At 41.5% G+C, this 71,916-nt stretch overlaps 1 protein-coding gene, 1 long non-coding RNA gene and 1 pseudogene across 5 annotated transcripts; 2 read left to right on the plus strand and 1 right to left on the minus strand.

Annotated features, from left to right (window-relative positions):
- Nucleotides 1–4,742: 4,742 nt before the first annotated feature.
- Nucleotides 4,743–15,859, plus strand: LOC309810261 (solute carrier family 40 member 1-like; annotated as a pseudogene). Its single transcript has 7 exons — nucleotides 4,743–5,029; nucleotides 8,536–8,717; nucleotides 9,681–9,839; nucleotides 10,225–10,335; nucleotides 12,042–12,276; nucleotides 14,611–14,701; nucleotides 15,449–15,859. The product of its transcript is annotated as a solute carrier family 40 member 1-like (transcript).
- A 5,201-nt stretch (nucleotides 15,860–21,060) lies between these two features.
- LOC309810787 lies at nucleotides 21,061–24,205 on the minus strand. Of its 2 annotated transcripts, none has more exons than XR_014295054.1 (3): nucleotides 23,172–24,205; nucleotides 22,273–22,303; nucleotides 21,061–21,682 (listed from the first exon to the last, which is right to left on the minus strand). It is a non-coding gene; the product is annotated as an uncharacterized lncRNA (long non-coding RNA). The 2 variants fall into 2 exon arrangements; XR_014295055.1 differs by having other exon boundaries at nucleotides 22,406–24,205.
- A 27,934-nt stretch (nucleotides 24,206–52,139) lies between these two features.
- Nucleotides 52,140–59,908, plus strand: TOMM7 (translocase of outer mitochondrial membrane 7). 2 transcript variants are annotated; one of them, XM_082631806.1, is made up of 3 exons: nucleotides 52,140–52,312; nucleotides 55,885–55,933; nucleotides 57,536–59,665. In XM_082631806.1, the coding sequence occupies exons 1-3, from the start codon at nucleotides 52,210–52,212 to the stop codon at nucleotides 57,549–57,551; spliced, it is 168 nt and encodes a 55-aa protein (XP_082487932.1). In that variant the 5' UTR covers nucleotides 52,140–52,209; the 3' UTR covers nucleotides 57,552–59,665. The 2 variants fall into 2 exon arrangements, with proteins under 2 accessions (XP_082487932.1, XP_082487931.1); XM_082631805.1 differs by lacking the exon at nucleotides 57,536–59,665 and adding an exon at nucleotides 59,675–59,908 and having other exon boundaries at nucleotides 52,144–52,312.
- Nucleotides 59,909–71,916: the final 12,008 nt, after the last annotated feature.

Raw genomic sequence — 71,916 nt, forward strand, 5'->3', positions numbered from 1 at the left:
TTTCGACTATAATCTCTTCAAATATTTTCTCGGGTCCTTTCTCTCTCTCTTCTCCTTCTGGGACCCCTATAATGCAAATGTTGTTGCGTTTAATGTTGTTCCAGAGGTCTCTTAGGCTGTCTTCATTTCTTTTCATTCTTTTTTCTTTATTCTGTTCCATGGCAGTGAATTCCCTCATTCTGTCTTCCAGGTCATTATTCGTTCTTCTGCCTCAGTTATTCTGCTATTGATTCCTTCTAGTGTATTTTTCATTACAGTTATTGTATTGTTCATTTCTGTTTGTTTGTTCTTTAATTCTTCTAGGTCTTTGTTAACCATTTCTTGCATCTGCTCGATCTTTGCCTCCATTCTTTTTCTGACGTCCTGGATCATCATCACTATCATTATTCTGAATTCTTTTTCTGGAAGGTTGCTTCTCTCCGCTTCATTTAGTTGTTTTTCTGGGGTTTTATCTTGTTCCTTTATCTGGTACTTAGCCCTCTGCCTTTTCATCTTGTCTATCTTTCTGTGAATGTGGGTTTTGTTCCACACGTTGAAGGATTGTAGTTCTTCTTGCTTCTGCTGTCTGCCCTTTGGTGGATGAGGCTATATAAGAGGCTTGTTCAAGTTTCCTGATGGGAGGGACTGGTGGTGGGTAGAGCTGGGTGTTGCTCTGGTGGGCAGAGCTCAGTGAAACTTTAATCCGCTTGACTGCTCATGGGTGGGGCTGGGTTCCCTCCCTGTTGTTTGTTTGGCCTGAGGCAACCCAACACTGGAGCCCACCTGGGCTCTTTGGTGGGGCTAATGGTGGACTCTGGGAGAGCTCACAGCAAGGAGTACTTCCCAGAACTTCTGCTGCCAGTGTCCTTTTCCTCACAGTGAGCCACAGCCAACTCCCACCTCTGCAGGGGACCCTCCAACACTAGCAGGTAGGTCTAGTTCAGTGTCCTATGGGGTCACTGCTCCTTCCCCTGGGTCCCGATGCACACACTACTTTGTGTGTGCCCTCCAAGAGTGGAGTCTCTGTTTCCCCCAGTCCTGTCGAAGTTCTGCAATCAAATCCCACTAGCCTTCAAAGTCTGATTCTCTAGGAATTCCTCCTCCCATTGCCGGACCCCCAGGTTGGGAAGCCTGACGTGGGGCTCAGAACCTTCACTCCAGTGGGTGGACTTCTGTGGTATAAGTGTTCTCCAGTTTGTGAGTCATCCACTCAACAGTTATGGAATTTGATTTTATTGTGATTGCGCCCCTCTTACAGTCTCATTGTGGCTTCTCCTTTGTCTTTGGATGTGGGGTATCTTATTTGGTGAGTTCCAGTGTCTTCCTGTTGATGATTGTTCAGCAGTTAGTTGTGATTCCGGTGCTCTCGCAAGAGGGAGTGAGTTCACGTCCTTCTACTCTGCCATCTTGAACCAATCTCCCATAATGGTTTTAATTAAGTAAAATGGGAGGTTAAAAAAAAATAAAGATAATCAAGCAACATTTTTCCTTTATGCAACAATGTTCTGCAAAAACCACTGTTGATTTCATTAATTTACATGTCAGAAAACAATTAGCTTTGTTTACCCATCTCTCTCAGAGTGTGGGTGCATCTAAATTTTTTCCTAATTATGTTTATAAGGGCTGTCGACTGTAAAGGGTGTTGAGTAGTTCAAATACACAATTAGTATTGTAATTACTACAACTGGGGGTAAAAAATGCTATCCCCTGTTCATTTTCTCCCACTGTTACATGTAAATTGTGGAGTGGGATGTAGAGGGTCACTTGGGGAGGGGGAATAAAGTTAGGTCCCCAAATCAGAGCAGCCTGCCTCACAGAGAGCTTGACTCCACATTCGTGTCATAGTCCTTTGCCTCAAAGTCTGATTGAGAAGAATATTAGGAACGAGGAACCCAAGCCCAAATAAGTTTCCAAATGGGAATTCTTACAACGCTTTTGAAGGATGCATGGCTGAGGTGATTTTTTACAGTCTTAATTCCAAAGCTTTATTCAAGTCTTACTAGGCTCTCCTGAGCTCAGAAGCCATCATGGACTGAAGAATGAAATTCTGCCGTGGCAGGAGGAGAGGGTGACAAATCTTTCTTTTTTTTAAATTTCATTTATTTTTTATATATATATTTTAAATTAATCTTTTTAAATTTTTTATTTATTTATTTTTGGCTGCGTTGGGTCTTCGTTGCTGCATGCGGGCTTTCTCTAGTTGAGACGAGCAGGGGCTATGCTTCGTTGCAGTGCACGGGCTTCTCATTGTTTCTTGTTGCGGAGCACAGACTCTAGGTGCACAGGCTTCAGTAGTTGTGGCACACGGGCTTAGTTGCTCTGTGGCATGTGGTATCTTCCTGGACCAGGGCTTGAATGTGTGTCCCCTTCATTGGCAGGCAGATTCTTAACCACTGCACCACCAGGGGAGTCCTGAATCTTTCTTTTTGATTCAAAGAAGAAGGAAAAGTAAAACAAAACCCCAATTCCCATTTGTACCATTTAAATGGAAGTTTTCACCAACTAGAAAAAGATATTTGGGGGATAATAAAGGAAACTGAATATGGACTAACTTTCAGATACTATCAGAGAATTAGTAATATTTTTAGGAGAGAGAATGGCCTTGTCATGAAGGGAAATGTGCTTACTTTTAGGAGATAGGTGCTGAAGGGGTAAGTTACAATATCGACAACTTAATTTCAACATATATTGAAAATACACATACACACAGAGATAAAGCAAATATGGTAAATATTAGCAATAGTGAAATTTCGATACTGGGTATATGGGCAGTCATTGACCCGTCATTAAAGGTCTGTGTATCAGTTGGAAATGTTTCTGGTTGCAAGCAAAAGAAAACTCAACTGGCAAGGTCTGAATCTCAAAGAACATTCATTACTTACTAAACAAGAAGTGCACAAGTTATCCAGTCAGGGTTGTTTCAGCAATTCAGTGATGCCTTCAAGGCCCTGGCTGTTCTTCCCATCTGCCTTGTCGCCCTCAGCCCACTGGCTTCTGACAGTGTCAGTTTATGACTGCGAGGCCGCTGCTACAGCTCTAGGCATCACAGCCACAGTCAAAGGCAAAGCGGTGGGTGGGGAAGAGCAAAAGCAAGCTCTCCTCTTGCATTTGCTTCTTTTATCAGAAAGCAAAATCTTGGGGTTGGGGGGAGGGATAAATTTGGAATTTGAGATAAACAGATACACACTACCAAATAGAAGGTAGATAAACAGCAAGGACCTACTGAACAGCACAGGGAACTATATTCAGTATTTTATAATAAGCTATAATGGAAAAGAATCTGAAAAAGAATACATATATATATACATATACATACATATATATATATGTAGCTGAAGTAGCTGAATCACTTTGCTATATACCTGAAATATTGTAAATCAACTATACAATGAGATATCATCTCACACCTGTTAGTATGTGTATAATTTTAAAAAATAATAATAGATGTTGGCAAAAAAAGAAAAAGAAAGCAAAATCTTTCCCAGAAGCCCCTAGGAGACTTCTCCTTCCACCTCAGTGGCTAGAACAGTCAGAGGCCAATCCTAGCTACAGGAGGTCTGGGAAATGCCATCACAATAAGTGACTTACATCAGTTGTAATTCATCACCTGGGGCTAGGGATGCACTGTCTCCCAGAGCAAGATTGACGTTCTGTTAACAAGAAAAAGGGAAAATGGCAGCTATTTCCCAGTTGTTAAACATATGCTCTTTTTCTCTAGAGAGGATATGGTTCTGCTTTACTAGGTAACAGAAATGATTTTAAATGAAAGTAGAACTAAAATTCATTCTTCACTGTATCCTGTTGCTGTTTAACAGGAAAGTAAATGGTGTCCAAAAGAGACTTTAGCTTTCTTGTCTTCCTGGACAGGGTCTCTTTAGTCCAGTGAAATAGAAACTCTAACCATCCTTGAAATCTATCTTTTGTTTCACTTTCAAGTTTTATAATACATTTCAATATACAGTTTACTTTTTTTTTTTTTTTTTTTTTTGCTGTACGCGGGCCTCTCACTGCTGTGGCCTCTCCCGTTGCGGAGCACAGGCTCCGGACACACAGGCTCCGCGGCCATGGCTCGCGGGCCCAGCCGCTCCGCGGCATGTGGGATCTTCCGGGATCGGGGCACGAACCCGTGTCCCCTGCATCGGCAGGCGGACTCTCAACCACTGCGCCACCAGGGAAGCCCCTACAGTTTACTTTTAAAGATTGTTCTCATTGTGATGGACATTAGGCAGCAGGATAGAATATATACTACCGCTCATCCTATTTTTAGCCACAGTTGATCTAGTGTCCTCTCTTTGCAAGGCTTTGTGATAGGTGAGTTACATGTTCTCTCATTTGTGTAAGAAGGATGTGCTTGCCTATTACAAAAAGCCCCAATTCAGTCTGAGTCATCAGACTTAATAAAGAGAAAACCAGAAGCTTTCAGCAATTGTTCTAACTTCTACTTTCTCCCCAACCTGTGTGAGGCCAATATAAGATAATCTCGACATCTGGGCTGTTTAAATGGAAGTCCTGATCATAGCAAGTAGTAGTCCTAACTAGAGTTCCCTCCTGTCCCCTTCCCTAGCCCTTGGCCCAAAAGTAGACTTTCTTTTAGAAAGAATGCTGCACACTCATTGTAGATGGATTAAAATGAATTCCCAGACCAATAATAGCCACCTAACCATCACTGGGAGCCATAGTCATGTGTCCTTGGGAGGCAGACATAGCCTTGCCTGGCCTGGGCCAGAAGGTCTTTGTGTGTCCAGATGTCCCTCAAGACCACAATGGCACATTTGTCTGATGATTTAGCATTTGGTGTTAATGGCTGGCATTGTGCTCAGGTACATCACGGCTGGCTGTCCCCTGTTTCTGGGTACCTTCTGGATGTGGCTGACTGTGACACTGACTGCTACACCAGGGCTCTGCGGCAGGGCTGGCTTGGAGCAGGCCCAAGAGCCCCCTTTTCTCTACTATGTCAACCAGCACCAACCCCATCCCCGCACCCAGGGTCCCTGACTCAAGTATCTTATTGGGGCTGCACTGTAGCCTATGGCTTGCCTGTCTCCCTGTGGTGACCCCTGGGAGACGTTTCATTGCTGATAGAAGCCACGTGACTATTCTACCTCTAAACTTAGATTTAACGCTTAGGATAAATATTTTGAGTGATTCTCCCCAGTGTTTTATATGAAACATTTCTCTCTTTTTTTGCATTCTTATTTATTTTTGGCTGCACTGGGTCTTCGTTGCTGTGCGCAGGCTTTCTCTAGTTGTGGCGAGCGGGGGCTACTCTTGGTTGTGGTGCGCAGGCTTCTCGCTGCGGTGGCTTCTCTTGTTGTGGAGCTCTAAGTGCACAGGCTTCAGTAGTTGCAGCATGCAGGCTCAGTAATTGTGGCTCGCGGGCTGCAGAGTGCAGGCTTAGTGGTTGTGGCTCATGGGCTTAGCTGCTCCGCGGCATGTGGGATCTTCCTGGACCAGGGATTGAACCCGGGTCCCCTAAATTGGCAGGCGGATTCTTAACCACCATGCCACCAGGGAAGTCTGAAACATTTCTTTCTGATTTAACTTAAATATAGTAAGGACACATCACTTTAAAAAACAAAAAAAGGATCAATGTCCTGGAGGATGGGAGAGAGATGTGTGGTGAAGAGTGGCTTTGCTGGGCGCCCATAGAAACAGGAGGTAAAGGTGGAGCCACAGGTGTGGGCAGGTGGGAAGGTGTAATGGTGGGAAGATGTAATGGTGGGAAGCGAAGGAAGTCCTCTTCCACTGCTTTTATATCCTTAGTGGCTTAGCAAACAGGCTCTCAGCTCAGAGTGAGGGTGGGAAATGCTCCAAGAGAGAAGAGAAATCAGGAAAGTAGGAAAGTAAATGGATGAGAAAAACACAGTGTGAGGGTGGGCAGCCTAAGGCCCCGCTTATGGTTAGTGATACGCCTTTGAAGTGAGATTAGCCAATGGCGAGTAATGTACCCCTGGCCAGAACCTCTCCTCTCGCTGGGCCAGATGGAAGATCGAATAACAATACAGAGGGCCTCCCTGGTGGCGCAGTGGTTGGGAGTCCGCCTGCCGATGCAGGGGATACGGGTTCGTGCCCCGGTCCGGGAGGATCCCATATGCCGCGGAGCGGCTGGGCCCGTGGGCCATGGCCGCTGAGCCTGCGCATCCGGAGCCTGTGCTCCACAACGGGAGAGGCCACAACAGTGAGAGGCCCGCGTACCGCAAAAAAAAAAAAAAAAAAACAAAAAAAAAAACAATACAGAGAATTCCTGATGTGAGGGGCCAGCTCCCAGCAAGTTCTTGCTAGTAGCTGGGGGCCAGTAGGGCCGGCCTAGAGCAGACTGGGCTACCAGCCAAAGACCCTGCTCTTCAGTGCAGTAACCGTCACTGGAAGATTTGTCCATTGCTGGGCTGTGATGTGGATAGCAAAGTGCTGATGCCTCAGGCATTGCTGAGGTGGTGAATAGTGGAGGTACACCTGGGGAAAGGCCACAGGGTTGGTGATAACTACACATGTGAAGGACCCAAGGCACTAGTCTTCCAGCACTGAGCTGCGTGGCTGGGTGGTGCTCCTGTGTCAGGAGATGGTATGTCCAACTTTGACAGCCTTCCTCAGTGACTTCTGTTGCCCTTTGGGTTCCAGAAAGCCTCCTAAATGACCTGCCATAGTTCCTCCATGACTGGCTTGTGGAGTGACTGGGTGATACCCACACCCGTCTAACAGGAAACTCATCACACTAGTTATAGGTCATTGTCTGTTGTTTGTTATCCCTGGATAATAGAAGAGTGAGAACCCTAACTTTTTTTTACCACTTTATCTCTAGTGCCTGGCAGAATAGCTGAAAGATAGTAGATGCTTATTAAGTTTTGAATATGCGTGAATACATAAAAGAGGGCTGGCAGGAAGGAAGGGTGTAACAGAGGGAGGGAGGAAGGGAGGAAGGAAGGAAGGAAGGAAGGAATTCTTGTTACTATATCAGGGCTATTCTGGAGGAGGGTTGTTTAAATTGGTGGTAGCCTGTATAGAAGATATAGCAATGCAGGTAGGTGGAGGGTGGTGGGAGCTGATGAAAAGGGCTTTAGCAGGGCTCTCTAAAATGAGGAAGACACACTGGAGGTTGCAGCGAGAGACCAGGAAGACTGGGACGTCAGTGGCTGGCACAGATGGGGATCAGGTGCTATTTTGGTGAAGGTGTTAGAAAGGTGAGAGTAAAGAATGATGGTCAAGATGGGCAGGAGGGAAGCAGGAGAGGGTTCCTGGGTGAAGAGCTGAGACAGACCCACAGCTCGCAGGTGTAGTGGGTGTGTTTGAAAGGCCCCTGCAGAGATGAGGCCCCTGCAGCTGGGCATCCACAGAGGAGCCCAGTGGCTTTAATGATCCCCCTCTCTTTCCTATTCTTTCTGGAAAGAAGGGATCTCCCCTGGACTTGCTTCATCCTCCCTCTAACTTGGTACTTTACACCCCAGCCTCTGGATTTTCTTGTTTGCAGTTTGCTTTCTCTTTTCTCCAGACCTTCGAACCCATGGTTCTCCTGACCTAGAAAGCTAGCTCCACCCTCAAACCTCCTTCCTAGTGACTCCTTCTTGGCCCTCAGATTTTGCTGAGGGGTAACGTCCCCTTGAAGTCCCTGTTCTGCCTTCCCAGGTTGAGTGGCTGCCATTTCTGTGTTCTTCATCACACTCTGGGCTACTTCCTTTAAAACACATATCGCAGTGCAATGGCTTGCTTACTTCTCTGACTCCATCTCTAGACGTGAAAAAAGGGGTATGGTTAAATATTTCCCTAGTGGTCACTCAATGGCAAATAAATGGCAAAGGAAAACAAAGCAGAAGCCCTGATAATCCTCTCACTTGTTGAACAAAACCATGTGCTTTTCTGTTGCCTGTGTTTTTATTTCACACCAGGCTAGTGTCCGAAAGCAAACTCATGCCAAACAGAATTTCACTTTCTCTGAGTTAACAGGTAAAATTTGCTTTAAAGAAATATATATATATATATATATATATATATATAATTTTTGTTTTACTATTTCATAATGTTTATCATTTGGAAATATGTGTTTTAGGAGCAACGTTGACCTACCTCATCAGTCCAAGATTTTTGATTTATATAAGCTGTGCTTTATCGATATGGGTAAGATGAATCAAAATGAAATTAATATATTTTGAATGGTTAAGAGAACTGTAATAGGCAATTAGAATGTCTTGAAATAACTGATGCAAAATGTGTGTACATTTTTGTTAAAAAATGTTTTGAATTTCAAACTCTAGCACAAATAGAGGAAAGTGCATCATGAATATATATCCATATATATGTGGAATAATTATAACAAATACTTATAAAGTGAATACATGAAACCACCACTCAAGTCAAAAGCTAAGATGTAGCCAGCACCCAAGAAGTCCCTCGTAGGATCCTTCTCAATTATACCCCTTCCTCACAAATGGAAGTAGCCAGGAGCCCCACTTTTCTGGCATTCACTTCCTTGCTTTTCTTTATAGTTTCACCACTGGTGTAGGCATCCCTAAATGATATAGTTGAGTTGATTTCAAGTTTAGTTTGGACTTTCCATAAATGAAGTTCTACTATATATATTCTATTTTATCTTGCTTCCTTTGCTCAACATTATGTATGTAATCCCATAAAATTATATGGATACAATCTTCTACTAGCAGCAGTGTTTGGCTTAGTGGTAGCTGGATCTGTATTAATGTTCAGGGTATTAATTGGTGATTGGATCAACAGGAAACCAAGAAAAAAAGGTAATACATATATAATGATATGGTAAATTATGACCTCACTAGCTTTTTTGGTTTACTTAGTGAAATAAAATACAGATATGAACTTAATAATGACAGGACATAAGTTTTAAAAACTAGAAAAAGTGGTATCCAGCTTTCTGTCATTCTCTGGTACTATATTTAAAATATTGTAGTTTTTAGATATTTATCCATCACAGATTTTTAATATTAAATTCCTAAAAACATGTTTCATTTTAATACTCTGGTATTACCTATGTATAATATACTCATGTAATTTCTATTAAAGACAATTTCTATGTGTAAAAGATAACTTTTATACCAAGTAATCTGTCTAAACTGGGAATTACTATCTGGAGACTTATTTGTTCAAATGTCAATCTATTTTTAGCTTTTCCCTCTAATATCTCTTTAACCTTCCTTTACCCAAGAAGAATATAGGATTTCCTAAGTTTTTCCAAGTCTTTTGATTACCAGTCAGCCTGATTGTTTTCATTTCACCTAGGAGGTTTGGCAAGGCATTCTCTGAAAGCACAGCACTGAAAAGGCTAACTTATTTAAAATCTGGACTGTTGGTCCTTAGGCCATATTGATAACTTCAGTCACAGATTAAAGAAGAGTGTGATATATCAGTAGAAAAATGTAAGTGCTTTGATTTATCTAATATCCTGCTTTTCATATCATCTTACTCTCAAAGCATGTTTTCATTTTCTTGCAAAACCCAGCTTTTTTTTCTTCTTCTGCTGCTGGTTGTAAAGGCTTTGCCTTTAGTGAGCACACAAGCCTGCTCTTTGCTTCCTACTCAGCCTGTGATTGCTGATGGGAATGATACCCCTGGTTGGCACAGGGGTTTGGTCAACTGCAGTTACTCTGCATTAAACAGTTATGTAATTGTAACCTGTCTCTTAAAACCAAGAGTAAATATTGTTTCCCTTTGCAGTTGGTCATGTCTTGCTCTTCACTCAGAATGCCTCTATCACCACCTGCTCTGCGGTCCTGATGCTTGTGTTCTCATACAGAAGGGAGCTGGGGCAAGTATGACAAGGCTGGTTCACTGTGAGTGTCTGCCATCTCCCCCCAGTGCTGTGAGAGTGAATGTCACAGGCAAGACCAGAATGCCCTTCAGTGAGTCATCTCTGGATGGCCCTGCTCACTAATTTGGGATCTGGCTAATCTTTAACCAGTGTTCTCCTTACCCCTAATTTGTTAATCAGAGTCTAAATCTCACAGTCATGAAGGCAATAGAACAGCAGAGTCTCTGTCTGCAAGGTACAAATTAGCACCGGATCTGGTGCTACTGGGGTGGGAAGAAGAAAACGCTGAGAATAAATACAACAACATTTGGCTTCAAACCTGCATTGAACCTCTTTCTCTCAAAAGTCTTTGGGTTCATTTAGATGCTCTTCAAACTGTCAGATAAGTAACTGTATGCATTACAATGGGCTGAGAAAGTCTATCCCTGGGTTCCAAACTCCGTTTACCCTCCTTACTTCGGTGGTCTGCTTCACAGCTGTGATCACCCTGGCAGCCTTGGCGAACCTGGCCAGCACAGCACTGACCAACACCATTCAGAAGGACTGGATTATAAGCCTCACAGGTGACAACAGAGGCCAGCTGGCTGGTGAGCTGTGGATATAACAGGGCATCACAGGTTCTCTAATCTGCTGAGAAGTAGGCCTGGTTTAGTGAACAGAGTTGATGAGACAATTGGCGCTCTGAGAAAGGCAGGAAAGTAGCCTTTAATAGAAGGTATTTGGAGTCAAAGAGACCTGCATTTGAATGCAGCTAAAACCAGCTATGGTTCTTACCAGCTGCAAGTTACTTAACTTCTCTAGACTTTACTTTCCTCATCTGTAGAATGAGAGAAATTATGACAGCCCCCCCACCTTGCCGCCCGCTCACTTTTGGGAAGGATTCTGTGAGATACAGGATTTGTAAAGCACTTACCACTATATCTGCCCATGGGAAGCACGTAAGAAATGGATGAGACCGTTATTATCAAAAGGATATATAGACCATACTTTCAGGAGAGAAATCCCTCTGAATATATTACAGAGGTTCTTTGGTCATTTTAGATTTGAAAAATAAGTGACTTAAAAGATTTCTTAATTTTTGTCTGTGATAAGCTTCTACTTTCCCCAGAAAATTCATCCCCAAGTGTGACTTGATTATCACCTAATCACTAGTAGTGAGAGGTAGAATCTTTTTTTTCAATAATGGAGCTAAATGGAAGAATCTGGCATCTTTTTATTTTTTCTTCCATTTATAAAACTTGGATCATTTTCATTGTGAGATATTCAAATTGCCAACCTAAAGCAGGAGATCTTGTCTTACCCTATATTTGTGCAGTTGGTACTCTTGGCTAGAAAACGTTCATGAGAGTTGATAGCCAAGATAAAGGAAGCTATTACAGAGGATTCTATTAGAATATACTCCTTACAAAGTGTAGAAGCCCCTTATAATCATGTTTTCTTCTAAACTACACTTATTTGGATGTACTGTGGCTTAAATAACAACACCCAAAATAAAACAGCTATGTGGGTACAAGCCGGGTGACATGGTGTTGAAAGTGTCCTGTCTCTGGGTAAAAGAAAATCTTCCTGCTTGCTGTTAATTAATTTTAAAGAAATCTAAAATAAAGCACAGATTCAGATTTGAGGTTTATTCTAATTTTAAAAATCATCTTGTAAATATGTTCTTTGATGATGGTGGAATAGTTAAGAGAATAAGCTTTAGGGTCAGACTGCCTAGGTTTGAATCTCAGCTCCACCATTTACCTTCCCTGTGACCTTAATTAATTTCACTTCTTTATGTCTCCGTTTCTTAATTTGTAAAAAGGAGATACTACAGACCCCTTAGAGTTGTTGCGAGGATTGAGTGAGATGAATATGTGTAGAAGGCTTAGAACTATGCGTGTGGCAAAGAGTATTCAACTGTTTCTATCCTTCGTCCTCTGTTTTTTCCCTCTCTTCCCTGTCAACGTGTTAGTCATAATAATGGCTATTAATACTGTTGTTGTTTGGACAGTGGGATGTGATAGAAAGAGTGCTGAGACAGGAGTTGGAATAACTCCAAGTTACCTAATCTCTCTAGCCCTCAGTTTACTCATTGGTTAATTGTTCAAGTTCCAGCAGAACTGATCTCAAAGGTCTTTTCCAGGTTGAAAATCCTATGATTAATCTATAGTCACACTAAAAGGGATCTTTCCTGTTTTCACTGCCATTCACCCAGTGCGGGCTCGCAAATCTAGCAAATACACGACATTAAATTCACCAGGAGGAGAGACTCATGCACTGAGTTGCAGTGTTTCCGTCCTCTCACTTACAGGGATGAATGCAGCTGTCTGGCGGCTGGACCAGATCATCAATATATCTGCCCCCCGGTTCATGGACCAGGTGATGACATGGGCATCTCATGTGATCGGTTGTTGTTTCATTCTTGGATGGAGCTTGGTTTCACTTCTTGTTGAGTTTCTATTTCTATCCAGGGTTTTTCAACTAGTTCCCAATTGGCTGTAAAACCCCAGCGACAAACGGGGGCACTTCCTAGAAAGGCGACAGGAGTCTGTGAACATTCAAGGCAATGCAAACTCAGAGGCAGCTCTTGCTTCTTTTTTTTTCCCCCTCCTTTATGTCAATGCTTCATTTCTTCTTTTCAGAGCCTGTGTCTAACTATAATCTTAATATTCTGTCTGCAAATGTGCCTCAAACAGTGAGAAGTGAGAAGGCTCCAATAGTGCCATTTGTTATTCAGTTCGTATGGTTGGTGTCATTGGGGGAAGCAGGGGGGTCCGCCATGTACAGTTACACAGGTTGTACACTACACAACTCCAGGGGTTCCATTAAGACAGTTTCCACTGTGAGTAGCACTCCCTGGGGACCGTGCAGTTTACAGCCTGCAAAACCTATTCCATGGTCCTTAGGGCAAACTCCTTCCTATTTTATCATAAGCCTCTTTCCTAAAGACACTAAGCTAGAGAGACAACTATGTCAGGGAATATGGGCTGTTTTTTGGTCAAGACAATAGATAAATTGGCCATCCATGCTATCAGCAGTGTTTTTTAAATCAGAAATTGCTTATCATCAGGATGAGGATGACAGGAAAGTAAACCTGCCAGTAAATATGACCCCATTCTCTCAAGGTAAGTGCTATACCTGCCTATTGACAATGTTGCCCATCTGCCTGGGCAACACAGCCCAGGCATTGCTTCTGACCTCAGTTTCTTTCTGGAGTTCTTTTTTTTTTTTTTTGGATTGGTATATCTCTGAAAATGGATGATCACTTTATTTATGGTTATTTTGACCTATTACTTTATTTTAAGCATGAGAATTTTGACATGAGAATTTTAAAGAGAAATGTAATACAGTACCAAATGGGAGACAATCGTGGAAAAAATACAGCCAGTCGACTAATAATTTTTCAAAAATTGTATCTTAATCTAAGCAATTTTGCTTTATTGTTGATTACGTGAAACTAAGTTGCAAATCACAGACATTTCAGGTAAGCACAGAAGTTGAGTTGGTAAAGTCAGTTTCAAACAAAAGCTAAGTTTAAGACAAATGAAAATGAAATCATATTTTTATCTCAATCAATAAACTCAAGGATTTTAAAAACAGATAGAGATGAGGGTCTTGCAGTTGTGATGTCTAATACTGAACTGAAAGCTAGGGTTGATTTTCCCAATTTGGCCAGTTTAGATAGCTTCCCATTATTCCCACATTCTTGATCCATGGTCCTCAAATTGTGCTCTTAAGTGACAAGAAAAATCCTCCTTCTTGATGGTCTCCTGTCAGGCGTGATTGAGTTAGCCTGGTATTGACACCTGACTTAAACTGGACAAGTGAGATTATCACTTTGGATAGTTGGAATTCAGATGAGGAAATTCTAATTCAGTTTGGTATAGTTTCTTGAGGAAAGATGGGTAGGCTTCTTTTACTGACTGTCCACACTCCAGAACTCCACACTCTGAGGCCCCCCTCAGGCTGTGCTGCCTTACCCCCTGCTGTGCAGGTCCTGGACTTCTTATAATTATATTTTCTCTCAAGTTGTTTTGCAATTAAAGCTCACCAGATCTCATTGTATGGATAAAATGTAAGTATCTATAGAGATAGGTAAATAGATAGATATACATATTTAAATGATGGATGGATGGATAGACAGGTAAATAGATAGATAGATAGATAGATACATAGATAGATTGATAGATAGGGCGAGCTATATCTTCCCATCTATCACTTTTAGTTTTGTGACCCTGTGTGGCTAATTTATTCAAACTCACTGTGTCTCACTATCTGTAAAGTAAGGATAAAAATAACAGAACTGATGGCAGGGAAGCGATTAGATAATATAGTCTACATAAAGCCCTAGGGAAGCGATTAGATAAGATAGTCTACATAAAGCCCTATTTCCTTCTGTATAGAGTAGAATTTAAGTCAATGTTGGCTGTTTTTTTCATTGTTATTGCTATCTTTACAAAAAAACCCCTGCTATGGCAATAAATTCTTTTCTATAACCAAATTCACCCTTCCCACAGTTCTTGGGCTAGAGTGGATTTAGCCCACCTGACCCTCTCTCCTTCCTTCATAGCCTTATTTGGCTCTTCTAGTCCTTTTTGGAGTTTGTCTTAATTTGTGCTAAATACTTCTTACAAATTGTTATGTACTTTAAAAATCTGTTTGCAATCATTGCCTGTTCTGTCCTGGAAGATGGAAAGGTATTTGTCATTTCCTTTTCATGAATATCTGCTTCTTCAGAAAAATAACCAGAGGAAATATCCACCACCCTTTCCAAGAGTTCATTACCACATCTCAAGCATGTGCAGTTTTGTCTTTTACTCTCTCATGTGTCTTCCCTCTCCTGTCAACGTCCACCTTCATGAATTTACTGTTTGTCTTAGTCTGGGTTCTTTCAAGAGCAATTCTGGAACTTCCCTTACATCTCCATCACCTTGCTCTTCTCGGGTGTGATCCTGGCAGGAATTGTGAGCGGTGGGTCATGTGTGGCATAGGATTCTGCAGCCTGTGATGTTGCTAAGTTATCGTAGAAGCATTTCATGGTCTCACCACTGTGTCGTTGTCAGTCTTCATCATTCATTCACTAAGAACCCATTATGTGACAAGAACTGTCCTAGACACTGGGGATACATGAGTGGTTTAATCAGACAAGGTCTTAGCCCCACTGAGTGTACAGTTTGGATGGGAGACCAAAGAGTGAGTAAATAGCAATGGCCAACAACACAAAGTGACAGGAGCTATATTAGAGGACAGAGGATTGGAGACACATAGGAGGGACACCAAATCTGGTCTTGAGAGCTGGGGAAGCCTTTCCAGTGGGAGGCACAATTAAGAAATCCCTGAAGGGCAAGCTCAGCAGGTGACATGAAGAGAGGGTGGGAAGTTGTGCAAAAGCTGAAATGTGGAGATGTGGAGATTTGGGGAAGTGAAAATAGTTATTTCCAGGAGTCAAGCATGTAAATGCTACAAATGGCATCCACATTGAAGGAATATTTTGACCTGGGTCCTTTCCCTGTGGAAGTGGGATGGGGCGAGGGGAAAGAAGACAGCTTGGTGGGGCCAGAGCTTTCCCTAGCTGCCTGGGGAAGGGGAGAGAAACTGAGCCACCGGAAGCCTCATTTACCCAGTGTGAGCGTGCCAGTCAGTGCCAGAGCCAGAATTCTCACCGAGGTCTCTGACATCTCTTTTCATTTCTTCTCCCCCCACACTGCTGCCCTGTAGGTCTTTGGTCCTTTGACCTCACTGTGACCCAGCTTCTTCAGGAGAACATTCTGGAAACAGAGCGAGGGGCTGTGAACGGTGTGCAGTGTTCCCTGAACTACCTCATGGACCTCATACACTTCATCCTGGTCATGCTGGCCCCGTAGCGTGTTCAGCATGCTGGTCTTCACCTCCATCCTGTTTGTAACCACGGGCCAAGTGCTGTATTTTCTTAATGCAAGGACGTGTAAGAGTACAAATGCCCATGCTCAGAAGACAGCAAAGAAGAGCACTTCAACCTGAGAGGTAGGCAGCACCTCTGACCACTCAGGGCCCTACTAACACTGGCCCCATCTCACTGTTTCCGGTGATTTCCCGAGTTGCTCCTGGGTGCTTACCTTGTTCCACTGCTACATTTGAGAGCAGTTATGTCACCATCACCTTTGGCAATAGCATCAACTGCTTTAAATGCACCTTTGGGGCGATGGCTACTAGCCAGAGTTTGAAAGGGGTCTGACTCGTGGCATGCCCATTAGCAACTCAGATTCCACTCCAGACAACTTGAAGGGGCTTGTTTTAATTCTGCCAACACAATTCAACGTTTTCAGGTTTTTATTGTAAAGAACAATAAAATTAGGCAGGATCTTCTGGTATTAAAATTAGAGTTAGATCACGGTCAGTGATGTTTGGTCTCAGTTCCTTGGGTTTTTGTTCTACAGCTGGTTTGTGAACGTCCTTTTGATGGGCTATGTGCCCCTCACAAGGACTGAAGCTATCTGTTGAATTCGATCATGGTAACAACCTTTGGGTGGTTTCTGGGGTCTAGGGTCAGGCCAGGGATCTGAGGATCCCTCAGCTGACTTGGGCAGGCTTCGTCTCAGCAATCAAGCTAAGACATCCAGTTTGACCATCTCTGATTAAGAAAACCACTAGTTTGTGATGAGCAAAATTTGAGTTTCTGTCTGCTTAGAAGCAATCAATCAACACTAAAACTATCTTCTGGGGAGCCTAGAAAACCCATATAGCTCTTTGCTTTAAATAATGAACTGCTTCTTTGTAAATGCTGTGGAATAGAAATTCACTTAGCAGTGAGAAAAATGAGGCTAGCAATGAAGGCTCCTCAGGCCTCAAAGTACAGGGAACCTTTCTGGGGGTCGTGGGGGAGTCACATTTGGGGAATAGCCTGTAGCACACTCAGTACCACCTTAGCAGGTTGGTGCTGTTGGGAATGACATTTTCTAAGACAGGGTTTCTCAACCTCTGCGCTGTTGACATTTTGGGTTAGATACTCCTTTGGTGTGGAGGCTGTCCTGTGCATTGTAGGACACTCTGCAGCATCTCCGGTCTCTACCCACTAGATGGAGGGAGCAGCCCCCAACCACACACTTGTGAGAATCAAAGGTGTCTTCAGACATTACCCAATGTCCCCAGGGAGGGTCAAATACTCCTCCCCCCATACCCCCTCTTAAGAACAACTGCTTAAAGGAAATGTGAAACCTAAAGGAAAAATCCACCTATTGTTAAAAGACAAAAATGACCAAAAGTCATTCATAGTAAGGAAGTTATAAAAGGGAATTTTACACAGACCTGCTTCTTAGAGCTGAGTTGAGTGAAAACAAGGGAAGGAGAGAATTTTGTGAACATTTTGCTTAACATAAGGTACTTTGAAAAAAATTGTGCTGTATATGAGTTCTGGTACTACTTATGGTGCCACCTCCCCCAATCTTTCCTTTTCCAAGAAAAAATCTGAAAGACTACGTTACTACACACACACACACACACACACACACACACACACACACAACTAGGTCAGGAAACCAGAACTGTTCCTCACATGGATTCTTCACTAAGGAGGCTGTATTTTGAGGAGGTAGCCCATCACGTCTCCTGGCCCTTGATTATCCCAGTGAACACACAAGTACTTGCACAGGCGAGTCTCGGAACAAGTGTTTAATAAATCCATCCTGAAGTCTTTTATTGAAAGCCTCCAGAAGTGCTAGCAGCGTGAGTGTAGAATTTGTGTCGTCTTCTAAGTACCACTGGCTCCCTACACCTGCACCTCCTGCCCTTGAAAAATTAGCTGCTTACCTGTAAATTCTGCATTTTAAGTGCTAATGTTACTCTTGCTTTTCCTCCAGGCCTTGTATAGTAGGACAGCAACATCTTTCTATTGGATCGTGGAACGACTATCTCCATGTTTCCATGAATATTTCATGTTTTAGACCAGTACTGCCCAACAGAAATATAATGCAAATCACATTTATATAATTTTAATAATATATTTCTAAAATATTATCATTTAACTTGTAATCAATATAAAACTTGAGACATTACATTCTTTTTTATTGAAGTATAGTTGATTTATAGTATTGTGTTAGGTCCAGGTATATAGCATAGTGACTCAGTATTTTTGCAGATTTTATTCCACTCTAGGTTACTATAAGATAATGGGTATGAGTTCCTGTGCTATACAGTATATCTTTGTTGCTTATCTATTTTACATATAGCAACTTGTATCTGTTAATCCCATACCCCTAATTTGTCCCTTCCCACTTCCTTCTCCCCTTTGGTAACCACAAGTTTTGTTTTCTGTATCTGTGGAATCTAAAAAATAATACAAATGATTGTAGATGCATTTTAAAAAAATATTAATTCTTCCAAAGCTGATGTTTCTTACACCTCAGCATGTTAATTTGCACTAGACACATTTCAAGTGCTCAATAGCCACATGTGGCTAGTGGCTACTGTACTGGAGTACAGTTTGGACTCTGATGATTCCCAAAGTTCCACATATTTCTCCACTATAGGAAGCCTATAAATGATACAATGGGCTCTATTCTGCTGGATAGTGGGGGTAACATGCCAGAGCATTTGTCCAACTGGAAAATCATTCCATCAACTACAACATTCTGATCTGTTTTCCAGAAACAAATCATGGTGACATACATCAACCTGAACTGACTGGATTTTGTCTGTTTACCTCTGGAACAGATTGATGTGCAGCTGTTCTGGAAATGCAGATGGCAACTGGGGAGGGTATCTCAAGATAATTGGCCCTTGCCATACAGACAAACCCAAGCAGGGGGCTTTCTGGCCGTGGTTGCATAGTCCCAGATAAGTCACAATTTTATAACAAAATATCAGAATCTGAAATCACAATTTTATAACAAAATATGAGAATCAGAACTTTTCAGTTTATGAACACAAAGTAAATTTTAGAAAGGCAATCCTTATGAGTACAAAATTAAAATAAGCCTTTCATACACATCTCTGGCTGTTTATTTGTTCTCAACATGGCTTTCCTCTTGAGGTGTTATCCCTGACCTTGGCTCACTGGGGTCACTGGTTGACTGACCTTACTACCCTGGTCAAATGCCTCAGTCTTTACTATCTCTAGATCCCCCTGTTTCGTTATCTGGACACCTCTGTTCTACTTCTTCCTTCAAGGTACTTCAGGTCATAAGGGAGAAAAAGCATCTTCTCACTTGGGTTCCAGGGAGCCTAGAATGTAAATGACCCTGCCCCCTCCACCTTGTCCATTTAAAATTTATATTCAAGCGCCAAATGACAAATTTGCCAACCGGATTTCCTCTAGCTCCTAGGAAGCTCAGAGCCAAATTGGCGGGACCCTAAAGCATGAGGTCTAATGGTTTGGTTTTATACCCTGCTCTCTTCTTGCTGAGCTTTTATTCCCTCCTTTAATTATTGTATTGTTTGCCATTTGTTTATAAGCCACCCCAAATCATTCTGGGAATGTGGTGGGGGTATAAATAGATATAATAGTCTCTTTATAGTTTGTCCTAACAATTGAATTGTTAGGACAGATATTGACTCAGATACTGAGTGAAGTTATTCCTTAAAAGAGAGGTTGAGGGAGGCACATTCTATCCAGCTTCATCTTACAAAGTGTCACAGATAAACCACACCGTGTAAGTTCCATAAAGGCAGGAATCATCCATCACAGGACTTATCACACAAGGGAAGCACAGTAAATATTTACCAAATTATATATAAATATTTGTTTGTGGAACCTCAAAAAAAATACATACCTTAGTTTGGAATATTCACTTGAACTACAAAGACCTGCCTTTTAAAAAACATTTATTTATTTAATTGCACAGGGTCTTAGTTGTGGCATGTGAACTCTTAGTTGCAGCATGCATGTGGGATCTAATTCCCTGACCAGGGATCGAACCCAGGTCCCCTGCATTGGGAGTGTAGTCTTATCCACTGCACCAGCAGGGAAGTCCCAAGACCTGCTTGCTTTTAAGAAACAAATACTACTTGTCTTTAAAAATGGAATATGCACATTCTTGAATCTAATTATGTGACTCAATCTACCTGAACTGACATAGTGATGGCACTACTGCCAATACCAGGCAAGTCACATCTGGGGAGGTTAGTGACTGGAGTTCTTACATAAGATTTGACATTTTCACTGAAACCATAACCATTGGATAGAATTGTATTCCAATCACATTTTCTTTTATAAAGATTCTCTTCATGACCATAACTTCTCCCTTGGAACTAATAAATCCTCTGAAAACATTTCATTCAGCTCCAGATTTGTTTCACTTCTCCTCAGGGCACTTGAGCACAAAAGAATGGCCTGGTAATTTTAATAGTCATACTGGCCATCTTCTCACTCTTGATTTAGCTCTTCTCAACATGCAGGCATGTGCTATGCCAAGGAGGTCAAGTTGACTGCAGCCCTGGGACTGGCTGCAACTCACTTTGGTGATCCTAGGCTGTACTTAATCAAGGTGCTAGATAACTCTGTATTGCCACGGTACAGGGAAGGGAGTTGGGGGGAGATGGAGCAGGTTATGTACCACATCTGGAAGCACAAGGAGGCATCTGAAGGCACTGCTTCATCCTACAGGCAAGATGGCCCAAGGGTGGCCCATCCTTCTTCTTCTTCTTCTTTTTTTTTTTTGAAGGAAATAACATCTTATTTAACTGTTTATTGCTTGAATTTTTTTTTTGGCCACACCGCGCGGTATGTGGAACTTCCCCAACCAGGGATTGAACCAGTGCCCCCTGCAGTGGAAGCTCAGAGCCTCAACCAATAGACCACCAGGGAAGTCCCCATCCCTCTTTTCAAAAACACCCTTGAAAATCCCGAGAAAAAGTAATCCATGTGACTTCTGTATCAAGCTTTGAGATTAACCCAAACCCAATTACTCAGCACCCAGAACCTCACTTACTCCCTAATTCTCTCATTTAATTCCCTGTTTTAGCCAGTATCGGCCAAAGCCATTCTAAATTTTGTTGGGTAACAATTTTCACACTTCATTTTCTGCTACCATGTCGCCACTAGTATACATTGTCAACAGATGCAGAGAAAAGTGCCAGGCCGCTCACACCCTGCCAAATGGGATTGAAAATGCAGCTGTTAAGACAATGAGTATGTGCTGTTGCCTGAACCATCCATAGAGAACCTGAACACCCTTGATAGGTGAGGATATACACTGATTGTTTCTTGAGTATTTATTTGTGCACGAGTCACTTACATGACCCCAAGGTAATTTTGATGTTTTTGCCACTCTAATCTCAGTAAATCATTCAATTACTGACCTAAGACTGTCTTCCCACAGATTTCATTGGAAATGTCATTAAGATGCCAGAAAGGGTAAGTTTTTAAAGCCATGTTTATTGAAGTTGAATTTACATTCAGTAAAACTCACTCCAAAATTTGACAAAGGCAATCAGCACCATAATCAAAGTGTAGAGCAGTTCTTCAACACCCCCCCCCCAACCCTATGCAACAAACTCCTCCCTGATCCTTAGGAATCCACTGATCTGTCAAAGGGGTCAAACTTAATCATCAAAATAATCTATTATAGGAAAAACTGTAAGCACAAAAAAACACAAATTTTTATAAGGATACTTTGAAACATACAATATTTAGAATAGTCAAAAGTATGGGATTTAGAACTAACCTTTGTAAATTCAAGCAGCTGACAGTTTTCTTATAATAGCTGTATTGATAGAATAGCTAGTCTAGTTACTAATACTACCAGGCTGGGGCTGGTTGGCAGAAAAATGATTTTAAATAGTTTAAATGGAATTGAATTCTACAGAAATTCTCTGTGGGGCAGATATATGTTCTTGCAGATATTTGGCACCTTTTCAAAAGTCCTCCCCTGCCACCACCATGAAAGGGACAGTAAGCAAAAACCTGTACTCTGTATATATCAATCGTCACATGTTCAAATACACCTTATCTCCTCGAAAAGCTTTCAAGCACCAGCCCTGTAAGAGAAGTATCACAGTAGGTAATTAGAGCAGCAATTACTAAATAAGATGCAATTAAGAAAATACAGTGTCTAGATCATGTTCACAAAAGCAGTGCAGGTAAGAAAAATGAATTCCCCAATGTACTACACATTGTCAACACAGGCACAGTAATGTTCTGACATAAAAATGAAAAAAAATTTTTTTCAACTCAAAATACTATTTTACTAATGCTAGCAATTCACCCTCAGCCTCTGGAAGATTCTAACTCAAAATGGCCACCATTGCCAAAGATAAACATCTTGAAAGATTAGATGCCAATCACCTAAAAATCCTCCCCCCCCCCACAACCACCTTTTTCTGGGCACAATAAAGTATTACCTATTTACTAGAGCCTCCCACCACCACCATTTTATTTAAAACATACTTTTTAAAGGTGGGGAGGGATGTGATTGCACTTAATAAATTCCTACCAATCAAGTTGGCCTCAGGTAAATCCTTTAACCCATCAGAGCAGGATATCCAATCAGATTAGAGTTCTCATCCTTGGCCAAGAATTCTATTCGTATTTATTAACTCAAGCTAAATTCTTTCCATTTGGTCCTTACCTGTTTGCCAGCATCTTGAACTGGACTGAGCCTGGTAGGAAATTGAGAAAAACAATGTTAAGAATATCATATGCTAACTTTTTATGGTTGTGTGTGTGTGTATGGTAAAGAGTCTTTTTATTGGGCTACCTACCAGCTACCTTTGATGAATAAAAAGCCACCTTTAAGTAGAGTTCCTGTAAAACAGCTACATTCTCCAAACTTCCTGACACTGGCAATCTCCTGTAATTTCCAGCCAGGAGTAAAATAAGTAGTGAACTAAGTGCCAATACTCTGGGAATCCATTTTACAGAAAGTCAGCAGTCACCAACTTTCCAATCTCCCCGTTACAGTTGCATGGAACATTATCAATTTGGAAGAAATAAACATTACTGGCAACAGTATTTACCTAGGAAAGAGGGAAATAAACTTTACCATTTAAAAAAACCAAAGGAAGCCTGAGACTTGCTTACCCAGAGGCGCAGGCAGAGCCCAGGGAGTCTCTCTCAGCCCATGTCCCTCTCTCAGAGGGAACCATCTGGCTCAACAGGAATCCCCAACATCTAAACCAATTGTAAAATAAAGCCTGACCGCTGCATTTCTCTCTGTGGTAGTGCCATTCAGAGATCCAGGTAGTCGGGGCAGGGAAAACTGTGTGCTCCCACCCCATATATATGGCTGAAAAGGGGGTGCCTAGGACAGTTTGCAATGCTGCTCCTTGTTTCCTCTTTAAAAGCATGATAAAATTGATGTCCCATTCGGTTTCCTAATTAGTAAAATTAGTTATTTTCTGATCAGTAAAAGGGTCTTTCACCACTGAGGCAAATATGTAAAACACCCCACAAGCCTCACATTTCAAGAGAAGATTACTAAGCGGTACCAAGGATAGCTATAACGATTCCTTCATTCCATTCACTCACCTCTAAATTTAGATCTTTACAAATTTTATGGAATTTGGAGAGTAACCCTTTCTCTAGGAATGTATAGCAGTAAAACACAGTAAAAATGCCCACTGATGCCGAAGAGAGCCACACCGAAACTTAGAAACTCTTCCTTCAGACAAACTTTCTCTAGGGCAACCTTTCCTCTTTATCTTGGCGGACACAAGTCAGAACCCCAACGGTGCCGACTTCTTCCCAGGACAGACAACCATGACGAGTCTCACAGCCTGAAAATGTTGGAAGAGGGTCCCATGCTGCATAACGCACTGTCGGTCCTGAAAAGTTGGGGGAGAAAATTGCTCCCTCATTAAGGCTCACAGTAGTTAACCGCTCCAAGACCCAACGCCAGACCTTTTAAAGAGCCCAACCGCCGGGCGAAGTGGCAACTGGAAGGCACTTGTGGCGGGGGAGTGTCTGTGTGGGCGAAATTCCCTCAGTTTCTTGCCAACACCGGAATTAACACTGCTCCGCTCTGAAGCTTAAAAGTGTTTGAGGCGCGTGATCTTAACCCGCTTCCTAAACTGGCCGTTCCGGGGTCGTCACGGCCACCGGGCGGGCGGGGGCCCCGCGTGCGCCTAGAACACGGACACCGTCCCGGGCTCTGCGCCTCCGTCCTGGGTCAGTTTCATTCTCGAAGTTTTGTTTGTTTGTTGTTTTCTTTTTTCATGGCAAAAGGAGCTTGAAGCTCCCTGTGGCCCGGATCCCTTGGGCGTCGGGGTCACAGGTACACAAAGTGCCGGGCGCCTCGGCCCCTGGGAGGAAAAGGGGGTCCTTAGGCGCCAGGAGAGTCATTCCCGGGGAGGAAGGGTCCACGGCACACTGAGGACGTCCCCGCCCCAGAGGGGCCCTCACAGCAGCTCCCCTGGGGGCTGGGAGGCCTCTCCCGAGGGGGTGCCGAGCTCCGCCCAGACGGAGCGGGCCCGGGGACAGGAGGGGCGCGTGCGCCCGGTAAGTGCCACTGGAGAGACCCCCAGGCCACGTGGCGGGCTCTGACGTCCAGCTGGTTGGAAACCACTTACCGAGTCGTGCGCCGAGGCCGAAAAGGGAGGGGAAGGGAGAGACCCAGTTTAAGAGGGGCCTGGGCGGTCAGCACCCAGCGGCAGCCAACCAAAAACTTGCCCCAGCGCCCCGCCCGGCTCGGGACCCGGCCCAGCACCAGGCCCAGCGCCCGCCCCGCCAGCGGCTCCCGGAGGCCCTCGCGCGCCCCCTGCCGGCAGCCTGGGGCAAGCGGGGCAGGCGGCGGCCGCCCGGGTCTCCACCAGCTCGGGCCTCGGGCCGACCGACCGAACTTCCGCCTCAGAGCCCTTCTGAAGCGTGGTGTCCATTTACCTCGCGGCAGGTTCGACGGAGCTCCTGGCACCCTAATAATGTTAGATTTATGCCCATCTCCCCTTTCCCCACCTCAAGTATCCCATGCTCTACCCCATGGGGGTCTGCAAGCCACCAGAAGTCCCCAGCCTTGCTTTTTTTAAAAAAAAACTTTATTTTTAATGAATTTATTTATTTTTGGCTGCGTTGGGTCTTCGTTGTTACACGGGGGGGTGGGCTTTCTCTAGTTGCGGGGCGCGGGGGCTACTCTTTGTTGCTTTGCGCGGGCTTCTCATTGCGGTGGCTTCTCTTGTTGCAGAGCTCAGGCTCTAGGCGCGCAGGCTTCAGTAATTGTGATTCGCGGGCTCTAGAGGGCAGGGTCAGTAGTTGTGGCGCACGGGCTTAGTTGCTCCACAGCATGTGGGATCTTTCCAGAGCAGGGCTCGAACCTGTGACCCCTGCATTAGCAGGCGGATTCCTAACCACTGTGCTACCAGGGAAACCCTAAGCCTTGCTTTTATATTTGGTTTTATCCTTAATCTGTCCCTGGAATTTTGAGATTTGAGGCTTCCTAGGTCCTGGAGCACTTGAGATCATTTTGGTTGGAGGGACTGTATAGGGCAACACATATTTACTGAGTGCCCACTCAGCGATAGGCCCCGTGATCCGTGCTGTGAAGTTGAATGAGATAGGCCCCTGCCCTCAAGAAACATAAAGTGATACAAGCCTATGCAGTGTGCCAAGGGCCCTAGCGCAAAGCCACCAAGCCCAGCCTGCTAAGGGGATCAGGGAAGGCTTCCTGGAGGAGGGGTATACCTAGGCTGAGTCTAGCATTACTAGCAGGAAGTTGGCTTCACAATATAGGAGAAGCCAAGAGAGTTAAAGAAGAATCATAGAGTAGAGGGACTTTTAGATCCTACAGAGCTTCTGGTGGAGTGGAGCCCACCTTAGGGTGCTCTCCAAAAGCAGACTTGTCTTGATCATGGAATGTGAGCTCCATGCGGACTTGCTTTCCCACTCTCCTGGATCCTCTGAATGCAGCACAGTGCCTGGAACATATTCAGGTAAGTGGGAAATGACTCCAGGGAAAGAGATTCTCCATTGAGCCCCTGCAGTAGTTGAATATTCATACTATAAAACTCTTCAAGGCTCATAGTGATGATAGTGGTGGGGTCTTAGCCCAGAATGTAGCTTTTTTGGGTCACCTTGAGTATGAATTTATCCCTGCATTCCATGTACATGGCCTAGAGCTTGGTGCACTGTCAGTAATTGATAAAACCTGCTGTATTTCCTTTCTTGGTGTGTATTTGGCCTGCCTTTCACACACGCGATGAACTACTTGTAGAACAGGCATTCCGAGCCCCCGGGAGGTGTTGGGCACTTCTCTGGCTAGTTTTGCTGCTGCTAGGGGGGAGCCCTCACCCCCGACCCCGGCTCCCCATGCCATGTCTCTTTGTGGAGGAACTTCTGTGGGATAATGCCCTGAGCTTCTGTCCACCCTTTCCTCATTCCCTTCCAGAAGAGGAAGGCATTTCAATAAAAGCCTGTTCTAACATGAATTTTGAGAGCATGCAAACCGGGGTAGGCTTGTTGGCAGCCGTCCTCCACCTGTTTCCTGTTTTCAAGATTCTAATGTTCTCTGATGGGAGGGGGAGACGGGGGTAAGAAGTGACCGTTTGGAATCCATTGAGGGTTTTCTTGGTTCAGTGTATAGTCACTTGGGAACATTTAAGTGTCACTCCCTTAAACTTTGTGCTTTTTCAATAGTCCAAACTGAATAAAAGATAGTATTTCTTACTAACCCTGCAATAACATGGTCATGCATTTTACTCATTTTAAATTTTTGGCCCGCACGTATGTTACAGCAGGTGATGTCCAACGGCTCATCTTTCTCAAAGAAGAGCAAGTCCATCAGAAGGCTGTGAGCTGTGAAGATTCATGTTCTTTTTCTTCCCTCGCTGCCCAGGATCAGTATAAGGTAATGGTGACCCAAGGTTCAGACAGGGAAAGGGAGTAGAACAGACTCATCTCTGAAGTCACTATCTTGTCAGTAGTAAAGCTAACACCTTCATTTTCCTTCTGTATCTTATCTTGAGTTGGTTCTGAAGGTGGAAAGGGAAGAAAGCACATTACTTGTCACCCTCCCCCAACCCTTATTCCCAGGAGATCCTAAGACTCATTTGTTCTCAATGGACTAACATCACACACAGAGCTGGGACATTTGCTCTCACAGATTAATTGGCCCATCCATTTTCTTTTGTCTCTGTGTTTAGTGTGCATTTTATTGTGTCGTTGTAGAGGCAGGAGATAAAGCAACTGCAGACATCATTTATGATTTAAACGGCAATTCCAGTTGGGTAACATTTTAATTGGCATCGTTGGGCCATTTGCCACATGCAGGTCTCTGCCCAGCATCCTGCCTTTTCCAAGCAGCTGTAGGCTTGTTTTCAAGCCAAGAGAGAATGTCTGCTCTCACGGAGGCCTATTGGTTTCATTTGCCTATATAGAAGTGGATGATGGCTGAAATGTGGCTGATTTTAGCAATCAGAGGGTGTACAGGTAAGCATCCTGGAAGCACTGGGATTCAGGTGTGCTTGTTTCTGACCCCTTACATCGGTACAAATCAGACTATTAAAACAATGCCCTCTCGATTGCCATGTACTCACTGCCATATTTAAAATGAATAACCAACAAGGATCTACTGTACAGCACAGGGAACTCTGTTCAATGTTACATAACAACCTAAATGGGAAAAGAATTTGAAAAAGAATAGATACATGTATATGTATAACTGAGTCACTTTGCTGTACACCTGAAACCAACACAACATTGTTAATCAATTGTACTCCAATATAGAATAAAAAGTTAAAAAAAAAATGCCCTCTCAGGTTTGTTGCCTACAAACCTGAGCCTTGTTGTTCACAAGACTTCTAGGAAATATAGGAATAGAGGTATAAAATACATTTCTATTTCGTATTTATATTCAATATATCAAATATATCACCTTTATTGATAATCATGATCTAGTTGTAAAACAAATAAATAAAAACATCCTTTAACTCCATATTCTTCTGCAACTAACCCTTCATTTCTTTTTCTCTTGATATCAAGACTCCTCAAAAGCACTGTCTTTATTTGTCTCAAATTCCTCTCCTCCATTCTTTTCCTTTTTTTTTCTTTCTTACTTTTATTTTTTTAATTTTCTTTTTAAATTAGTTTCTGCTTTATAACAAAGTGAATCAGTCATACATATACATCTGTTCCCCCATCCCTTCCCTCTTGCGTCTCCCTCCCTCCCACCCTCCCTATCCCACCCCTCCAGGCGGTCACAAAGCACCGAGCTGATCTCCCTGTGCTCTGCGGCTGCTTCCCACTATCTATCTACCTTACGTTTGGTACTGTATATATGTCCATGCCTCTCTTTCGCTTTGTCACAGCTTACCCTTCCCCCTCCCCATATCCTCAAGTCCATTCTCAAGTAGGTCTGTGTCTTTATTCCTGTCTTACCCCTAGGTTCTTCATGACATTTTTTTTCTTAAATTCCATATATATGTGTTAGCATACGGTATTTGTCTTTCTCTTTCTGAGTTACTTCACTCTGTATGACAGACTCTAGGTCTATCCACCTCATTACAAATAGCTCAATTTCGTTTCTTTTTATGGCTGAGTAATATTCCATTGTATATATGTGCCACATCTTCTTTATCCATTCATCCGATGATGGACACTTAGGTTGTTTCCATCTCTGGGCTATTGTGAATAGAGCTGCAATGAACATTTTGGTACATGTCTCTTTTTGAATTATGGTTTTCTCAGGGTATATGCCTAGTAGTGGGATTGCTGGGTCTATTTTTAGTTTTTTAAGGAACCTCCATACTGTTCTCCATAGTGGCTGTACCAATTCACATTCCCACCAGCAGTGCAAGAGTGTTCCCTTTTCTCCACACCCTCTCCAGCATTTATTGTTTCTAGATTTCTTGATGATGACCATTCTGACTGGTGTGAGATGATATCTCATTGTAGTTTTGATTTGCATTTCTCTAATGATTAATGATGTTGAGCATTCTTTCATGTGTTTGTTGGCAGTCTGTATATCTTCTTTGGAGAAATGCCTATTTAGGTCTTCTGCCCATTTTTGGATTGGGTTGTTTGTTTTTTTGCTATTGAGCTGCATGAGCTGCTTATAAATTTTGGAGATTAATCCTTTGTCAGTTGCTTCATTTGCAAATATTTTCTCCCATTCTGAGGGTTGTCTTTTGGTCTTGTTTATGGTTTCCTTTGCTGTGCAAAAGCTTTGAAGTTTCATTAGGTCCCATTTGTTTCTTTTTGTTTTTATTTCCATTTCTTTAGGAGGTGGGTCCAAAAGGATCTTGCTGTGATTTATGTCATAGAGTGTTCTGCCTATGTTTTCCTCTAAGAGTTTGATAGTTTCTGGCCTTACGTTTAGGTCTTTAATCCATTTTGAGCTTATTTTTGTGTATGGTGTTAGGGAATGATCTAATCTCATACTTTTACATGTCCCTGTCCAGTTTTCCCAGCACCACTTATTGAAGAGGCTGTCCTTTCTCCACTGTACATTTCTGCCTCCTTTATCAAAGATAAGTTGACCATATGTGCGTGGGTTTATCTCTGGGCTTTCTATCCTGTTCCATTGATCTATATTTCTGTTTTTGTGCCAGTACCACACTGTCTTGATTACTGTAGCTTTGTAGTATAGTCTGAAGTCAGGGAGCCTGATTCCTCCAGCTCCGTTTTTCATTCTCAAGATTGCTTTGGCTATTTGGGGTCTTTTGTTTTTCCAAACAAATTTTGAAATTTTTTGTTCTAGTTCTGTGAAAAATGCCATTGGTAGTTTGATAGGGATTGCATTGAATCTGTAGATTGCTTTCGGTAGTAGAGTCATTTTCACAATATTGATTCTTCCAATCCAGGAGCATGGTATATCTCTCCATCTATTTGTATCATCTTTAATTTCTTTCATCAGTGTCTTATAATTTTCTGCATACAGGTCTTTTGTCTCCTTAGGTAGGTTTATTCCTAGATATTTTATTCTTTTTGTTGCAGTGGTAAATGGGAGTGTTTTCTTGATTTCACTTTCAGATTTTTCATCATTAATGTACAGGAATGCCAGAGATTTCTGTGCATTAATTTTGTATCCTGCTACTTTACCAAATTCATTGATTAGCTCTGGTATTTTTCTGGTAGCATCTTTAGGATTCTCTATGTATAGTATCATGTCATCTGCAAACAGTGACAGCTTTACTTCTTCTTTTCCAATTTGGATTCCTTTTATTTCCTTTTCTTCTCTGATTGCTGTGGCTAGAACTTCCAAAACTAAGTTGAATAAGAGTGGTGAGAGTGGGCAGCCTTGTCTTGTTCGTGATCTTAGTGGAAATGGTTTCAGTTTTTCACCATTGAGGACGATGTTGGCTGTGGGTTTGTCATATATGGCCTTTATTATGTTGAGGAAAGTTCCCTCTATGTCTACTTTCTGCAGAGTTTTTATCATAAATGGGTGTTGAATTTTGTCGAAAGCTTTCTCTGCATCTATTGAGATGATCATATGGTTTTTCTTCTTCAATTTGTTAATATGGTGTATCACATTGATTGATTTGCGTATATTGAAGAATCCTTGCATTCCTGGAATAAACCCCACTTGATCGTGGTGTATGATCCTTTTAATGTGCTGTTGGATTCTGTTTGCTAGTATTTTGTTGAGGATTTTTGCATCTATGTTCATCAGTGATATTGGCCTGTAGTTTTCTTTCTTTGTGACATCCTTGCCTGGTTTTGGTATCAAGGTGATGGTGGCCTCATAGAATGAGTTTGGGAGTGTTCCTTCCTCTGAAATTGTTTGGAAGAGTTTGAGAAGGATGGGTGTTAGCTCTTCTCTAAATGTTTGATAGAATTCGCCTGTGAAGCCATCTGGTCCTGGGCTTTTGTTTGTTGGAAGATTTTTAATCACAGTTTCAATTTCAGTGCTTGTGATTGGTCTATTCATATTTTCTATTTCTTCCTGATTCAGTCTTGGCAGGTTGTGCATTTCTAAGAATTTGTCCATTTCTTCCAGGTTGTCCATTTTATTGGCATAGAGTTGCTTGTAGTAATCTCTCATGATCTTTTGTATTTCTGCAGTGTCAGTTGTTACTTCTCCTTTTTCATTTCTAATTCTATTGATTTGAGTCTTCTCCCTTTTTTTCTTGATGAGTCTGGCTAATGGTTTATCAATTTTGTTTATCTTCTCAAAGAACCAGCTTTTAGTTTTATTGATCTTTGCTATCGTTTCCTTCATTTCTTTTTCATGTATTTCTGATCTGATCTTTATGATTTCTTTTTCTGCTAACTTTGGGGTTTTTTTGTTCTTCTTTCTCTAATTGCTTTAGGTGCAGGGTCAGGTTGTTTACTCGAGATGTTTCCTGTTTCTTAAGATGGGATTGTATTGCTATAAACTTCCCCCTTAGAACTGCTTTTGCTGCGTCCCATAGGTTTTGGGTCGTCGTGTCTCCATTGTCATTTGTTTCTAGGTATTTCTTTATTTCTTCTTTGATTTCTTCAGTGATCACTTCGTTATTGAGTAGTGTATTGTTTAGCCTCCATGTGTTTGTATTTTTTGTGTGTGTGTGTGTGTGGTATGCAGGCCTCTCCCTGTTGTGGCCTCTCTCGTTGCGGAGCACAGGCTCTGGACGCGCAGGCTCAGCGGCCATGGCTCACGGGCCCAGCCGCTCCGCGGCATGTGGGATCTTCCCGGACCGGGGCACGAACCTGTGTCCCCTGCATCGGCAGGCGGACTCTCAACCACTGCACCACCAGGGAAGCCCCATGTGTTTGTATTTTTTACAGATGTTTTCCTGTAATTGATGTCTAGTCTCATAGCATTGTGGTCGGAAGAGATACTTGATACAATTTCAATTTTCTTAAATTTACCAAGGCTTGATTTGTGACCCAAGATATGTTCTATCCTGGAGAATGTTCCATGAGCACTTGAGAAAAATGTGTATTCTGTTGGTTTTGGATGGAATGTCCTATAAATATCAACTAAGTCCATCTTGTTTAATGTATCATTTAAAGCTTGTGTTTCCTTATTTATTTTCATTTTGGATGATCTGTCCATTGGTGAAAGTGGGGTGTTAAAGTCCCCTACTATGAGTGTGTTACTGTCGATTTCCCCTTTTATGGCTGTTAGTATTTGCCTTATGTATTGAGGTGCTCCTATGTTGGGGGCATAAATATTTACAATTGTTATATCTTCTTCTTGGATCGATCCCTTGATCATTATGTAGTGTCCTTCTTTGTCTCTTCTAATAGTCTTTATTTTAAAGTTATTTTGTCTGATATAAGAATTGCTACTCCAGGTTTCTTTTGATTTCCATTTGCATGGAATATCTTTTTCCATCCCCTTACTTTCAATCTGTATGTGTCTCTAGGTCTGAAGTGGGTCTCTTGTAGACAGCATATATATGGGTCTTGTTTTTGTATCCATTCAGCCAATCTGTGCCTTTTGGTGGGAGCATTTAGTCCATTTACATTTAAGGTAATTATTGATATGTATGTTCCTATTCCCATTTCCTTAATTGTTTTGGGTTCATTATTGTAGGTCTTTTCCTTCTGTTGTGTTTCTTGCCTAGAGAAGTTCCTTTAGCATTTGTTGTAAAGCTGGTTTGGTGGTGCTGAACTCTCTCAGCTTTTGCTTGTCTGTAAACGTTTTAATTTCTCCATCAAATCTGAATGAGATCCTTGCTGGGTAGAGTAGTCTTGGTTGCAGGTTTTTCTCCTTCATCACTTTAATTATGTCCTGCCACTCCCTTCTGGCTTGTAGAGTTTCTGCTGAGAGATCAGCTGTTAACCTGATGGGGATTCCCTTGTGTGTTATTTGTTGTTTTTCCCTTGCTGCTTTTAATATGATTTCTTTGTGTTTAATTTTTGACAGTTTGATTAATATGTGTCTTGGCGTATTTCTCCTTGGATTTATTCTGTATGGGACTCTCTGTGCCTCCTGGACTTGATTAACTATTTCCTTTCCTATATTAGGGAAGTTTTCAACTATAATCTCTTCAAATATTTTCTCAGTCCCTTTCTTTTTCTCTTTTTCTGGAACCCCTATAATTCGAATGTTGTTGCGTTTAATGTTGTCTCAGAGGTCTCTGAGACTGTCCTCTGTTCTTTTCATTCTTTTTTCTTTATTTTGCTCTGCATCAGTTATTTCCAGTATTTTATCTTCCACCTCACTTATCCGTTCTTCTGCCTCAGTTATTCTGCTATTGATCCCATCTAGAGTATTTTTCATTTCATCTATTGTGTTTTTAATTGATGCTTGATTCATCTTTAGTTCTTCTAGGTCCTTGTTAACTGTTTCTTGCATTTTGTCTCTTCTATTTCCAAGATTTTGGATCCTGGAAATAGAATCTTGGATCATCTTTACTATCATTATTCTGAATTCTTTTTCAGGTAGACTGCCTATTTCCCCTTCATTTGTTAGGTCTGGTGGGTTTTTATCTTGCTCCTTCTCCTGCTGTGTGTTTTTCTGTCTTCTCATTTTGCTTATCTTACTGTGTTTGGGGTCTCCTTTTTGCAGGCTGCAGATTCGTAGTTCCCGTTGTTTTTGGTGTCTGTCCCCAGTGGCTAAGGTTGGTTCAGTGGGTTGTGTAGGCTTCCTGGTGGAGGGGACTAGTGCCTGTGTTCTGGTGGATGAGGTTGGATCTTGTCTTTCTGGTGGACAGGTCCACGTCTGGTGGTGTATTTTGGGGTGTCTGTGGACTTTTTTTTATTTTAGGCAGCCTCTCTGCTAAGGGGTGGCGTTGTGTTCCTGTCTTGCTAGTTGTTTGGCATAGGGTGTCCAGCACTGTAGCTTGCTGGTCGTTGAGTGAAGCTGGGTGCTGGTGTTGAGATGGAGATCTCTGGAAGATTTTTGCCATTTGATATTATGTGGAGCTGGGAGGTCTCTTGTGGACCAGTGTCCTGAAGTTGGCTCTCCCACCTCAGAGGCACAGCACTGACTCCTGGCTCCTCAATTTGGGATGATTCGTTGTGTATTCATGTATTCCACAGATGCAGGGTACATCAAGTTGATTGTGGAGCTTTAATCGCTGCTTCTGAGGCTGCTGGGAGAGATTTCCCTTTCTCTTCTTTGTTCTCACAGCTCCGGGGTTCAGCTTTGGATTTGGCCCCACCTCTCCGTGTAGGTCGCCAGAGGGCGTCTGTTCTTCGCTCAGACAGGACAGGGTTAAAGGAGCAGCCGCTTCGGGGACTCTGGCTCACTCAGGCCGGGGGGGGGGCAGGGAGGGGCACAGAGTGTGGGTGGAGCCTGCAGAGGCAGAGGCCGGCGTGACGTTGCACCAGCCCGAGGCGCGCCATCCTCCATTCTTTTCTGAATCTAATTGTGTTGGGCAGCCTCTGAGATCATCCCCAATGGCCCCATCTCCTGCTCTTCATGCCCTTGTATAATTCCCTCCCCTTGAGTGTGGACTGGACCTGTTGAATTTCTTCTAATGAATAGAATACAGCAAAAATGATGGAACGGCATATGAAAAGATGCTCCCTGATTTATATCACTAGGGAATTGCAAATTAAAACAGCAATGAGGTACCATTATATATCTATTAGAATAGCTAAATTCCAAAATACTGACAACACCAAATGGTAGTGAGGATGTAGAACAATAGGAACTCTCAGTCGTTGCTGGTGGGAATGCAACATGGTACAGCCACTTTGGGACAGAGAATAATTGCAGATGAGCTTTGTTTAGTTGTATATTTATGGGATTGTTCAAATCAACATTGCCAAGTTTAAGGTTCAAGAGGTAGGAATTATGACTGCTTAATTTCTGCATATAAATTCCAGGCTGCCTGAACCTCATGTAGGAGGTTGCTAATAAATGCCTTTCATAGGAATGATGATAAATATGTGAAGCCACTTGATTGCAATGTCCTTTCTGATTGACACATATTTATGACCCACATTTGGAAGCCTGGAAATTGCTGCCAGGCCCATCCAAATCTGTGCTGGGTAACTGAATGCAGCAGTGCCACAAACAGCTTCTCCTAAACCATGCTTTAAGCTTTAGAAAAATTGTAATGGAACAGTGCATAATCCTTTTGGTCTCTCCAGCTATGTACTTAAACATGTGTTTCCTTCCTACCCTTTGCCGTGACTAAACATCTGTGCAACCATGACCATACCACCTTAAAGGAAAGCAACAGATCCTTTTACCTTCTCTTGCTGTTCATCCTGTGTCCTCTCTCCTCTCCTTCCAAAAGTAGCCTTCAAGTGGGGGACAGCAGCATCACAAATGCTCAGTCGAGAGCAGAGTTAGTCTAGATTTTTTCCATTGCTGATCTGCATTCCCTTACGAGCCCGTGTTCTGCTAGGTAGGGCTCGAGGTGCCAAGCCTTTGGAAAGGCTTTACATTTTAGTAGAATCAAGTAAATTTACTCAGATTGAATCATTTAAACAGGCTTTTAGAGGGAATGTTGAGTCTATTTTTGTAGAAAGGCCCCGTCTTTCTGGTTTCTGCTCCCCTTCCCTTCTCTCCATGACACCCAGCGAATGCATGTGGGGAGGTGCTTATGGCCCAGGAAGGCAGATGACACAGATGACACAGATGGATCTTCTGCATTGAAGCTGGCCTTTGCTTGGACAGTGACCACTGTAATGGGACTGTTTCTAGCCCTGGTCTTCTCTGGGGTTTGCTGTTGAAGACCTGGGACCTGGTCACTCATGATCACACTTGCTTGTGGCTTGGGCAGGCCTTGAGAATCTGCCCTGGTCAATTCCAATGGCACCTGCCCTGACCACCCTGTTCCAAGCCCAGCCCCCTCCCCCCACTGCTTTCTTTTCTTTTCTTTTTTTTTTTTTTTGTGCTGTACGCGGGCCTCTCACTGTTGGGGCCTCTCCCGTTGCGGAGCACAGGCTCCGGATGCACAGGCTCAACGGCCATGGCTCACGGGCCCAGCCGCTCCGCGGCATGTGGGATCCTCCCAGACCGGGGCACGAACCCGTGTCCCCTGCATCGGCAGGTGGACTCTCAACCACTGCACCACCAGGGAAGCCCTATTTTTTTTTTTAAACACTGCTTTCTATAAAATAGAAATAGATATATCTATAATAGAAATAGATAGCATGTATCTATTTATCTATCCATCTATCTCTCTCTCAGCTGGCTTCTAAGTCCCTTTCAAGATGATTTATGTAGAGGTCTCCTATCCTCTTCTCTATCTCTGTCTGTATCTCCCTCTCCATCCACACCCAAACCTAAACCCATACCCATACCTGTACCAATCTATGTCGATTAAAAATATGGACTCTAAAATTCAACTTCTTGGGTTCAAATCCTTGTTCTGTTACTTATTAGCTGTGTGTACTTGGACAAGTTACTTAGCCTGCCTATGCCTTGGTTTCCTTATTTGTAAAATGGGGATAATAATAGCACCTACCATATAGGTTGTGATAAAAATAAAATGAGTTACTATATGGAAAGGGTTTAGAAATGGATCTGACACGTGGAAAGCACCACCTAAGTATTTGATGCTTTCTAAAAATTACTGATTCTGCCTCCCCAGCAGAATATAAAGTCCATGAAGGCAGAAACTTTGTCTGTCTTTTTTACTGTTATGTCTCTTTGTCCTTCGGCAATGTCTGACCCACAGCAGGCACTTAGTAACTATTTGTTGGAAGAATGAATAAATGAATGAATGGAGAAACAAAAAAGAACAACACAATCTATTTCAAAAACTGTTACCATCCTTTCACACTCCCTCTAGCAAAAGTTGATGTCCCTCTGAAGGTGACTTCCTCCTCTTTAGGGTTCTCCTATCCTCTGGGAAGCTGAGAACTAGGTTTTAGCTTTTTTTTTGGCTGTACCACGTGGATTATGGGATTTTAGTCTCCCGACCAGGGATCAAACCCAGGCCCTTAGCAGTGAGAGTGCAGAGTCCTAACCACTGGGCCACAAGGGAATTCCCTTGGTTTTGGTCTTTAATGGAACTTTCTATCACCAAACTACCTTATCCCAGGGCCTCTGATCTTGTTGGGTAACCTGGTCCTGGGGAAAGTCTCCCCTCTTGATCCTCAGAGGTTCCTCCTCTTTCTTCACAAAGTTTTGGCTACTTCCTCACATTGATACTAACACTATTCTTTCCTGCTCCAGGTGGAGTAGGGGGTACTTAGAGTTATCACATCTTGTGTGTGTGTGCGTGTGCGTGTGCGCGTGTGTGTGTGTGTGTGTGTGTTAGTGAGGGAAGGCAGAGGATAATGAGCAGCTCTCACAGCTTAAAAGCAGCCATTTTCCCACCCTGCCTTCCTTCCTCCTCCTGCGATGGTACCTTTCTAGTTTCTGGCCTTACCTTGTCTGTCTTGAGAGAGAATTGGAGCCGGTTCTTCCCAGAGTCCTGTGGCATTAACCGCTTAGCTCTCCTGATGCCCTAGGTCCTGCATTAGTAGCTGGAGGCTTTCATTTCAAGTAAGCCCCAGGCCACTCCATTAGCGGTGGGAGCTGCCACTGATGGAAATGAGCTTCCTTTTTGGTTAAGAGGCTCAGAATCCAACTGAATGGGAATTGTGATGAATTCTACTCTCACCACTCTTTCTTCTGCTGGCTTTCCTCTCTCTGCCTTGGCAAGACACACCCCTTTGCAGGACTAGGTTCAAGATGACTTGGCTATTTAATTTTTAAACTAGGAGTTTGTAATCAGCCCACAGGGCATGGAAGTGAGCCCCACGTATAGTAGGGGAGGGTTTGACCACCATCTGGTCCCACCCTAGCAAAGTGTTAGGGCTCTACCTTCTTGGGCATTAAGGGTGCCGATTCTGTTAAGGGGTGTCCTGGGGCACCAAAGGTGAGCTCACACATGACAGTTTGGAAAGACTCAGCAAAGTCTTGGTGCATGAGTGGGTTTTCTTCTGCTGGAAAAACCATGGGCATGATGCAAGCCCTTGCTGACAGAGGTCCTCACCCTATAGCAAAAAGGGAATGATTAAATCGACTTTTCCATCCACGTGCTCCCAAGGGCATAGGCTGGTTTGCAGATGTTGGCCTGCTGTTTAGGTTCTTGTGGCCTGAGCTGGAGAGGCCCCCCTCTTCTCGTTGCCAGGGTTTTATATTGTTAATTAATTGGTTCTTTTTAAGGCATTGAGAGAGGGCTTCTCTCGGGGAGAAAGATATATAAAATTTTCTGCCATTAAAAGAACATTTTTCTCTTCTGAGGGATTGCGCATACTTGCTACTGGGAGAGATTTCCATTAGAAGATGGAGTAATGGTTATTTAATAAGACGTTACTCATGCCAGCTTCTTAGCTCTCTGCTGAGTTCACTTATGTTTCAAAAGTCTGAGTGGTGGAGAATCCCTGCCCCTCCATCTCCCTGTCTTAGGAGAGGCTAACAGAGGGTTTTCTGTGGTGGAGCTCTGTGGATGTGACATGGCCACTGCTTCCCATCGGATGAGGTGACCCAACCTTCTCTTTTAAAAACCAAAACTGCTGACTGTGTTGCCATCTAATTTCAACGTTGCTTTCTTCATTTGGGGTCCTGAAAAGGGAACTTCCAATAGAAATGTTACTCTGTAGCAGACATGCATTAGAAGAGAGAGAAATGTGTTAGTGATGTTGAAGAACCTTTTATATTTTTGTTCATCTCCCTTAGTTTTATTAGAAACAGAAAACAGGATTTTTAGGAACTCTGGTGGCCATGTATCCCCTGACGTGTATTGTGTATGTTAGGAAAGTAAATAAAATCAGGGAAATGGACTCAAGTGAGATAGAGGAGGGGGATTCTATGTTAGACAGATGGTCAGGGCATGCCCTTTTGAGAGACAGTATTTCTGAAGAGACCTGAAGGCAATGAGGGGCTGAGCCGTGGGAAGAGCATTCCAGGCAGAGGGCACAGAAGTGCGAAGGCCCCGAGCTGGGAAGGTAGGAGCACGGTGATCTCCTGATAGGATCCCTGCAACCCGGTGCCCCGGAGCAGGCCCTCTTTCCACTAAGTCAGGGTTCCTGGCCCCCATCTCTGACTTCCTTCCCCACCCGCCAGACCTCGCCCGGGTCTCCTGGAAGCAGGGCCTCTTCCTCTTCTTCTCTCTCCCAGACTCCACTGCTTTGGTGTTAACTCTGTTCCCTGTTCCCCCTCTTCCCCCCACACCTGATTTCACTAAAGCACTCGTGGAAATTTTTTCTAAATACCTAAAGTCGACTGTTGCCATTTCTTTTCGTTTCAGCTGTAACAATCGTGCTTCTCTTTGAAGCGGTGTGACTCTCTACACCCACAAGGCAAGGGGTGGGAGGTGGACATAAAAAATAAGAGTTGCCACCTTGGCTTTTCACCCCACTCTCCACCCTTAGTGCCTGAAGGGCTGGTGTGTGTACCTTTACGCTGACAAAACCATCTTCTGGAATTGGGACCTGTGACTTCCCAGTTTCCATGAGCAGCCGCTTTGTTCTCACTCCTCATCTTATATGATTCACGGGCAGAATCTGACACTGTAAGGCTTCCAGAAACTGCCTCACCGACTAACTGGTTGACTTGTTAATTCACAGTGTGTACATTGAACGCCAGCCACGAGAGGCGCTGCTGCAGACCCTGGGTATGGAGGTGAATCACAGGGCCCCCGTTCCAGGAGGATTTATAATCCCAGGGCGGTCACAGCCAGCCATGGGGCAGTGGAGCCGACAGGAGGCGCTGAGGGAGTGCATGGAAGGGGCCCCTCGCCTGGCTGGGGGGCTGGGCTGGGAGGGTCTCCCTAGACCTCTGAGCGCAGGCGTGCTCTGACTGATTTCACACAGCCCCGGTTCTCCCCCTGCCTGAACTTCCTACTCCACCTGGCTGCCTCTGTCTCAATGTCCTAGCCTCTCAACTGGGCATTGAAAAGAATTATTTTATTCAAGTATAGTTGATGTACAATGTTGTGTTAGTTTCTGGTCTATGGCAAAGTGATTCACTTATACATATACATACACATTCTTTTTCATAGTCTTTTCCATTATGGTTTATCACAGGATATTGAATATAGTTCCCTGTGCTATACAGTAGGACCTTGTTGTTTATCCCTCCTATATATAATAGTTTGCATCTGCTAATTCAGTTGGGCATTTTACGTGAGTCCTTCTCTCTCTGCCTTCTCTCCCTTGCAGATCTTACCTTTTCTTATGACTTCTATGCTGGATGAGGCCCACGTCCCTGTCTGGGGTCTCTCCTTATCTCCAGAGCCAGCCTCCGACTCACCTGCTCTCTCCAGCACCTCACTTTTGCGCTTCTACAGTCTCTTTTCTTTTGACTTAATTCCACCTCATTTTTGAATTCACCCTGACTAAAGTTTCCATCCTGGCTTTTTGTGTGTGTGTGTGTGGTACGCGGGCCTCTCACTGTTGTGGCCTCTCCCGTTGCGGAGCACAGGCTCCGGACGCGCAGGCTCAGCGGCCATGGCTCACGGGCCCAGCCGCTCCGCGGCATGTGGGATCTTCCCAGACCGGGGCACGAACCCGTGTCCCCTGCATTGGCAGGCAGACTCTCAACCACTGCGCCACCAGGGAAGCCCTCCATCCTGGTTTAAAAGGGTTGTTGGAAGAGAGAATCTGCCATGGGCACTGGGCCTCCCCATCTGTTCTTTCTGAGTATGCCAAGAATGCAAGGCCCCAATGGCTCTTTGTCCAGGCCATTATTCAGGGTTATGTGTGCAGCAAGCGACCTTCAGGGAAGAGGCAATGCCTCCTCCCAGACAAAGGTTTGCTACTGCTCACTATAAAAACAATGAATCCCTCCAGGTCAGTGTTCCTCTCCCATGGCCACCCTCTGCATGTGCAGGCATCCTGGATGGGTCCTTTGTGTCATCACTGTGGGATTCGGGGGACATGGGGAACCACTACAAACCAACACAAAGCTCTGGCTACTTCTTTTGCCACATGTAATAAAATCCTCAGTCTCTGGCCAAGAGGCTCATGCCTTTTACCAGTGTCCATGAGAGTAACTTGCAAGCTTGGAAATGGGGTAAAACTTTAGACCCTGCACAGTTTTTTTTTTTTTTTTTTTTTTTTTTTTTTTTTTTTTGCGGTATGCAGGCCTCTCACTGCTGTGGCCTCTTCCGTTGCAGAGCACAGGCTCCAGACGCGCAGGCCCAGCGGCCATGGCTCACGGGCCCAGCCGCTCCGCGGCATGTGGGATCCTCCCAGACCGGGGCACGAACCCGTGTCCCCTGCATTGGCAGGCGGACTCTCAACCACTGCGCCACCAGGGAAGCCCCCTGCACAGTTTTTAACAAGTGTTACCTCTAAGCCACTAACTCCAACCTACCATTTGATGTTGCCAGGTAACCAGGTTTCTTCCTATGTCCTGAATGGTGCTGAGCACTTTTTTTTTCTATTATATCCTTTCCCACCCTCCCCAACTACCACCATTGTTGGCTTGCTTCAGTTCTCTTCTAGGGTTAAGCTGAGTATTCTCCAATTATTTCCTGTCCTGGCATCCTGCCCCTTAAACCCAACTTTGAACATTCTCTAGGAAACCCAGTGTGAGCTGTTGCTCAGATTTCATCTGATCTGTTTACTTGCCTGCCTGTATGTCCAGGCCCTGGTGTGGCTTAGTCTGCCTAACTGGACTCTTCCATGCTTGCCCAAAGGTCCCTAAGTCATCCCTAATGCCTTAACCTGGAACCAGCAGTCACGGCAAGTAGTCCTGCCTTTCAGTTGGCTAATAATAAGAGCTGACATTTATAGAGCATCTACTACGTACCACCTAAGACTCATCCAAGAGTTTGTATCTAGTGAGAGCTGCAAAGCTAAGGTTTGCCCCTGCAGTCTGATTCCATGTGCTATAGTGCCTCCTGCTGGGAGGAACCTTCATTCATATGTCTTGCCCTCATTTCTAACTCTTTTTTTTTTTTTTTGCCATATGCGGGCCTCTCACTGTTGTGGCCTCTCCCGCTGCGGAGCACAGGCTCCGGACGCGCAAGCCCAGCAGCCATGGCTCACAGGCCCAGCCGCTCCATGGCACGCGGGGATCCTCCTGGACCAGGGCACGAACCCATGTTCCCTGCACCGTCAGGTGGACTCTCAACCACTGTGCCACCAGTGAAGCCTGAAATCAATATTTTTAAATAGCAGTGTTTCTCAGGGAAGAATCTGACAATGAAATGAGAACTTAATTTATCAGTAGGTCAATGAGGAAAGGTCTGCAAATCAAACCCATTTTATCTTGGCTTTAATCCAGTTTTTGTATATTTTTATGAAACAATGGACAGTATGGTGTATATATGAAGTCCACTGCCCTTGAATTTTAAGAACCTGGATCTGTTAAGTCTTAGCTAGATGGCCTTCACCTCTGGGGACCTCGGGTTTTCCATTTGTAGAATGAAAACCAGAAGATCTTCAGGTTTGTGTTCAGATATGATTCTGTGTCTAACAAAGCATGTTAACTCTCCCACAATAGCAGAGCCCTTGTTCCAGGACTGTTGTATTCCTCTTTTCCCTCTTTCCTTTCTTTTGTTTTTCCCTCCCTTCCCTTCCTTCCCCTTTCTTTGCTATTTGTGTTAATATCACCAAATACCATCATCCAAACTTGAAATCTCATAGCTGATTACCTTTCCAGTCAATGTTTCGTTCAATAGGCCATTCACATCCTTACTTTCATTTCCATTCCCAGTGCCATGTTCAATTTTATGTATTTATCACCTCATATTTCCACATCTACTTTTTCTGGTCTGTTTTCTCTTCTCTTCCAGCCTTTGTCCATCTTTAGACATATTTTGTATATAGCTGTAACCCAAGTGCTCATAAAATTTTGCTTTATCCTTGTATCAGTTAACAACTCTTTAATCCTGTTGCTACACGGTTTGTGTAATCTGTGTTTTAAAAGGCTGCACACCTGTGTATGGCAGCACTGACAACGATTCTCCTGCTGCTGAACATTGAGGTTGCTTCCAAGTCTCAAATCATGCTGCAATGAGTATTTTCGTGAGCTATTTTCTAGTTAAATTCTTTAGTTGCAAGAGACCAATTCAAGTTATTGTCAGCCATTTTTTCCCCCCTTGGCCGCACTGCACGGTGTGTCTTGTGCAGTTCCCCGACCAGGGATTGAACCCGGGCCCTCAGTAATGAAAGCATGGAATCTTAACCACTGGACTGCCAGGGAATTCCCTATTGTCAGTCAATTGACGGACTTTTGATGATGATAGAGGGAGTGTCACAGAGAGGGAGGAAAGGCGAGGGGCCCAGGGAAAGGAATGGACCCTGTAGCCAGGTGGGCCTCTTCTGGCTGCTTCCCTCTGGGTGGGCTTCATTCTTCTCCCATTGCCCAGCTTTTTCTGTTACTCAGGCCCCATGGTGGGAGAAGATGGGTCCCTTCGCTCTTTCAACATTGTATCTCTATCTTACAAGTGTCTTTTTTTTTTTTTTTTTTTTTTTTTAATGAGGGCCTCTCACTGTTGTGGCCTCTCCCGTTGCGGAGCACAGGCTCCAGACGCGCAGGCCCAGCGGCCATGGCTCATGGGCCCAGCCGCTCCACGGCATGTGGGATCTTCCCGGATCGGGGCACGAACCTGTGTCCCCTGCATCGGCAGGCGGGCTCTCAACCACTGCGCCACCAGGGAAGCCCCACAGGAGTCTATTTTTGACTGAAGTGGAATCTCTTTGTCCCAATTCCAAATTCTGGGAGAAAGGCTCCGACTGGCTCTTTTTGTGTTGGGAATCTATACTTTGTCCAATCAGCTGGACCAGTGGTGAGTCAAACGGGATAGAGCTGCCGGCTACTGAGGACCCCTCCCTATAGGTGAGGAGTGCAGCTAGGATGATCCGTAGTGAGCTGATACCTCCCTTAAAGCGTCCATCCTTTCCTTAGGGTAAATTCTGAGAAGTAGAACTCCTGGATCCCAGGGCATAACCATTTACCTGGTTAGTATCATCAGTTCAGGCCCAGTGAACAGCAGCCTATGAAAATTTAACTAAGCTGGTGTTGCCACTGGGATAACAGGCACCCACTGTGAGCAGGCTGCAGGCAGCAAGCAACTCTGCACGAGGAGCCACACATCTCCTTAGAGAAAAGGCGTTGAATATTTCCCAGTTCTGCTCCATAGAATACTGAGGAGAAAATGTTTAGCTTGAAAAATTTAAACATAGGTGTTGGCTACATTGTCTAGTTCTTGGAGAAATTCAACATGAAGTTCCCTTTCAGGGAAAACAAGAAACAAAAATAAAACCTGCACTCTGGTTTCCAGCCCAGGTGAACCAGTGTGGGTGTGTCTTTTGGTGCTATTCTGATTGGTGGAAGCCAATACTTTGAATATCGCCCTTGAGTGAGACCCCTTTAGAATGTCTGGGTGTTAACTAAAATTGCTTCTTGATGTGTCCAGCAGGATGCTTTACCTCCAAAATGTACTAATACGAAGGAGGCAACCTGTTAGATGGGTTATTAAACTGTGCTTTGAAGTGAGGCAGAATGGCTATTAAATGCAAATGTTTTATTTATCATTATTACTGTGTGGCACCCCTTCTGACAGTCATTAGTGACTGGATTAGAAAACAGAAGCGCTCAGGAAATAATTTTATTTTAAATCAAAAATAACATGGGGTAAGATGCAGCTTTCTTTGGCACTCAAAGGGAGACTAAATCTGCCGTGAGATAACTCGTATTTCTTTTGTTTTTTTTACTGAAGTATAGTTGATTTACAATGTGTGTTAATTTCTGCTCTATAGCAAAGTGATTTCATTTTACATGTATGCATTTTTTATATTCTTTTCTTTTGTCTTTTTAAAAAATTATTTTTTATTGAAGTATAGTTGATTTAAAATGTGTTAGTTTCAGGTGTAGAGTAAAGAGATTCAGCTTTATATATATATTATGTATTATATATATAATATATATGTGTGTGTATATATATATATATATATATTTATTTATTTATTTATTTATTCTTTTTAAGATTCTTTTCCCATATAGGTTATTACAAAATATTGAGTATAGTTCTCAATAGATAAACAACAACATTGTTGTTTATCCATTCTATATACAATACTTTGCATCTGCTAACCCCAAACTCCCACTCCATCCCTTCCCCACCCCCACTTCCCCTTGACAACCACAAATCTGTTCTTTATGTCTGTGGAGATAACTCCTATTTCTGATTGTAGGTAGAGGATTCTGGTATAGGTGATAGTCATACATGCCTAACTTTTATTTTTATAGTGGATTCAACTTAAGTAAGTCATGTTCCATCTATCATCTTGTCTAACCCTCAAGATAATTGAAAGGTAACCAAGGCAGGTAATCCCAATGTTGCAGATGAGAGAGCCAAAACAGGAGGGTTAAGTGACCTACACCAAGTCAAACATTAGTGAGCAGAAGACCAGGATGAGAACTGGGTGCTCCTGATTTCCCAGCCCCTGATTTCCCACTACAGTCTTTATTGTGGTTACATAGTTTGGTACCTAGCCCACTCTTAACCATCGAGTCAAAGTTTGAGTACACACGGTTCGACACTGTTATTCATTTTCAGGAATTTAAAGGAAATCTGAGATACTTGGCTTCATAGGGGACAAGTTAAATATTTTATTCATGAAAAGTATGACTATGCATCTATAAAAAGGGAAGCTATTTATGTACTGATCTGAAATAATTGCTAAGAAATATTCTTAATACTTTTTATTTTGACATATTTTAAGACTTCCAAGAAGTTCCAAAAATTGTACAGGCAGTTCCTGTGGGTCAGGAACTCTCTATTCACCCAGCTTCCTCCAGTGATAAGATATACATAACCATAATCCATTGTTAAAACCAGAAAGTTGAGATCGGTACAATACCATTAATTTAAGTAAAGACTTTATTTGGGTTTCTAAGAAATATTTTAAAATAAAGAAAGAAGGTGAGATAGTGTATATTATGCATCCTATTTGTATATTTTTAAAGGGGTGAGGAGGATGTGTGAGTTTGTGTTTATTTGTTTCCATATGCGTAGAATATCTCTGGAAGGATGTATATGAAACTAGAGACATTGGGTTGCCTCCAAGGAGAAGATCTGAGCAGCAAAGTGTAAAAGAAATAGAATTATGCTCTTTTGTACCAATCCATCTATTTTTTAAAAAGGTAATGAGAAATCTTTTTATGTATTCATATAAAATAATCTTTAAATTACATTTTTAAGGTAAGTAAATCTGACTGTATTCTATTTGCAAAACATATGCATAGATATCTTTGGAAGAATATATAGGAAATCGGTAACATTGATTTGCTTCCAGGGATAAAAATGGGCAGCAGGGGACAGAAGCAGAGGGAGACCTTTCACTGAGTACCTTTTGTACCTTTTAAATTTACACGATGTGAATTTATTTCCTTTTCAACAAAATTAAGAAAACTGAAAAAATTAAACCCTAAAAATAAAGTGCTTTTACCTTGTAATTTTTTTTCCTCTAAAATATTCAGTAGCTTTCTAGCTACTCTTTGGCTAAAATCCAAATTTCTTAACATGACATTTACATTCTTTTTATAACTTGGTCTCATTATTTCCTGCCTGGAGCTTCTGTTCCACCTAAATCGTTTTACTCTCTCTTTTCAAATCCTGCACCTTCTGGCATTTCTTTATTCTTGTCTCCCTCTTCCTCAGCCATCAGAAACTAGCTCAGGCTCAGTTCTGTGATGTTCCCCCTGAACAATCCAGCCCTCTGTGACTTGTCTCTCATCCAGATTTCTATAACAGTATATTGTCTGCCCTACACATTTGGCTCTTATCCCATACTCTCTTGTCTTTCAAGGGTATGGGCACTCTGTCCCCAAATAAGATTCCCAAATCCTTGTAGGCAGGAGCTGAGGACAGTTTTCTGAAACTCCCTTTTCCTGGCAGAACCCTACACTTGGTAGATGTCCCAGTGATACTTTTTGGCTAACTCTTCTTTGCAGAAATTGTATTCCATGCATATGCTCGCTGGATATGCTTAAGAATCCCAAGCTGTATCATGGCAGTAAGAAATTATCTATCCACCCAAAACACCCTAGCAGAAAAAAAAGAGGACAAAGTAAGAGTTAAAAATTCAAGAAAGCACATGGTGTTTGAATATTGATATATTTTTAATATACCATTTCTGGAAAACCAGATGCATGCTAAATTTTTCTCCTCTTTTTCATTTTGGTGCATATATTTGGCTGCATTTTGGAAAATAGGCCCTGTTTTCCTGGTAACCATGGTGAATTAACTAGTTTTTCTGATATATTATCAACTAGTTCTTGCAGTTCTTGTTTTGGGGAAATGGCAGAGTTGGATTCAAAGGTTGACAAGTCTGCTCTCAGATCCACGTGACTTCTAACTCTATGTTCTTTTTTTTATAGCAATGGATTTATGTTAGTCTCCCTCCATGGCACAGCATTGTATTCAGATTTAATGGACACAAAGTATAAACTCTATTCCTTGAGGAGCTTACACTCTGTCGCAGGTTGTAGTAGTCTGTCCTTTGTGCACTCTGTAGCTCTGTATGTAGTAGGTGCAGCCAGTTCCTGGAAGGCTGTTGATAGGTAGCCTTAGAACTAGAGAAAAAACTTCTGAAAAAGGTTGATCTTTGAAACAGAAACCAGTAAGAATGAAGACGCAAACAACAAACAATAATAGAAATAGCTTACCTTTGCCTAAGTCTTTTAGTTAGGCCCCATATTTCAAGCATATTATCTCTTCATCTTTACAGTAACTGATTGAGGTGGATATTATTGTTATCTTCTTTTGCAGATGAGAAAAGAGACTCAGAGAGGTTAAATAACTTGACCATGATCACACAGCTAAGTGACAGAGCCAGGATCCAAATGCAGAGCTTCTGCCCCTGGGTCCCTGTGTTTAACCTTGATGTGATGTTATTGTTTTTCCAAAGATTAGTCACATGGACAAGTAACTTATTAATATACTTGTCTTACTCTCTCTAACTAGATCACAGAGTCTCTAAGTGGAAGACTGTACCTCATTTTCTTATGGGTCTCCACACATAATTATCCATAGCACAAGGAGCTGGACATTGTCAGTACTCAATACTCCAGAATGAGTGAATGCATAAAAACAATTATGGCTTATAAATGTTGTGTTAATAAGACCATGATGTTCAGATTCAAAATTCAACAAACTAACTACACACCAAGCAGTGTGAGGGGTGCAAAGAGCATGAAGTTTTGGAGGACTGGAGATGATGTCCATGAAGGGCCTGGCACAGGGAGGTGCCCAATACATGGTACTTTTATTAATACATTAACATGATCTGATTTAATTTTCCTTACACACAACCCTGTTAGGTGGTATATTAGTCTGCTCAGACTGCCATAACACAACAACACAGACTGGGTGGCTTAAACAACTGAAGTTTGTTTTCTCACACTTCTAGAGGCTCAAAGTCCTGGATCAAGGTGCTCTCTTCTCACTGTGTCCTCACATGGCCTTTCCTCTGTGTGCCCGAGGACAGAGAGCTCTAGTGTCTCTTTCTTTTCTTATAAGAACAGGCCCTATCAGATTAGGGTCCACTCTTAAGACTTCATTTGATCTTAATTACCTCCTTAAAGGCCCTTTCTCCAAATCCCTCCACAGGGGGTTGAGGCTTCAACATATGAATTGGGGGGAGGGGGACAGAATTCAGTCCATAACAAGTAGTTATTCCCTTTCCATTTTACAGATGTGGAAATAGACATTTAAAGGAGTGGTTCCTGTTTTTCTGTGAAGCCTGGCTGTGCTGTCAGAAATGTCTACCACCCATATTTCTGTAGGTTTCTTTCCTCTTAACAACTTAAAGGGTTCAACCATCTAACCCTCTCTAGAGGTATTTTTTTCCTAAGAAGACAGAGTTAGTATTATCTTTTCTCTGGATGTTGCTGGTGAAATCCTGACAGTTGATTTTTTCCCCTGAGTTTCTCACCTTCATGCCTTCACCTCTCTTCTGTTATTTTATAATTAGCTGACACCATGGGGGTTATAATGTAATTGATTAGTTCCACTTTGTTCTACGTTACAGAACAGGAACCATGGCAAGGCCAGGCTTACCAACTTTGGAATAAAGCTGAGGAATGGAAGATTGTTCAGCCTACAGGAAACTCCAGGTGGGACTATCTTATTGCGCTATCACCAGAAAGCATGTGTGACTTCCCTGGTGGTTCAGTGGTTAGGACTTCTTGCTTCCACTGCAGGGGGCATGGGTTTGATACCTGACCGGGGAACTAAGATCCCATAAGCCCCACGGCAAGGCCAAAAAACAAACAAAAACAAACAAAAAACCTCAGAAAGCATGTTATTCTTTACCTGAGGGCTTTTATATCATTATAACTCAATATTCTCTTATTTCACGGTTTCTGCCTACTTGTGCCTTCTGCTGCTTCATGTCTTCTATTCTCTCTATCTTACCAGCTTTGGTCAAATTGTTATTTCTATCTTGAGTTCAAATCTCATTTAGGGAGAGTCTGGTTGGTTCAGCCAGTCAGCATCCCTTTGGGTCACTGGCCAGCATTTGGTCTAGTCGTATGTGTTGCTTCAGTACAATGGAAATAATTCTTTTTTCTATCACAGCATGAGGAAAATATTTTTTGAGAATATACTATTTCTTTTCTTCTGGCCCTGTGTTTACTCCTCTTCTATAACGCAGTCTAGTGTCATGGTTAACATTCAAGTTCTGGAGTAAGAGCGTCTGGGTTTAGACACTACTTCCACCATTTACCAGCTCTATGAACTTGGGCAAATTTACTTCACTTCCCTGTGCCTCAGTTTTCTCAAAATGAGATTGTTAATACAGTCCCCATCTCACAGAGTTGAGAAGATTCAACGAGTTAAAGCATGTGAGCAAGCACAGTGCATGCATATAGTAAGCACCCAGTAAGTATTAGTTATTTCTAATTGGTTGTCTGAGTGTAGTTGCCCACTAGGAAGGAGAATGTCAGTTCTTTTGCCAAGAATATCTCTAATCATAAATTTACAAATAAGCATTTTAGATACCTGTTCTGTGGCTGATTAAGTAGCATAATTAACCAAGACTGTTAGTTCCTGACGACATTCATTCAACAATTCCACAAGTGTTAAATATACAGTAGTTGAGGATATGAGATTTGTGCCTGTAGTCTACTTGGGGAAATGGTCATGTTAATAAATAGTGATAAATCAACTTGAGAGTCGGGGCACCAGAGAGGAAGTGTTCAACTTGCCCTGGACAGGTCGGGGAGATTACATCCTGGAGTAGATATTTGAATGGACCTTAAAAAAGAAAGGGGTGTGGGAAGGCATTTCTGGTAGAGGTAAGAGAAGAGATGAGAGAAAATCTGGTGACTTCAAGGACCGTGTAGGTTGTGCAATATATCTTTATCTTTAATCTTTTATCCTAAAGGCAATAGGGAGTCCTTAGAGAGTTTTATTTTGTTTTAAAATCTACCTTTTTTTTAAAAAAAATAAAAGTAATATGAACAAAAATCAACATATTACAGAGATACATGGAAAGTGAAGATTTCCAATAATTTCCTCCCTCATCCCCTGAGATAATTACTACTACAAAGAGTTTGAAGTATATTTCTCTACATTTCTTTCTAGGCACATAATAACAAATATATGGTAATTATTATTATAATAGGAGAAGACTCTTGCGTGTGCATTTTATATATTTAAAAATAGGGACTTCCCTGGTGGTCCAGTGGTTAAGACTTCACCTTCCAACACAGAGGGTGTGGGTTTGATCCCTGGTCGGGGAGCTAAGATCCTACATGCTTTGGGGCCAAAAAACCAAAACATAAAACAGAAGCAATATTGTAACAAATTCAATAAAGACCCTCCACATCAAAAAAAATCTTAAAAAAATAATTTAGTACTGAAGTTTTGTAGCACTTCCAGCCATTATAAGGTTGCCTATCCCCAACCCTATGTGTAGGAATCACTGTGAAGGTGAATCTATATAATTTAGACTTTGCGGAGACAGAGGAGTGAAACTACTAACTTAGTTGCCCAAGTTCAAAACTGGGCAGTCATCTTTGATCACCTTTTTCGAATTTGCCCTCCACATTCATTTGGCCAACAAGTCCTGTTGATTTAACCTCCTTAATGATTCAAATTTATTTCCTCTTTTCCAATTTGACTACCATTGGCTTCTTCAGAAGTTCCTTGACACCTCCAGGCATTGTAAGGTGTCCTCCATTTGCTTTCCCATTGTATTTTGTGTATAACTTTATCGTGGGACTTAGCACAGTCACAATATATTGGAATCATTTGTTTATGCACGTCTTTTCCTCCCAAACATGAAATTCTTAAAGGTAGTGCCTTAAAAAAAAATCTTATATCTCTAATGCCTAGCATGTAGCTCCATGAATGTTAGATAAAGGCAAATAACATTGGCATTGTTCAGCTCCACTGACAGAAATGCATCCTTACTGTTTGGATAAAAAGTTGAGAGTTTCCTTATCTGTAAAATGAGGCCTATAATATATATAGTTTACCCCTTACAAGAATTAGTAAAATAAGCTTTAATGCAATGCAAGCTTAAATTCTTTTAAAGATTAAAACTAACTTTTGTATTGAAACACTTAACACAGGCAGAGTAGACAGGTTGTTATTATCATGATGATGAGCTAAGCACAGGAATATCCAGAAAGCTAGGGAAAATTTTTATGTACCATTGGGCACCTTCAGAATTTAAAAGACGGAGCATTTCTGGTTTGGAACTGCTCGATTTAAACAAATTTTTGCTCAAATAAACTTAAAAAAAAAAAGAATTTAAAAGAAAATATGATGTATCTTGAGAGTGAGCCAGGAAAGGCATCAAGGTCAAAGCCTTAGAAATCTCTTACAGCCTTAGAAATAAAGAAGTCCTCGACCTGGGGTCAAAAACTCAAACACCAACTGCGGCCAGGCAGTTACTGAATCAGAAGTTGGGAACTTCAAAGGTAAACCAAAGCCCAGGCCCCACCCCCAAACTAATGATAATTTGTAGGAGTTGGTACCCAGCAGCAGTAGGTCCAGCAAGGAGTAAGCCTTTACAATGCCTCACTGATTCTGTTGTGCAGCCAGGGCTGAGAACCACTGCAATTCTAAACCAACGAGGGCAAGATGGGTGTTGATTGCAATGAGATTCGCCAACTTCTCTGAAAAAGTCCAGACTTTCATGGGAACTTTCCCAAACTTTAAAATGTTGGCAAGTAATTTAAAATGTAAATAAATAAATAAATAAATAAAACAACCAAACACCCTGGGAGTCAAAGAAAACATGGATAGGGGCTCTGTTGGGCGTCAGTTTGTAACCTTCCTTGCAGTTCAACCTTCAGCTTGAAGAAGCAAACGGATACAGAGGTAAGTTAAATAACTTGGCCAAGATTAAACGGCAAGTCAGAATAACTGAGTTGGGACTAAAACCTGGTCCTTTTGAATTTAGTTAATGTCCCTTCTATGTTAGGTAAAGAACACTTGGAGATACACTTTAAAAAATGGGTAAGGCTGTGGGCAGAGAGATGGCGTTCCGGGCAGAAGGAATCCCAAAACCAGTGCCCCCAGATATCCCGCAATCAGCGAAACTGGGCGATTCCTAAATAGACGAAAGTGAACTTGGGCCTTTGAACGAGGAGGCTCAACCACGCATGCGCCTTCCACAGGCGGGGCCGCGGAGAGGCAGGTGGAAGGGTGACGAATTACGACCTCCGCTGGCGACGCTCACGCCTCCTGCCGTAAAGGCTGTGTGGCGCATGCGCATCTCCTTCCTTTTTTTCGGATTCCCGACGCGGTTGCCGCAGTTTCCCTGTGGTGCCGGGGCCGTCGCCATGGTGAAGCTGAGCAAAGAGGCCAAGCAGAGGCTGCAGCAGCTTTTCAAGGGAGGCCAGTTTGCCATCCGTTGGGGCTTTATTCCTCTCGTGATTTACCTGGGTCAGTGAGAGAAGAACCTGGGAGGAGTCGGGAGGGAAGGGGGTGCGGAGGCTGAGACTCCATTTTTGGTTTGGGGCGGGAGAGAGAAACGCGAGCACGCCGCGCATGCCCTTTGAGGCTGTCTTGTCGAGTGGGGTCGGTCTAAGCTGAGTTCGAGTTCTTGTTCTGCCCTTTACTTTTTTTTTTTCGGGTTGGGGGGGGGTCTTTAACGAGTCACGTAATGTCTCCCGTCCTGTTTTTACATCTGTAAACTATAGGTGACCTACTTTTCTGAGAGTTAGGACAACCTGACGTATGTGAAAACAACTAATTCACTCTTTGGCACTACGTAGGTTTTCAGGGCGTTTATCCTCACATTTCCAGGTGGGCCTAAGTGGAAAGAGACCGGTGAACCTCGTGGGTATGCCATTGCTTTGAGGCATGATTAAGACAATAGTTGTTGGTTGCCTCTGCGTTCTCACCAGGAGTAGCGGGTTTACTGGTGAGGAAACCGAGGCATAGAAAAGTTCTGTTCCTTGCTGAAGGCCACACAGCTGTCACGTGGGGGAGTTATGAACTCGAGCATTGGGGCATCAAGGCCCATACTCTTCACCACTATGCTGTAGTGCAAAGATTTGTAAGTGCTCAGGCAAATATTTTCACCTAGGGCTGCACATTGGGACTTTATTATCCTGTTTCTAGCCTTGGATAGTCTTTTAATTTTAATCTGCCCTATTCAGGCAGTATTGTGGAAAGGAAAGAGTCTCAGCTCTGTCAGTTTGACATTTTCTAAAACTCAGGTTCATATTTCAGAATCCTATGATTTTAACTAGGTGCTTCTTGATTTTTGGCTTTTTTTTTTTTTTTTTTTTTTTTGGTGTAAGATAAAGTACATTCACTCAGTCTTGACAGAGTGTTTGACTGTGCTGGACATTCTCTAGGTAGCTTTGGCTCCCATTTCCCCATGAGTTGCAAGCCAACTGATAACTTGGAAATACTTCAGTATGCAGGACTTAAACAGATCCTTTTCCGCCCTTATTTTTTCCCTAATATTCTCCAATTGGAGAATTTTAATAAATCTTTTTTTAAAAAGATTTATTATTTATTTTATTAATTTTATTTATTTTTGGCTGCGTTGGGTCATAGTTGCGGCATGTGGGATCTTTTGTTGCAGTGCGCGGGCTTCTCTCTAGTTGTGGTGTGCAGGTTTTCTCTTCTCTAGTTGTGGTGCGCAGCCTCCCAGGGCACGTGGGCTCTGTAGTTGTGGCGCGTGGGTTCCAGAGCGTGTGGGCTCTGTAATTTGAGGCCAGCGAGCTCAGTAGTTGTGGCACGCGGGCTTAGTTGCCCTGCGGCATGTGGGATCTTAGTTCCCTGACCAGGGATTGAACCTGCGTCCCCTGCATTGTAGGGTGGACTGCCGGGGGAGTCCCTCCTCCCTGATTTTGAATGCATTTTTAAAAGAAGCATTACTTTGCCAGATTTTAGTGACTTTGTATAGGTATCAACGGTTAGGGCAAGTAATTGGGACACCCTGCTCTTACAGGCTGTTATTCCCCTCTTTCTTCCAGACTCATCCCCACCTCAGCTTTCACTTAATGGTAGAACGGCCCAGTTTGGCTAGTCAAGCACTGGGAGGAGCTCTTCTTTTAGCTAAGGAAGGTATGGGGGCTTTGATGCTTCCCCGTCTTTGTGCCATCTCCTTTTTCCATTGTGTATATGGGTTCTGTTTTAGTCTGCTCTTGCTTCCTTAGACCCTGTGGTTTCTTTGTTGCTCTGTAAGTCTTCATATACCTTTCCCTCCTCCCCTTTTTGAAATTCCTTTTCTACTGCCAGAAAGCTGTAGCTGGTTGTTATACTCTGTGTATCAGGGGTTTTGGTCGGAAGAGTAGATAATGCTTTCCTTTTCCACCTCATTTTCTTTTTTGTGCACACCAGCTATATTCTCTTTACTAGGACTACCATTATGGTGATTTTTGGTACCCTAGTGTCCAACTCAGGTGGAGATTGATGTTAAGGCTATCTTTTTGTGCTTCTTCCTTGTTAATCATTGTCTTTTTCCTTACACTGTATCTAAACTTAATTTCATGTCTAACCTAGTTCCCATGCTTTACTTCTCCACCTTAGCTCTCACTAAAAGCTGCAACTGCAGATTGAATTTCTTGTGTAATTTAGGTTCAAACATACCTTTTAGGGCTTCAGGGAGTATAGTGGGAATATAGTGCTATAAAATCGGACAGATAGTGACATGATGATAAAGCATGTGTTTGGACAGTTACCAACAAAAGGATTTTCATGAGTTACCTGTTGGAAGACAATTTTCCATAGTATCTTGAATTTCTACAAATCTGGTGAGCAGAGGCAGTGACCCACCCTTTGTTCCATATCTTTAATGATGTTTGTAGGGTGAACAGCCTTGGAAAATAGTTCCAGGGCAAAGGGGAGACATGCTCACTGCCCATTATGAAAGATTCTGGTTCCCTAATCTCAGGGTTCGTCTCCTAAATGGTAATACTCTGACTATAGCTGTTGCGGGGAGTAATAAAGTGTCCTTGTTTCTCTTCTCTTTTTTTTCTTAATAACTAAACTTTCTCCCTTAACATTTTTTTTAAAAAATTTTATTTATTTAGTTACTTTTGGCTGTGTTGAGTCTTCGTTGTTGCGTGCGGGCTTTCTCTAGTTGTGGCAAGCGGGGGTTACACTCTTTGTTGCGGTGCGCAGGCTTCTCATTGCCGTGGCTTCTCTTGTTGTGGTGCATGGGCTTAGTTGCTCCCCGGCATGTCGCGGCATGTGGCATCTTCCCGGACCAGGGATCGAAACCGTGTCCCCTGCGTTGGCAGGCAGATTCCTAACCACTGCGCCACCAGGGAAATCCTGTCCTTGTTTCTGACTTGGAATCTTGTATCTTCTACCAGCATCTGTGAAACTGGTGGGCCAGTTTGTTGTCTTGAAAATGGGGTAAAATTTCATACTCCACAGTTCTTAATGCCAAGTCTAATTTTAATCGGTTATTTCAGCAAATTAGTATGTATGTTGTCTAGTTAATTGATATATTTTAAAAGGTAAAAGTTTTATTTAATCGTATTTGTAATGAGTGTTGATTTTATTAAAAATAACTTGAATTTTTTTTCTCTCTTTCTATCACCAGTCTTTGGCTGCTTTATAAAAAGAGTGGTTCATAGGGGATAAAATAAGATATCTTCAATTGTTTCTTTAAAAAAGTATAGTTTAAAAAAAAATCTTTGTGCTCTCTGTAGTTCATCCAGTGTGATTTGGTTGTTGTGATATCTTTTTTGTGGGTAATGACTAATAATGAAGGTGTGTGCTAAGGGCTGCTATGCTAATTGTGTGTATTATAGGAATAAGGTAGTTTGTCTTCCCTACTGATTAGTTCTGCACATAATCACATACTCTAGTGAAGATTCAAGACTGTTCTGTTGCGCAGGTAAATCTAGGTAATTCTGGTAGATCTGGATATCATTCTAGCTACCCTAGATTGATTTAAAAAGAAAAAGTCTTGATGTAAATTTTTTGTCTGCTAGGGTTTTAATTAGTTTTTATTCTCTTTCTCTTTCTTCCCTCCCCATCTCCCTCAGGATTTAAGAGGGGTGCAGATCCTGGAATGCCTGAACCAACTGTTTTGAGGTACCGCTCTTACAAATAAGCATTGCAGGGCAAACATTCATACATTAGTACTAAGTCATGGCAAGCAAAAGAGAAATAGTGGTAGGTATTGTAACAGCTTTATCAGTCAAGTGTAGTTTTGGGCTGTTGGAAAACTGCAGCAGTTTGCAGACCAGTCTAACTTATGTTATCAGATAGCTACTTTCTCTCCCCCTTCTAATTTTTATTGGGTTGGCCAAAAAGTTCGTTCGGGTTTTTCGTAAGAATGGATAAAGCCAGACGAACTTTTTGGCCAGCTTAGTATATACTGCCTTGGCGTTATAACCATAATGAAGCATATTTTAAAAGGAAAAGAACTAACTTATCCTACCACTTTAAAAGCTGAACTGTTTTTAATACCTGTATTCCTGTCTTATCCTCATTCATATAAATACGGCCTTTTATGTCATTCTAACAAGAGTACAGAGAATTTTGTTTTTTTCACCCAATGTTAGAGTTGATAGCCCATATATTTTCTAGTTGTTGATCACTTAGGTTTTTCAGTTTTTTAGTATTTCAAATAACAATATAACAAACATTTTTATGTGCATAGGTTTTGATTTATTTCCTTGTCAAAGTGTATGAACATTTGTGACTCTGAAAATGCATCGTCAAATTCCTTTCTCTGAAACAACCTTGTAGTTGTTGAATAAGCGCTTGTGAAAACTTCCACACACACAACGCACACAGATACACAGAGTATATATATTCATATACTCAGACATATGTGTGTGTGTATGTATATACTTGTGAAAGCCATATGTATGCGTGTGTGTGTATTTATGTGTATGTGTGAAGGCAGAATCTGGAACAGGAAGCATTGCTCTGTAGAAAGGACTGGCACTATGGTGACTAGGACCCCTGCACAGGTGCTGTGGGATTTCAGCTTTACCCTCTGTCTTAAGACATTTCTTGATTGTCCTAACAGACTTTTCACTGGCTATTCTAGGTCTTCAGCTTCTTCAGACTTCTAATCTAAGCCACTCTTTTCTAGAATGAGCAGAAGTAATAATAGTCATGTTACTAACAGTCATTTACAGTGTGTCAGCCACTGTTTTAAGTGCTTTATGTGCAGTATCTCTAATTGTCACTTCAGTCCTTCAGAGCTGATCACACAGTCGGTAGGTGGTAGAGTATGTCTGTCTCCAAGGCTTACGCACTTTCCACTGGGTCATGTGGCCTCCCTAGGTAATATGACCTGTTACTTAGCACAGTGCCATCTGATACGAATTTCCTCCATCTTCTCTGACTTGCCAGTCTCTCCTTTCTCAAAGCAAGGGTTTTTCCTTCTTAAGGGTTATTGCCATGTGTGCCCTCTTTGTGTCCCTTTGTGCTGTTACTCTCTTTTCCCTGATAAAATTCTTCAGTAAATGGTCTTCACTTACTGCTTCCTTTCTTCACTTTTCTCTTTCTTTAAGCTTTTATGGTGCAGCTTCTTAAAACTGCTTTCAAAGGTCCCCACCAAGCTCCTTTTTTTTAGCCTTTACTCTTTGAACTATCAGTTTTCTTTTTTGTGAAATGGGGTTTCAGGCAATGTATCTGCTACTGAGTAGCCGATTGACCTCAGACGAGTTATTTCCTTAGGGAAACAGTACCTTAGGAAACATTATCAGAGATGGGACTACCTGGTCAAGCTGTGTGAACATTTTCCAAGCCCTGAAAGTTACCGTCAAATACTTCTTCCCAAGAGGCCATTAACCTTTCTAAGATAAGTTTTCTCTTTTATAAGTTGGGCATACTATCTACTTTATAAGATTGCGATGAGGATTGAATAAGAATATTGTGTGTAAAGTATTACAGTGCTTGACAAGTAATGTTTGAGCAGTAAACTATTAATAATAATTTTTAATCTTTTCGATGTCACCTCATTTACCCCACTTCTTTCTCCTGTGAGAACTAGCTCTAGCTACAGTGACACTGCATGCTAATCCCAGAATAAGCTGTATTTTTTCATGCCTTTGTATGCTTATTCTCCCGCAGCCTGGAATGCTTCTTCCTTTCAGTTTTCACTTGTCTAGAAAAGCCCAATCTCAAATGTCACCTCTTCCCTAAATCTTTTCCCCCTTCTCCTAACTGAAATTGCACCATTTTTTGTGTTCCTGTAGTATTCTTTTGTGTCTGTCATTCTTTGCTTTGTATTATGCTTGTTGCTTATTTGCATTCTATGTTGTCCTGCAAGTACCTGAAGTAGCTGCCAACTACTTTGGCAACACTTTTTGAATGTTGAATTAACTTAATTAAATAATCCTAACCTCTTGGTGGTCTTGGAACAGGAACTGATACAGCATTTCCTCCTGTGCAGTTTTTAGACTAGACCTGCATCCTGAGAAATAGTGTTTTTTGAGCCCCAGGTGATCCAGGATCCAGAGGTGGTGCTAGATGTACCCTTTTGTTGTACTGGCTTCAGTTATCCCACCAAGAGTTGACCCTTCAAAGTTGCAGACTGGATGAAGCAGCCACCCCCCTGCTTTTTATTTCTTCACCTTATTGTCATCTCAGTGCTCCTGTCATTGCTGGTGCTGATGATCATTCTTTTCTGTCATTAGGGACATCTTCTGATTTCTTTCCAGGGATATTTGTGATTCAGGAAGGAATTGAGGAGTGCTGATAAGAGTTATCCTGTTACAGAATTTCATATACTGTGCTGCTTGCACTGGGGAGACTTGACTGAGAGGTCTTCCTGGGTTACCTGGTCTGTACCCTGAAAGGAGTAGACTTGTATCTGCCAGGCTTTTCAGTAATGTAAATGTTTTATTAATATAAAACTTATTTAGCAATATAAAGTTGATTGTTTATATATAAACTTATTTATATAACACTTGTGGCGATAATATGGTTCATGATTTACTGGTCTGTTTCCCTTGTTAAGTTGTTAGATTCCTTGGGATTAGGTCCCCATTTGTCTTAATGTCCTCCTCTTTCACTCAGGATGGTGCATTGTACATGGTTGGTTGATATGAATGCCTTATTTAAAATGCAGAATTTAATGAATAAGGGGCAATATCTTAGTAAAACATTATTTAGGCAAAATATATGAATACTAAGTAACTGAGAGAATGATTGTTCCCATTATCTTTATAAAGCCAAGGAAGATTTTCTTTTCTCTTTATCTTAGATGCTCATTACCAATGAGGAAGAGACTTCGATAAATGAATAATTTGTTTTCATATCTTAACTGTATGCAAAAATACTTGGGGTTCATTGTGAGATTTTAATACACTTTTGAAAACTGGGAATAGATGCATGTTGGTTTGCTTTATATGTAGAGGGAAAATAATTTCTAAAAATCAACAGAATGCTCAGATTGTCATTTTGTAATGCAATTTTATTTAAGTTGACATACTACTAGAAACTACATTTTTAATCAACAGGACTTAGAAGTAAAACACCTCTTGTCTCTTTTCTGGATCTAATAATGATACAACTTTATTTTCTGGGTTCATCAGTCCTTCATATCAATATTTTGATTGACCTCAATTTATGTTTTCCTTTTTGCTTATAATAGGTAACTACAATAAAAAGTAATAAAACTATATTTCTTTTAATAGGTCTCTATGTTTGTTTGTTTTTTTTTTGCCCAATGAGGTTGATCCCTCTGTTAACTGAATTTGATAGATGAGTAAACACAAACATAAATGTATAAAATCTTCTAATTCTTAAGCTATGTTTAAGAAGTTTTTACTTTGGGGTTTAATTTATTTTTCCTCTTCACAAACATTTTAGCTTACTTTGGGGATAAAGGACTATTTGGTCATCTGGTTTTGGAAGCAATCAATGCAGAGGAACAACATGGAAGGTGTGCACTCTGGCTGGGATAAGAGATGGGACATCGTTCAGACGTTCACCAGTTGGATGGCACAGGGCTCTTACTTCTCAGATGCGTCTGTGGCAGAGTGGAACCTCTACTGACTTATTTATGATAGACTGTATTAAAATAAATGTTTTTTAACAATGTTATGTCTTGAGTCCTTCTTGAATTGAACATGATAGGACTGTTAGGTAAAAATTTAGCCTTTTGGTACTTTTTGAAAACAGGGAATCTATGTATGTGCCTAGATGCTACTTTAAAAAAATAAGAAAATTTCCAAGTTAATTCCTGTCCATTCGCTTAACAAATGGATTCCAGTTTCCCTTTGCAGTGAATTAATAACTCCTTCTGAGATGTTCTGAAGTAGTAAAAGTAGAGACAGCTCTCTGTGACAAACTGAGTCCTTACTTCCTGTACTGCATCAGAGTAACATTCTCATGAAAAGAAATAGGGTTCTTTGGCTGTGTTGGTAGGGAATGGGAGTGGCATTGGCGAGTTGTGTGTATGATTTGTGAGTTAAACGTGAGTCTAAGATTTCCCTCAGTACTGTTAGAAAGCTAGAGGTGGCTGGGCAAGAGCCCATAGTGAGCTACACAGAATAGTAACACTTCCTATTTTCTGATAGAAGAAAAGGCATTTAATGGAATTAGTTTTCAGTTCTACATCCTGGTTTCCTGGGACCTTTATCTGTATTTGAAGCCCCCACCCCTCTTTAAACTTAGCTTTTTTTGTAATTCTAACAAAATAGATCTATTTACTTAGTTTTGGGAATTGTAATTAATTATAGGAAAGTAGGCCTGAAACAAGGTATGACAGGGTTTGGGAGGTGCCCATTGGATCGAGTGTTTCTAACATCCAGTGTTAGGGAATGATCATGAATGTAATCTCCGGTAACTGGAGCTGTCATTACCAGAAATATCTTATTTCTAATGTAAAACCGTCCTAGCTATTTAAGACTTTCCTCAAGTTTTGTTACCTTTGCCTAGGAGACAAGACTGTTGTGGAGGCTTATTGCATAAGGGGCTTTTAAAGTGGAATTCCGGAGAGCTAACTGCAGGGAAACCATTTTTGGTATGCACTTAATGTAATTGCTTTAACATTTCCGTGAATCGGGGCACGTATGATTTTACTAAAAGCTCTGAGCAGCTTTTAAATCCCCATAGAATTGCTTAAGATTGTGGCCTTTTCCCCCCCACGCCCTCATCCTTTCTACTAAACGTGTTGTCAGTGAATTTCTGTTTAGTTAGTATTTTAGTGCACATTTTTCTTTTTCACTTAAGAGTTTCCAGAAATTGAAATAAAGCTATGGCAAGTGTCCACTTTGATAAAATACTAACATGGATAGGAAATGTAACTTTTTTTTTTCTTTCGGGAGCTAACTTGTAGCTGTTTATAAGACCCCAGAAGATTTTAAAGAAAGCAAGCTAGAATTAAGTAGAAAGGGACCAGTTCCTTGTTCTCACATCTGAGGAAGCTAAGGAACAGAGTTTAAGCATTTGTTCAAGGCATAGGATAAGAGCTGAGACTAGTACCATTTTAATGTCTATCTCTGAAGGTTTGTGAAATGTTTATAACTAAGCTCCTACACTGTATTGAATTTTAGGTTTCAGGGCAGTGCAGTCCAGTTTAGCAAGCATTGGTCTCTCTTCTGTGCTAGGTACTAGAGAGTCCTTACAAATAAGATTATTTCTGACCTTGATTTTGCTTAGGCAAACTCTGAGCTGATAGGACCTGATTTGAATCCTGGCCCTGCCGCTTAGTTCCTACTACCCTTGGTAGAGAAGTCACTTACTCTATAGACTTGAGTTTCTTCCACAAAATAGGAATAATATTTGCCCCAATGTGTTACTCGCTAAACCAGTGGCTGTCATAGCTGATCCCAGATTAGCATCACCTAGAAGCTTGTTAGCAATGCATGTGTTGAGGTCTTCTTGAATCAGAAACTGGGGATGAGCCCCAATGGTCTGTGTGTGTGATTTAATTACTTCAGCCATTGTTTTGAATTAAACTTGTTGTTTTGAGTTAGTTGTAGAGTTGAATGCACTGTAAGAACCCATACAGAAAGATCCCTGTAAACTTTACCTAGTCTCCTCCAATGGTAGCATCTTGTAAGTCTTTATACAATATCAGGATATTGACCTTGATACAGTCAGAACTTTTCCATCACCTCAAGGATCCCTCAGGTTGCCCTTTTAATAGCCAACCTTCCTCCCTCACACCCCATCCCTGTCCCTAACCCCTGGCAACTAGTAATCTGTTGTCCACCTATGATTTTCTCATTTCAAGAAAGTTATATAGGGCTTCCCTCGTGGCGCAGCGGTTGAGAGTCTGCCTGCCAATGTAGGGGATGCGGGTTCGATCCCTGGTCTGGGAGGATCCTGCGTGCCGCGGAAAAGCTGGGCCCATGTGCCACAGCTGCTGAGCCTGCGCTCTTGGAGGCCAGGAGCCACGACTGCTGAAGTCCGCGTGCCTGGGGCCCATGCTCCACAACAGGAGAGGCCACCGCAATGAGATCTGCGCACCGCAACGAGTAGTGGACCCCGCTCACCGCAACTAGAGAGGGCCGGTGCGCATCAGGGAAGACCCAACACAGCCAAAAATAAATAAATTAACTTCAAAAAAGTTATATAAATGGAATCATACAGGAAGTAACCTTTTGGGATTGGCTTTTTTAACTCACCATAATTCTCTGTAGATCAATTGAGGTTGTGTTTATTTATCCAGTTTATTCCTTTTTATTGCTGAGTAGTCCATGGTATGGATGTACTTAGAGGACATGTGAGTTCCCAGTTTTTAGCTGTTATGAATAAAGCTGCTGTGAACATTTGTGAACTTCTTTTTGTGTGATCAATCTCTTTTAGAAAGTCCTGTAGGTGACGGATACAACTCAGATTTGAGAATACTGTCCTAGACTTGCAGTAGCCCTCTTGCTTTCCCATATGCATTAAAGTCTTTTCCACATCCTTTTAAAAGCAAGATCTCCTCACACCCTAATCAAAACTTTCCAGTGGTTTCCTATTTCACTGAGGGTAAATGCCCAAATCCTTTCTATGACCTACAAAACTGTAATCTGGTTTTATGTGCCTTTGATCTCTTCCTCGCCTAGGATTCTTCATCCATGTTCATTTGCACTCTTGCTGTTTTGATCTCTTGTCCTTCAAAAAGGCCAGGCATGTTCTCACTTTGGAGTCTGAGTTAGTTGTTTTCTCTCCTGGAACTCTTTTTCCCAGATATCCATATGCATGGCTTTATTCTATTCTCTGCCCAAATGCCATCTTGATAGAGATGGCTTCTCTGATCCTTATGTAAAACAGCAAACCCTACACCAGTCTTATCTCTCCATTCTTTTTTAATTTTATTTTTTAAAAATTGAAGTATAGTTGATTACAATATTGTGTTAGTTTCAGGTATACAGCAAAGTGATTCAGTATACATATATATATTTTTTGAATTCTTTTCCATTATAGGTTATAACAAGATATTGAATATAGTTTCTCTGTGCTATACAGTAGGTCCTTGTTTATCTATTTTATATATAGTAGTGTGTATCTGTTAATCCCAAACTCCTAATTTATCCCTCATCCCACCACCTTTCCCCTTTGGCAACGGTAAATTTGGTTTGAAAGTCTGTGAGTCCTTTTCTGTTTTGTAAATAAGTTCATTTGTATCATCTTTTTAGACTCCCCATGTAAGTGATATCATATGATAGTTGTCTTTCTCTGTCTGACTTACTTCACTAAGTATGATAATCTCTAGGTCTATCCATGTTGCTGCAAATGGCAAAATTTCATTCTTTTTTATGGCTGAGTAATATTCCATTGTATATATATACTGCATCTGCTTTATCCATTCATCTGTCAATGGACATTTAGGTTGCTTCCATGTCTTGGCTAATGTAAATAGTGTTGCTGTGAACATTGGGGTGCATATATCTTTTTGAATTATTCCAGATATATGCTCAGGAGTGAGAGTGCTGGATCATATGGTAGCTCTATTTTTATTTTTTAAGGAATATCCATACTGTTCTCCATAGTAGCTGCACCAATTTACATTCCCATCAACAGCGTAGGAGGCTTCCCTTTTCATCATACCCTCTCCAGCATTTATTATTCATAGACTTTTTGATGATAGCCATTCTGACTGGTGTGAGGTGATACCTCTTTGTAGTTTTGATTTGCATTTCCTGATGATTAGTGATGTTGCGTATCTTTTCATGTGCCTGTTGGCCATCTGTATGTCTTCTTCAGCCCATTCTCTCCTTTAACCTTGTCTTACTTTTCTTCAAAAAACTTTTACCCACCTGGTTTTCTATATGTATATAAATAATTTTATCTCACCTTTAGAATGCAAGCTCCATAAACACAGGACTGTATTTTTAGAGGCTAGCACAGGTACTGACATAGTAGATGTTCAATAAGAATGAATGGGTGAGTTATACAATTATATGTGTTAAGTGTAAAATGCTTTGAGAACTGTAAACTTTTATAACATGAGTCATTATAAAGGGCCAGTATTTTTCTGTGTTAGTCATAATTGGCAAATGAATCCTGGCTGAGAGATGACATCAAAAGATGTTGGGAGGAGATGATGTGAGAAAGGGAATGTTTGCTCTGACTTGGCACTTTTTTCATTTAGTTACCACAACAATGCTGTGAAGTAGGACAGTATCTCCATCTTACAGATGAAACAGAGGCTTGGGTCATTTTCCCCAGATCACAGAGAAAACTTGGATTTGAACCCATGTCTGCTAACTAAAAGCATATGATGTTATTACTGATGCATGCCACATTTAAAAGTAATTTATACAACGAATGAAATGGTATAATAGATGTTTGCAACACTACAAAATATTAACATTTCAAGTTCCATAGAGAGGGCCCATTTACTTTATCCAGTATCCAGGGCTCTATACACAATAGCACATAGAGTAGTCAAATTCACATCATAAATTTAACTTGGGTGAAATTATTATGCCAGCTATAGTAAACTAAACATTTTTTAAAATCTTTCCTTGAATAGCCTATGTTTCTATCGAGGTATATTTTATATACAGTAAAATGAGCAAATCTTAAGCATACAGTTTGATGAGTGCTGCCAATTGTTTATACCTTGTAACCACCATTACAAGATAGGGACCAGGATCTCCTCGAACCTGGGATCCTTAGTGCATCATACATGGTAGGTGTTCAACAAATGCTTTTGAATTAAATGTAAAAAACTTTTTTGAGGTTGACAGAAACTGTATTGGGAAGTTTGAGTTGATGTTCTCTTTCCTGTAAGAAGCAAAGATATTAAAAGTTAAATAATAATAACCGGAATAATGAAAAAAAGGTACTGCAGCATTTTCTTTCCTCTTACATCAAGGACAGTCCAGAAGAGGAAGTAAGGAAAAGGGCATGGAGACAGAGAGGGAGAAATACATTTTTTTCTGAAGAAAACTGTGCCACTAACAGGAAGTGAGCTAAGAAATGTCAATAGGTCCCTGGTGTTCCCTAATGCCTACTGAGGATGAGGCCATGGGCAGGAAAGAAACTCCTAGAGAGCAAAATTAGACGGCCCAGAAGGAATTTCCATGAAAGCAGAACTGAAAGCCCCGGATACTGCCAGGAAAGGAAGTCTCTGTTTCTGCCCCATGTAATTCTGTATTGCTATAGACCAGTGACCACTGCAGGTTTTCCTCTCTCCCCTTTTCTGAATGGCAGTTTTAATGTGGTTATCTTGCTCCTATTTTACCTTTGTATATTGGGTAAATTGGGAGCGGTTAACTTGTCTTTAAATTCTTAGATTGCTGGATCCTGGAGAGCTATCCAGTCCAAATGGGAGGTGCACATTTCCCAGAATTCCCGAACTATGACCTGGATGCAATATCTAGATGAGACTTGAGAATTAGTGTGTATGAATATTTGGTCAGCAAAAAGTAGACATGTCAGAGAATGTTAGTTGCCTATCAAAAATCCATTTTCTGTTTCTCAAATTGTGATATTTAGCTGCTCTTATTGCAGTCAAGCTAAAAGGCTCCCAGACTCCTTGGCAGTTAGGTGTGGCTCTATGACTAATAATTTGATATTTGAGATGTAAGTAGAAGTGTTGTGTGGTACTTCTGGGAAGTCTCCCTAAAAGGAAAATATCGATATGTTTCTTGGATCTGAAATAACTGGATCACAGCTGTTCTGGACCATGAAGATAAAGGCCATGCCCTAGGAATGGTTGAGTGGTGTGCTGTTAGGAGTCTAGTAGGTCTCTGAAGACTAAGCCCCAGTTTGCTCCCAGCTTCACTGGCTTGTGTGTTATCAAATTTTCTGTCTTTCCAAACAGATAATGGTGTATTGTCCTTTAAATATGGTGTATTGTTCTTTAAATTAGCATTTTTCTTATGAGTGTGGTAAAGCATCTTCTCATATTTTAAATAACCATTTGTGTTTCCCTTAGCCCATTTTTCTGTTGGAGTATTGATCTTTTCCACATTGATTTATAGGCACTTTATATTTTAGGGAAACTTTATCTGTGATATTAGTTGTAGATATTTTCCCCTAAGTTTTTATTTGTCTTTTGACTTTGCTTATGAGCATCCTTGCCATGCAGAAGTTTTGAATTTTATTAAGCAAATCATTGACTTTTAAAAATGCCTTTTGAGTTTTATTTCATACTTAACAAAGTCTTTTTCTGTTTTGAGATTGGAAAAAAATATTTTCCTAAGGTTTCCTTTGGTATATGTTTTTTTATTCTTATTTATTTGTTAGAAAACATAGTTTTTATTTTTTAATTTAAAAAAATTAATATTTTTATACAGTTTTAAGGTTACACTGCATTTACAGTTATTATAAAATATTGGCTATATTCCCTGTGTTGTACAATACATCCTTGTAGCCTATCTTATACTCAATAATTTGTACTTCCCACTCCCCCATCCCTATGTTACCCCTCCCCTCAACTGGCAACCCCTAGTTTGTTCTCTATATCTGTGAGTCTGCTGCTTTTTTGTTATATTCACTATTTTGTTGTATTTATTTAGATTGCACCTATAAGTGATATCGTATAGTATTTGTCTTTTTCTGTCTGACTTATTTGACTTAGAATAATGCCCTCCAAGTCTATTCATGTTGCTGCACATGGCAAAATTTCATTCTTTTTTATGGCCAAGTAGTATTCCATTGTGTGTGTGTGTGTGTGTGTGTGTGTGTGTATGTGTGTGTGTCTATGTTTATATGTATATATACCACATCTTCTTTATCTTTTGGTATATTTTGGTTTACAGTTTTATATTTTGTTCCATTTGTAATTTATAACTAATACAGTTTCTCATTTCACTTCACCACAACTTCTATTAATTATCTTATTTACTACCCTGACTTCAGGTTCCAGGGAGGAGATAAAATCAAATAGATCTTATCTAGAATAGATAGGATCAACTAGAGAAGGTGACGTGAAATGAGAAGAGGTTTTAGAAATAAATTCCAAAAGGATCACATTAGTTTCTTAGAGTCATACCCTCTCTTGCCTTTGGACCTCAACAAATGCCAATTAATTCTCCCTCACTATTCCTGCTCCCTCTCTCAACCCTCCCCATTTTCCTGGCTTTCTTACCATAAGGGCAAGGACCTAGTTGATTTGTTTGCTGCTATATCCCTAACACCTAGAATAGTACATGGCACATAGTGGGGTCTCAATATTTGGTAAGCAAAGAAGTAGAAATGGCATAGAATGTTAGTTGCCTACCAAAAGTAAATTTTTGTGCAACCTCTGACTTTCTGCTCAGCTCAGTTCTCCGGTCTCCCAGTAACTGTTCTCTGCTGGGTTTCCTGGAGTCTCACTCACCCTGTGCTCATACAGCTCAGGGCCAAAGATCTGGGAAGAGTTTCTGTAAAGATTCATCACTGGATGCATTTTTAATGGGAGGTATATGCAAGAAACAGGCACTGCTCTGATGTGAGGGGAACTGTATATGGGGGCTGTAGTTAGAGAGATGTGGTGGATAAGTTTGATAGAAGCAGATAATAGTGGGTCTAGAATGTTAGAAGAAAGAGCTCAGATGTCTTCTGATAGACAATGGAGAGCTATTATTATTTAGTTGAAAACTAAATTTTATAGAAGAGCTACAAGTGCATTTTAAGAACTAGAATAAAACAGTTTATGAAATGCTTTGTTCAACAAGTATATGATTATAAGTTCTGTAACATTATGTATTTACTGTCTTGAAGAACTCCCTCCTCTGTGATATATTTCATACTGAATATCTTTTAACAGGATCATTCTTCACAATTTAATTTTTTTCTTTTACTTTTTGGGTCTTCTAAGTAATAGATTGAAGGAAGGTAAGTAAAATACCTAAGATTATGCATTTACATTATTTCTGATATTGATGAGTTATTTAAATGCCATGTGGATCAAGAGTTTATATGCAATTAGAGCAAATAGTAGAGGTATTGTCATTTTTGTTATCATCCTTCTCTTCCTCCTCATTACTGTTATTTAAAATAAAGTGTCTCTATTCTAAAGTACTGCCATACTTAACTTGCATGTCTTAGAGTACCAAATTCCAACCTCAGTGATTTACTTCTCTGCATTATGTATTGTATTTCCAGGATTATTATGTTGAATGGTAATTTATAAGGGCTAACAAATGAATTGCATTATGTTAATTAGCATATCAATTTGCTCACTATCCAGAGCTTGAGGGAGTGAGACACAGGGTGAGCACCTTTTCAATATAGGGTCTGTAAAGGTGATACAAACAGATGGAGAGATATACCATGTTCTTGGATTGGAAGAATCAACATTGTGAAAATGACTATGCTACCCAAAGCAATCTACAGGTTCAGTACAATCCCTTTCAAACTACCAATGGCATTTTTCACAGAACTAGAACAAAAAATTTCACAATTTGTATGGAAACACAAAAGACCCCGAATAGCCAAAGCAATCTTGAGAAAGAAAAACAGAGCTGGAGGAATCAGGCTCCCAGACTTCAGACTATACTACAAAGCTACAGTAATTAAGACAGTATGGTACTGGTACAAAAACAGAAATGTATATCAATGGTACAGGACAGAAAGCCCAGAGATAAACCCACACACATATGGGCACCTAATTTATGACAAAGGAGGCAAGAACATACAATGGAGAAAAGACAGCCTCTTCAATAAGTGGTGCTGGGAAAACTGGACAGCTACATGTGAAAGAATGAAATTAGAACACTGCCTAACATCATACACAAAAATAAACTCAAAATGGATTAAAGACCTAAATGTAAGGTCAGACACTATAAAACTCTTAGTGGAAAACATAGGCAGAACCCTCTATGACATAAATCACAGCAAGATCCTTTTTGACCCACCTCCTACAGAAATGGAAATAAAAACAAAAATAAACAATTGGGACCTAATGAAACTTAAATGCTTTTGCACAGCAAAGGAAACCGTAAACAAGGCGAAAAGACAACCCTCAGAATGGGAGAAAATATTTGCAAATGAAGCAACTGACAAAGGATTAATCTCCATAATTTACAAGCAGCTCATGCAGCTCAATATCAAAAATAACAACCCAATCCAAAAATGGGCAGAAGACCTAAACAGACATTTCTCCAAAGAAGATATACAGATTGCCAAGAAACACATGAAAGCATGCTCAACATCACTAGTCATTAGAGAAATGCAAATCAAAACTATGATGAGGTATCACCTCACACCGGTCAGAATGGCCATCATCAAAAATCTACAAACAATAAATGCTGGGGAGGGTGTGGAGAAAAGGGAACCCTCTTGCACTGTTGGTGGGAATGTAAATTGATACAGCTACTATGGAGAACAGTATGGAGGTTCCTTAGAAAACTAAAAATAGAACTACCATATGCCCCAGCAATCCCACTACTGGACATATACCCTGAGAAAACCATAACCCAAAAAGAGTCATGTATCACAATGTTCATTGCAGCACTATTTACAATAGCCAGGACATGGAAGCAACCTAAGTGTCCATCGACAGATGAATGGATAAAGAATATGTGGCACATATATACAATGGAATATTACTCAGCCATAAAAAGAAACAAAATTGAGTTATTTCTAGTGAGGTGGATGGACCTAGAGGCTGTCATACAGAGTGAAGTAAGTCAGAAAGAGAAAAACAAATACCATATGCTAACAAATATATATGGAATCTAAAAAAAAAAAGGTTCTGAAGAACCTAGGAGCAGGTCAGGAATAAAGATGCAGATGTAGAGAATGGACTTGAGGACTTGGGGGGAGAGATGCATAAGCTGGGACAAAGTGAGAGAGTGGCATGGACATGTATATACTACCAAATGTAAAATAGATAGCTAGTGGGAAGCAGCCGCATAGCACAGGGAGATCGGCTCAGTGCTTTGTGACCACCTAGAGGAGTGGGATAGGGAGGGTGGGAGGGAGACACAAGAGGGAGGAAATACGGGGAGGAAATATGTATAGCTGATTCACTTTATTATAAAGCAGAAACTAACACACCATTGTAAAGCAATTATACTCCAATAAAGATGTTAAAAAAATCATTAAGATAAAAAAGAATGTAGGGTCTGAGACCAAATTTTGGAAGAGTGGGCAGTCCAATAGAGGTCCTGAACTTGTTGAAGAAGAGTGCAATGGTTTGGCTTCTGGACTCTGGATGTAGAGAGGGTGTGGGCTTTGAAAGGGGGAGATTTGAATTGTCCAGGCATTCTTTCTGCTTAATTTTTGTGGCCAAGCCTAATTCTTAATTACAGACTGTCTTCCACACCCTAATAAACCCATTGTAAGTTGAAAATAAGTAAAAAATGCATTTAATACACCTAACCTACCGAACATCATAGCTTAGCCTAGCCTACAGTTGGGCAAAAATCATCTAACACAAAGCCTATTTTATAATAAAGTGTTGAATATTTCATTTAATTTGTTGAATATGGTATTGAAAGTGATAGAATGGTTGTTTGGGTATAGAATGGTTTTAAGTGTATTAGCTGTTTATCTTCATGATGGAGTGGCTGACTGGGAGCAGCAGCTCCCTGCTGCTGTCCAGCATCACGAGAGATTATCATACCACATTTCACTAGTCCAAGAAAAGATCAAAATTCAAAATTCTAAACATGGTTTCTACTGAATGCATCTTGCTTTCACACCATTGTAAAATCAAAAAATTGTTTAGTTGAAACATTGTTAAGTCAGAGACTGTCTTTATCATGTAGATACTTCTCACCTGGTACATATTCTTTTAAATCTCACTCTTACTCTACTTCTCTCAAAAGTAACCTGTTTGGGAAAAAGGAGAAGAAAAAGAAAGGTAAATAAGAGAGTATCTTTCCAAAAATGGATTTTAGGTGACTTATTTTTTCTATTATTATTTTTTCTCTTTCCTTGCTTCAGTGTGGATATATTTTCTTGGCCTGTCTTCAAATTCATTAATTGTGTTTTCTGTTGTGCTGTTAACCCATCTGATAAATTCTTAATTTCTGATATTGAATTTTGCAATTATTGTATATCTACTTGATTTCTTTAAAAAAATAACATCCTAATTCTCTGTTGATGAACTCCCTCTTGTTATCTTCACTGTCAATCAACTTGTTTTACTTAATATATTAATTATAGTTATTTTGAAGTCATTTCTGCTAATTCCAATATGTGGATCATTTCAATATTCTAACTCTTGGCTATTAGTCTCTTTACCTTGATTCTTCTCACCTGGTAAATCTTTGTTTCATGTGAGAAAATAAAGGAAACTTCATTTAAAACGGAATCAGGAAGCCCTGAAGGGGGCGCTCTCACCCATATATCACTCACCACAGCTTACAGACCGCAGTAGGAGGAAAGATTTCCTTCTGACCCATCAACAACAAGCTGCCCACCGCCTGCAGCCAATGAAGACCCACCACAGCCCTCCCCACTTACGTCTTAAAAACCTAATAAAAGCCCACCTTCCCCTTGTGTCCTCAGACTTGCCTGTGGCGCGCCGTAGTTTGCATGTCCTGAACAACAATTCCTCTGCTATTTCTGAATAAACTCATTTTCCTGGTAAAATAACTGGCTGTCTTGTTTTTTTTTTTAAGGTCAACACAAGCTAGATATTGTGGATGATACTTTTAGAAGCTCGGATAGTATTATCTTTCTCTAAAAAGTGTTGAATTTTGTTCTAGCTGCCAGTTAATTTACTGGCA

Source organism: Mesoplodon mirus (genome assembly GCF_964341445.2).
Source record: "Mesoplodon mirus genome assembly, chromosome: 9".
Classification (NCBI taxonomy): Eukaryota; Metazoa; Chordata; class Mammalia; order Artiodactyla; family Ziphiidae; genus Mesoplodon; species Mesoplodon mirus.

Coding starts and splice junctions, on each gene's coding strand:
- TOMM7 (XM_082631806.1), top strand. CDS start 52,210: ATGGTGAAGCTGAGCAAAGAGGCCAAGCAGAGGCTGCAGCAGCTTTTC. Junction 52,313..55,884: donor TCCTCTCGTGATTTACCTGG/GTCAGTGAGAGA, acceptor CATCTCCCTCAG/GATTTAAGAGGGGTGCAGAT.